The sequence below is a fragment of the Tinamus guttatus genome, unplaced genomic scaffold (genome assembly GCF_059628265.1).
Source record: "Tinamus guttatus ecotype Peru unplaced genomic scaffold, ASM5962826v1 Tinamus_guttatus_pri_ptg000314l, whole genome shotgun sequence".
Taxonomy (NCBI): Eukaryota; Metazoa; Chordata; class Aves; order Tinamiformes; family Tinamidae; genus Tinamus; species Tinamus guttatus.
This window is the reverse complement of record NW_028288848.1, coordinates 10,616,052-10,688,140: the sequence shown is the minus strand read 5'-3', so window position 1 is coordinate 10,688,140 and position 72,089 is coordinate 10,616,052. Positions and strand designations below refer to the sequence as shown.

At 38.8% G+C, this 72,089-nt stretch overlaps 2 protein-coding genes across 2 annotated transcripts; both read right to left on the bottom strand.

Moving 5' to 3' along the window:
- Positions 1-8,285: 8,285 nt before the first annotated feature.
- On the bottom strand, positions 8,286-13,405 carry LOC104571579 (bone morphogenetic protein 7). Its single transcript, XM_088528837.1, has 5 exons — positions 13,084-13,405; positions 12,724-12,863; positions 11,218-11,334; positions 9,863-10,064; positions 8,286-8,805 (listed from the first exon to the last, which is right to left on the bottom strand). The coding sequence occupies exons 1-5, from the start codon at positions 13,403-13,405 to the stop codon at positions 8,360-8,362; spliced, it is 1,227 nt and encodes a 408-aa protein (XP_088384963.1). The 3' UTR covers positions 8,286-8,359.
- A 7,451-nt stretch (positions 13,406-20,856) lies between these two features.
- ERCC6 (ERCC excision repair 6, chromatin remodeling factor) lies at positions 20,857-60,598 on the bottom strand. The gene is made up of 20 exons (XM_088528740.1): positions 60,031-60,598; positions 58,062-58,182; positions 56,580-56,688; positions 53,926-54,682; positions 46,411-46,536; positions 41,974-42,132; positions 39,378-39,513; positions 33,476-33,646; positions 32,940-33,116; positions 31,408-31,524; positions 29,865-29,960; positions 28,901-29,119; positions 28,195-28,305; positions 27,575-27,694; positions 26,452-26,546; positions 24,452-24,597; positions 23,635-24,357; positions 22,846-23,047; positions 22,418-22,496; positions 20,857-21,986 (listed from the first exon to the last, which is right to left on the bottom strand). The coding sequence occupies exons 1-20, from the start codon at positions 60,459-60,461 to the stop codon at positions 21,552-21,554; spliced, it is 4,530 nt and encodes a 1,509-aa protein (XP_088384866.1). The 5' UTR covers positions 60,462-60,598; the 3' UTR covers positions 20,857-21,551.
- Positions 60,599-72,089: the final 11,491 nt, after the last annotated feature.

Genomic DNA, 72,089 nt, shown 5'->3' with positions numbered 1-72,089 from the left:
GAAGCTGCATTCAAACTTGTACATGTATACACATATATGTATTCATATAAACACTTTAGGAAAAGCACCCTTTAGCAAGAGATATTGACTTACCACCCAGGCAAGTCTCTGTACAGAAAAGTGAAATATGAATCGAGGTGGCATTTACAGCATCATTTAAACCCATGTCTTGAATCCAGTTATACTCCTTAAAATAGCAGCACAAGCTCTAGGTCAATCTACTTTAAAAAGAAGAAAATATTGGGGTGCTATCTGTGTCGTCCCCTATCAGCCTCTGCTTCCAGACCTTTAAAATCTATGCAGGACCAGCTCTGCAGGATCTCTTTGCACAGAGGCAGATGAGCCTTTCCCTTTCTCTCTGACGTCGGGTGGAGAGAGGGGGAGAGAGAGACTGAGAGTGTTTTATCATAAAACCCCCTAATAAAATAATAATAACTTCATTATGGCGCTCTCAGGCCTTGCTCTAGTCAGGGGGCTGCATTGCACTTTTGGCTCTGAGACTCACTTTCCCCAGCAGTTTGAAGCCTGCAAGTTCAGCGTATTCCGGGAGGCAAAGAGGGTGAAATGGAGTGCGGGGAAGTGCTCCAAGTCGCTGCTTTTTAAATAGAAGCACAAGGACCCTGAGCCGGGCAAGGCTCAACTTTTCCAGGGAGCAGCAGCTGCAAAGCAAGGAGAGAGCTAAGTAATATATCCCCCCTACTCCTCGCCATTTCAGCGCCTGTTTAATTTAATGCACGAAGCGCGCAGTTGACATAATTAAAAGTTAGCTCGGCGGGGCCCGGCCGCGGCTGCCGCCGCCCGGGGCGGCGCGTTCAGCACCGCGGAGAGCGACCGCGGAGCCGCCTCCGCGCCCGGCCCGGCCCGGGTCTAACGTCCCTGCCCGCGGGGGCAGCTGTGCCGCATCTCCGTAGTAGCCCCTCTCGTCCAGTTACCGAAGGGCCTCTTAAAAGACAACGGTGAAGCATTAAATAACATGCAGAGGTGAGCGACATCTCGTTAAAAATAAATAAATAAATAAAAATCAAAGTGCTTAAAGTCTCCCTCTCACATCCACTCACACATACTGATGTTAGTCATCGCTACTAGGTCTGCAAAGGAGAGTCTAAGTAAAATACAATCCTGGGTAGACTTTCGCCTGCTTGCCATGTATCTGAAAGCAAAATTGTTTCTTTGCTGCACACACAAATGCATCTCATTTTTTTCTCCTATAACAGTAAAATTTTAGGATCCAGCAGATGAGCAAAATCACCGAATGGGCATTTCCCTTTCAGGGCTTCAGCTCTGAGGGTTTGTCTGCAAACCACAAGAGACTCTGAATGGCTCAAGTTTGAATAAAAGGCTTATGTAGCTTTTCTTGTCTAAACACTCCCTTTCCTGTGATTCCCGGTATCTGACACCCCCTCACATACAAACACATGCAAAAGACTAACAGCTAAAAGGTTATTTTACCTTAATTCATGTGCAGTAAAATGTATTTTCCAATTAACCAAATTTGCCGATTTGTCCCGCTTGGACACTCTTATAATTTATAATGTAAAAGTGTTCTTTCTTTATCTAAAGACCAAGGTGACTGCTTTTAATTTTCTGTAACCTCTTTACACTTGATGTTCACCAGACTCATAATGTTAATTGGCTTCATATACGGATCATCAGTTTAATGAAGGAATAAATCCTATGTTGCTTTATGTCCCTCTGTTTTAACAATGATTGCTTTAATGAAGAATGTGACGCGTTTGAAATCAAACTGCAGCAGACATTAGAGGATTTTTTTTAAAAAAGATTGAAATGCTTATTTAAGGCTAAAGCCATGAGGTTTCTGTATTTCAAAAGCTCATACTTAAATCATTTCCAATGGAAAATATCACCACATTCTGCAGCAGAGGAATTTTGATTTCTAACTGTGACCAGAGACTAAGTAACACAGTTTTGTAATATAAACATCCCAATTAGGTTATTAAAATATTTCTGAGCTGAATGCATACCACTGCAATTTTCATTCACAGTTTAAGTAAAATTCCTACTGAGTTCGAAGGTAGTCACACCTGCCTACATAAAGATTCTTTGTGGCTAGCAATACATTTCTTTGTTTTCCTACTATATTTTCACTATTCACATATAGATGAAGAAAAGTATGGGGGTGAGAAAGAATCATCGGTTCACATACAAAAGCTCTGGATTGCTGTAATCTATTTCTCCCCATGGGGATTTTAGAATTTCGGGAGCAAGGGTAAAATGTAATGAAACATGGGCTCCTGGAGATAGGTAACTGCAAATCAGAGCATCAATTAGGCCAGGCTGGAAAGCCATAATTAGACCAAATAGCACGTGCCAACTACACTAGCAGGTTTAAAGTGTACAAAGCAAGTGCTTTCTGATGATTGAACTTTTATGTCTCTGGTCCCCTATGCAATGAAAGTAAGTCATCTTTCTTTTCTCTAATAAGGCCTGGATATAGCAGGTATATATATATATGTGTATATATATATATATATATATATCTCATTTAAAAACTGTTTTCTGAACTGAAATTACATGATTCTTCGACATGATTAAAATTACATGATTCTTAATAGGCAACACTGAAGAAGAAATTTCTAACCAAAGCCTGTGCCTGAGCTGAGCAACCAACACACTTGGCCAGAAGTTTCAAGATATGGCAAGGGGAAGGCAGGGGAGGGGAGGACGGATACAAGCTTAAACTACGCACCACTGAAAAGTCTTTCAGTGTGTTAGGCCTGACCCAATGACAGCTTAGGTCTGTGTCCCCTTTTGTACTTGCTCAACCCAGGCCACATGAAGTTTAAACCACACACCCGAAAGTAAAATTTGCTCAGCAGTCACACGTAGTTATTTTGTTTGTGCACTCTGTGTTTCCTTTTAGAGCCAGTCGAGACTATTCTCCTATGGTCAGAATTGCATGAATGTGTAGAAGACAGTCCATAAATAATACTTTACCTCCTTCTCTTGGAGAACAAGAAGATACTCTGTGGCATCTTTAGAGGCCTGAATGTGAGTGGCCTGGTTTGCTGAAACTATCAGGAAATTTTATGCAACAGTTACCTACCTGGAACTATGCCTTTGCCAAGTACACACGTTGTCCCTTCTCTGCTTACCCAGTGATTCAGAGTACAGACTGGAAGTATCTCCACACTTTTAGATATATTGAAAGAAATTTTCACAGTGGGTGCGGGTGAGCGCTGAAACAGTGGCCCACAGTGGTCTTTTATTCTCCACCTTTAGAATTTTAATTCAGCTGCTCAAGCGCCTGAGCATGAACTCGAATTCAACCCTTATTTGAGCAGAAGGTTGGACTAGGTCTTCTTCAGAGGTCCTTTCCAGCCTATTTTTTTTTAATGTGAATACATTCTTGAGTAGTTTTTGATAAATCAAAATTATTTTTAAAATGTCAAACTAAATCAATTCTTCCATTTCCCAGACCTGCTGCATAACTCTTTTCATTTTGTCGTATGTTAAGCAAAACTTCCAATAAAGAATTGGAAACAATTTCCAGAGATATATTGACTTATCTTGTTAATTTAGATATAAAAAATTGGATATCTAATACACTTAAGGCATTATGCTTAACACACTGCTTTAGAAAATGTCTGTCCTCTTCTGTCAAGGGACCAGGTTTTACTGCCTATCCTTCCATTCTTTTTCTCACATCATCATCAGTTCTAACACTGATTTCATCCTGCTGAACTCTTGACACCTTTCACTGATAGCTTGGGACCAGTAGTGACTATCAACACTGACTTAGTAGATTCAATAGCAAATTTGATGTGGACTAGGTACAGGCAAAGAATTATGCTTCTTTCAAGCTAGCTAGATCACACAGTAGAGTTTATATCAACTTTCAAGTTATATGATGGTTTTACACTGCCTGACAATTCTGTCTAACCAATAGTTCGGATATTTATATATATATATTTTTTGAGCAGTTCTGAACCAGTATTTGGGATTTATGCCATAATGACATTTTATGCTATGAAGCCATCACACTTTTGAATCCTAAAATTTGGATTTCCAATGTCACCAAATCATGATTTCAGTTAAATATCAAACACATTTTGGTAACAGGTAATTTTCTTACTTGCAGGCAGAACTTAAAGCTCTTTTTTTTTTTTTTTTCTCCAAACAAGAAAACACAGGCTGAGATCTAGCTCTGAATTAGGGCCGTTACTATCTGCGCGAATCTATATGGTCACGTATCCCTGCGTCAACAGAAATTTAGCAGACTTTCTTATTTTGTGAACGACTTCTAGCAATACACCCAGGAGGAAGAAAGGAAACGTTTAATAACCTGCTTTAAGGCACAATTGTCCTATTCACCAAAGGTCAGTTCACACCTGCTAACTGCTCTCCCTGGAGGTGAGCTACACACACCAGCAGGGGACAAATGGCCTAGGCGTGACATTTTTTTTTTTTTTTTTTTTTGCACAAAGCCATTGAAATGCATCCTAGGGATGTGGCAATGTTCTCCAATTAGCCCCGAGTGCTCCACCTCGGTTACGGGTAAGGCAGATCAGCCTTTGGGAAGCAGTTTAGGATGAACCAGAAGGGAGGGTGCCTATATGAACAAGAACAACGTGCAAAACATTCACGTGTACATATTTGCTAGTGGGTGCATGTGTGACCTTAAAGCAGCTCAGCTGGGCGCCAGCTGGAGAGTTCAGTGTCTGTGACCAAAACTCAGCTTCTCTCCTCCTTTCAGGTGACAAAGCCCCAGGGCTGTGACCAAAATCCTGCTCTCCGCAGATCTTGCAAGTAAAGCACTTAACACGTTTCTTGCAAAGAGCACAAGGCCGTTACCATAATAACTACCCAGTTACTTTGGAAACAGCTCTGAATCTTCCCGATAGATGCCCCATGCTGAATATAATTTTCAAGGCCCTTAGAGTAGAGGGAGCAGAGCACAGACCCGTCAGTTACAGCACCGCACGTGCTCCAGACTCCTCAAGCAGGACGTTTAAGATGGCCGCCTCATCACAGAGAAAGCCACCAGGCTGCGCAGCCAATTCCTTCCACCTTAGCAGCCACCATGCCCTTACTTGGTGTGATTACTCCCACCCCACATACCTGGCCTCTTCGCTGCCAAACCTGGGCCAATATCTGAGCTATGGGAAGGGCATAGCCCCGCAGCTCTTCCACCTGGATGGATTCTCCTGAGCCTTTCTGCCTCTGAAGGGCCTGTGGGAGTAAAGAGCAAGTTGTGTGATTTACCAGAGGAAAACAACAGGCCTCACACTGACCCCACACAGTGGGGTGAGGCAGAGACTCGTGGTGTGGGAGAGACCCAGCCTGAGCGCACAGCTGGACGGGCGCAGATCCACCCGTGTGAGGACACCAGGACGCGGGGCCCTCAGCCACAGCCTTCACACAGGATCTCCTGTGTTTACCTCTGATTTCCTGGGCATAGATTGCTCCCGGTGGCTCCCTGCAGGAGACATCTGCAGTCTCTCCCTTTTGCTTCTGCTGTTTGCAGGGCGAGCTCCTCAGGGCTAGCTGGGGCCCTAATTGGCATCTGCACAGCATCTGTCCTGATGGGAGCTTGCTGCCGCTCTCACTTTCGCTTGCTGCTGTTGTGATATAAAAACAAATAAAAACGGGTAACCTGGGTAACTGCGTCACTGGTCCTTCTCCACACTGTCCATTCCGAATATTAACGCTATTCCCTCAAAAACTCTTAACTGCTGTTTCTTGTATGCCATCATAACACAAAGTGCTGTGATTAAAGCAAGGCTCAAAAGTGCAGCATTTCTTATTTGGGTGTTCTTATTTGTTCCAGTCATCCAGTCAAATAATAGCAAGAAAATGTACTTTTATCACACACACAGAAAAAAAGGACCTGACTTGTGCCTAATTGTTATTCTAATTAGAAATCCTGCTGTAGTGTAAATTTTTTCCCTTGGCATTATTATGAACCTCATTTCCTTGCAAAGTCCAGGATAAACAATTCCAATATATTTTGTTTTAATTATCAGAGTTTAATGGAGCATAATGAGACTATGTTGAGTGGTGCAGAAAAAAATAATAATTTAATGCGTCCAAAACTACTGAGTGCTTCTAGCTTGACTGTGCATATTTCACCTATTGTGGTGCAGCACTTTTTTAGCTGATATTCAATGTGCCCATCATTTATTTATTAATTATACCTGCTTTTCAATGGAAAAATCTGTCATTTTTCCTGGTATCTGAAACACGAGGAAATCCATTAAGATAGCCTGGAAAAAAACGGTAAGTTTCTGAGTTGAGCAGTGAAGGATGCTGCAGATAGACTGCGGATGGTGCTTGAAGAAATGTTTGTCATGTTACAGATATAAGACTGGGGTGTGTTGGATGCAGAAGCTGTTCCAAATGCAGCCCCTCTCCCAGCATTACTTCACAGAGCAAACTTCAGGCTTCAGTCCATAAGATCCCTGCTAAAACAAGCATCAATAATACCAGCTGAAGTCACCAACCCAAAGTGACCTTGCCTGGAGTCTCACTCTGGACACCTTTTCCCAGTCACAAGCTATGGTTCCTGCAGATTTAAAATCCCACAGCCACTTTTGCAGTAAAAAGGCAATACAGCAAAACAACATTCAGAAAATAACCTAAGTAAAGTAAGATTATGATTCTTTACTCTTTCCAAGTCTCTTTGAACGAGTCCAACAGATAGGAGAGGCTAATGGCCCCATTACATTAGCAGTTAGCACCACCCAACTACTAAGCTTGTATTTCACCTTACTAAGCTAACCATGTACTAAGATTTGTTTTTCCCCTTCTTCTTCTTCTACACATAAATTTTATTTAGATCAAGAAAGATTTTACCCATTTGACTGGGAACCCATGACGTTCACCCATGCACTTTTGCACAGCATCTGTCCAATTCCGGTGGGTGGCTCCTCCACCCCACACTGCTCCAGGCTGCATGTCCAAGTACATCCATTGAAGCCCCTGGGAATGACCTTTCTTCCAGAAAGAATTTGATCACAGCTTTAGGAAGAAGGCTCAAAGACAGCGTGATAAAACAGACCAATATTACATTGTACATTTTTATTTGAAATTAATATTTTATAGTACAGATTAAGTTAATATACTCAAAATATTTGTTTTTTAAATAAAATTATATAAATCAGTATTTACAGAAAAACATTTACATGAATATTTTTCTGGTCCTTTTTTTTTTTTAAATCTCATTGGAGTAAAAAATTCTCCATAAACTTTCTGTCCATGGGAAGTGTCATGTAGTCAGGTGTCAGCCTCCTTCAGTGAGCAATGAACGCAAGAAACCTAACTGGGCTTAAAGCACAGTTCAGTGAGCTGACTGAGGAACCGCTGTGGTCTAATTGTCTGCATTAAAAAGTAACAAGACATCAAGGTGTCAGGGGTCCTCTTCTATGCCTGTGTCCTACGTGTCAAGGAAGAATGAAAGGGAAGTGAGCATCTCCCATCAAACTTTCCTTAGACACAGGAGCAGGGCACCATCCAGCATGTTCTCACAGACCTCCGAAGTTGGCTCTCTTCCTTCCTTCCTCCTATGCGATATAGGTTCCTAGCCAAGCTGAGGATACCACTGTACAAACACACACTGAAACATAGACTCTGCTGCCCCATAGACAGCTGAAGAGCCGCAGAAGAGCATGGTGGAAGAAAATACGAAGAGGGTACTTGCTGGTCCTTCACCATGCAGAAGAGCAACCCCCAATCAGAAGTCACATTTCCTAATTCCCACACAGCTACTAGTTCTCTATTCCCTTGGATTTCTTAGTGGGCAGCAAGCCCCAGAGAGATTTCATGTCCCTCTGCATTTGGCAGATATAAAAGTGGTGTGAAGTGTGTTTCTGGCAAATGCATAACCTGCAGGTGGAGGAAGCCTCTGGTGAGAGCTCTGAACAAACCCACATCCCCAAAGCTCTGGCTAAGAGTGAACAAGGCTTTTGGGTCACACGGCCAAAGCTGAGTACGGTTCTGTTCCCGAGAGAGCTGCACCCGTCTGGGCTTGAGGCAGGAGGAGATGCCTGTCAAGCTGCCTCAATATACTAACCACCTTTGTTTGAATGTTCACTTCTTGTATTTGGATTCATTTACCCAATAGTTCCAGTTTTTCATGTTTTCCCCTGGATCTTAGTCAGTCAAACTGGTTTCCATGCATATCAGCAAACCCACAGGAAGCCCACAGCTCTCTGAAAGCTGGCCTTACACTTCTTTCCACATGGCCACGGTGTGGGTTGGTGAATTGGAAACACAGCTGAGCTTCTGGCTCACCCGCCCCATAACCTGAAATGCCATTTCTCTTGATATCTTCAGCAGCAAATGGGGTACGGAGTCCAGGTACATGTCAAATGCAGAAAAAAAAAGTGTGGGGGAGGTCCTGTTAATGACATCCACACCTTGTTGCCACCATGTCTTTATAATTTTTAAGGACCACATTCTCTTTGTCATCAAAGTAGAGAAGATTGAGGGACTTCAATTCATCTGGCACACAGCACGGTGTGCTGACATCTTGAGACAACTTGAGTGTATGGACTATGGACTGGACAGTGGCGTGGTTGGTTGCATTTTGGTTTTCCCCTAAGGGAAAGAGACAGGTTCCTCTGCAATAAAATGCATTGTACCCACTTGGGTAAATAATCCACCCTGACCAGCCAATAGCGCGGAAGTCGACGTAGAGCTCCCTCCGGTGACATGCTGCTACGTGGCTTTTGGTGGAAGGCACTTCAGCAGCCCGAGGTCTCCTGCTTGAGTGGCTGCGGTCACTGATGTGAGCTTGGCGAGGCACACGGACCAAAGAGTTGGTTCTGGCAGGGTTCAGCTCCGGTTCTGAAAGGGAATTGTTTGTTAAACTTTCTCAACAAACAAACAAACAAACAAAAAACCCAAACCAAACAAACAAAAAAACTGCTTATTTTCTAAGCACAGTGAGGCAACTGTTCTGTTCAAGAAGGTCTATCTCATGAAATTTCATCAAATCCTTTGGAATGGATTCCATGGATTCCAAAACGACAAACTACAGAACTGCTGAAAGGCGTGCATATTCCATTTCAACTGTATTCCACAAACTGTCCAACTTTCCCAAAGAGGATTTTCCTCTTTGTGGTCTGAAAAGCCACAGCTCAGCAGAAACATAAAGCAAAAATCACAGCATCCTACCCCACGCAAAGCTTGCTACTGACTAAACCAGGATCTAGGATTTCCTTGTAATAATTTTTATTTGAAAACAAAATTTAACAGGTCACCCTCATTTTTAATCAGTTGCCAAAAGTCTCCAGACATGAAAGAGAATCATTTTTGCCCCTCCTCCCAGTTCTACTTCTCTGCATGTATTAGGCTGTAAAATCCAGCCTTACTTGGTTTTATTGGAAGACCAGTGGGAGCGGTAAGAGACTGTTTTGTAATTTAAGGGATGAGGGCGTTGTCTGATGAAAACAGCCTTTAGTCACAATGCTAATTAGTCACTGAAGTTAAATAGGTGCTTAAACACCAAGCCAAGGACAGAGAGGCTTAAATTGCTTATCTAACAACCCCTTCTACTCTTGAAAATTGCACGTAATGACGCTAACTTTAGTTGCATTACCAGCATTTTCAAAAACTTTTCCAGGTCACCAAGGAATGAAGCCTAAACTGAATCGTATATTTTTTGATAAAATTATATGTATAGAAATTCCTATCATTTTAAAAGCAAAATAAATCAAGCTTTTGAAGGTAGAGATGACCCTGACAGCAATTTTATCAAAGCAAACTGGTCAGTGATAAACCTGGACAGGGATTCAAGGCTGCAAGTAAATACTGAGGTGAGGTATATTATCAGGCAGCAGAAGGTGACAGAAGATGAATAAGAATTTCATATTTTAAGAGAGCTGTTGTTCTATGAACCTACTTGTGGAAGAGGGCACAAAGCTGGAAGATCTCCGTTTGTGACTGTTTGTGAAGAGGACAAGGAGGGCGTTTCTACTCTCCTGCAGAGTTCCCTGGCTCTTAGCAAACTTCACCAGGTTGTGCTCAATTCTATTATTGAAAGCATGTGTTGTAGTTATCAAAAAACCATGGTTGAAGCTGCTGTTTCCAACCCATTTGGAAACCTGGTAATGAAAGAGAGATGAGAAAATATTATTTCAATAACCCCATCACAGCATTAAGGAATTTCCATATTCAGAAAAGGAAACAGACTATGAGAGTCTAAGAACATACTTATATTATCACAGATGTAAGGTCATAATATAGTTAAGACTGAATTGAGTTTATACATAAGCCAATAATTCAACATGTAAAAATACAAAAGACAGTATATACTCCTCCAAATTATATTTACAGGAAAATATTTTTATGATAATTTCTAGTGAATAGATTAAACTATGAGTTAAAATTAACGTTAGAATTTAGTATTTCCCAGCTCTAGCCAGAACTTTATTTTTCTTAGTAAACAAAGTTTCTTTATTTTCTCCAGATTTTTCATAGTATTATAAACTCATTTAAATGTCTCTCATATACATGGGACTTGAAGAAATTAACTTGCTATCAAGCAAATTTACTTTATCTAGTAGTTGTAATTATAAGCTAATAGATAAGGCCAAGCCATTCTCAAGCAAGGCTCACTGTGACCTAAGATATAACTCTGCCAAACAACCAAGCACTATGCTGATTCTCATTTTAAAGCTTAAACAATTAAAAACATTATCAAGGATTATATATTTAATATATTTAAAGCTGAGATCCCTTTTTTCCCCTAAAATCCTGTGTGCTATTAAAAGTAATTCAGACACTGATAGTTTAAGGATATCTACTAAAAAATCCTTTAAGCTAACATTAGGAATTTTATAGCTTAAATTAAAATTAAAAATAATTCAAACATGATAAATTCCAGAAACACAATGCTAAAGCACCAAAACAACCACACTTTTGCTATGCAGTAAAGCTGTGAGGATATGAAAAACTAGAACGTATTGTTGCCCCACAGGCAACATCGTGATCTAATGTGTTTAATCACAGTGACATTTTGGCCTCATGTCCCTTTCCCTTTGGGTCTTCCTGTCTGTGTTGCCAACAACAAGTAAACATTTCTCCTTTAATTTATGCAGCTCCACATGTACTTCTGAGTGTAGAGGGAAAATTTATCTGTTTGCTGTCACCCTAGAGCTTGGCTTGACCCAGCATAAAGGCAGCGCTGGAGCTGCCACCCAGCAATTATCATAAAGGAATCTGAACTAGAAATTAAAGTGAAATTTCTCTGCTTACTGTCTGTGTGACATTGAACACTTCCCAGCCCTCTGTGTACAATGACAATAATCTTGATGCAATGAGGTGCTTTTTCTGTGGCTTACTTCCACTTTCCAAGAGTTCAAATACTTCCACCTGGAAAAGAGCAATACAGCAAAACTCGAGATGAAAATAATTGCTTTCTTTTCAAAACAAACAAACAAACACCCCAAGATTATAGTAACTTCTACAACATCACAGGTGGAAAGCTATGCTGGAGGCCCAAACTAAGCAAAAAGTTGCTTGTAGCCTGCTTAACAGAAAAGTAAGTACAGGCACATGCACATCCTTCAGAGGAAGGATACTGAACCATACGGATTGTCTTGTTCACACCAGTAATTGTTTCCTACGATGTTACATGTATTTACCTTTAATGAGCAACCAATTTTATTATCAAGTAAAAGCTAAGCAAGCACCACAAGCACAATGAAAAGTACCCCCCTCTGCCCACCCCAGGGGATGACATAAGCATTAGGGTCACAGAGTGATGAACTGCACCAGGAAACAGATCCAAGGAGAAACCTTTTCCTTTCTTGCAAGTTAGTTTTCGTGTGGATTAGAGAACTTGGGTGGCTATTCAAATGCTTGTGCAACAAGGAATGGACACTGCAGGGCGGGAACAAGACACTGAGGGGCGGGGAAGGAAGAAGCATTGGCTTAATTGATGGCTTTTATTGTTAGTGGAATTACAGCCTAACAAATAAGAGTGTATTTATTTTCAGATCATAATGAAAACATTAAATATGCAGCAGAGCATTTATAGTTGCACATAGCCCCTAAATATTAAGAACGATCAAAAAGAAGTATATGCACATAGAAAAGTATCTTGATCATCCTTTTCTCTTTTGCACATATGGCACGATCTAAATCTCCTGCTACTCTGTGCCTCTGTCCTCAAGTTTGCAAAAAAGACTGATCCCAGCTTGTGGCACTGGAACAGGTGAACTAAACTTTAGAGTCCAGGCTAATTCCTGTTATTACAATTGTGATTATAAACACACACATACACAGATAATATAAATATACGCACACGATTCTTTGATTTTTTTTTTATAAATGCACAACACATACATATATATATACACACATACACACTTTTTTGAGTAGTGCAAGCAGAAAACTTTGAATCTGGGTTTCAAAATATCGCAGTAGTCAGAAAAGTATAGATATACTTTCTAAAGCAAAAACACTCTGACAGTTACGCCAAGATAAAACCGTAGACTGTGAAATGACTTAGGTATCTGCAGGGAGAGCTCAGCACCAGATAGCGAGAAGGAGAGCCCATTGCCTAACCCCAAACCTGCATGCACTCCTTTGCAGGCTGGAGACAGAGAAAGGAACCGCCTTCTGCTTTGGGGACCATAAACAAGCACACAAAAGTAAAGTAAGTGTATCCAGTAAGTGTTTATACTCACCCCTTCTCTCCTTCTCACTTTCTTTCAGTATTATTATCAATAAAAGTTTACTGATTATTTCCCCCCTTACCTTGCAGAAGTGTGGCGAATCCGACCTCCTAGCCAGGGCTTTTTTCTTGAGCTTGAAGACTCTAAACTCGGCTTTCAGCATCTGCTCGCCCTTCTCCATCGCGCTGATGTCGAAGTAGAAGTGATGCTGGTCTACGCGGACTGCGGAGGGAAGACGCGTTAGGCACTGGGTAAAACACCATCACGCTTTCCGCAGTAGCGGTCAGATCTGTTCGAAAGTGGGTTACAGCTGGTAACCGCAGGCACGAGGTGGAAAATAAGCCCGGCTCCCCCAGCAGACCCCTCAGAGCACGGAGGCTCTTCCCGAGCGGGAAGCGCGAAGAGGCTCCCGCGGGGCTGCCCGTCCCTGTCCCCGTCCCACCTCGGTCCTCGAAGCTGCGCACCACGTTGCCCTCGAGCAGCCCGGGCGCGCGCGTGATGCCGTTGGCGTCGGCCACCTTGTTGAAGAGGTCCACCATGAACTGCGGCGGCTTCTTGCGCGGCAGCACGTCGGGCGGCAGCTCCTCGATGTCGAAGACCTCCCGCAGCCGCTGCAGGGCGGCCGCCAGCACCTCCTGCCGCGGGCCGGGCGCGAGCGGCAGCGCGGCCGCCGCCGGGGGCCGGCTCGGCAGCCGGGGCAGCGCCAGGGCCAGGGCCAGCGCCAGGGCCAGCCCCAGCCGCGCTGGCGGCCGGCGGGGCGCCATGGGCCCGGCGGGCGCGCGGAGGCTGCGGGCGCCGCGCGGGGGCTGCCCCCGGCCCCGGGCGCTGCCCCCCGCCCCGCCCGCGCCCTGAGGGGCCGCCGAGGGCCGCGGGGCCGCGCGGGGGCTGCGCGCGGTGCTGGCGGCCGGAGGAGGCTCCGTCCCCCCCGCTTGAGGGGAATTCCTGCAGGATGAGGCGCTCTTATAGCCCCCGTCCCGAGGCGGACCCGGCTCCCGCGTCCTGGGGAAGGCTCTAAGCGAGGCCCGACGGCTGGCCCGGACGTAGGAAGCAGCTGGTCTTTAGTACAATGGGGCAAGAGTAGCCACGTTTCAGAGTAATTAGAGATGGGGGAGAGCGGAGAGGGAGGGAGGAGAGATAATGCGTAAACATACGCATTTTGAAAGTCTTTTCTAAAGCTTTAATTATTCTCACACCGAAAAAAAGCCTTCCAGCAGCATATTTTTTCCCTTGGTTGATGAGAACTGCATCAAGCAGACTCAACCATTTTAAGACTGCCTCAAGAAAGAACAATTTCAAATACCTGATTATACCACGTGACCCAGAATTCCTGGGATTTCCAAAGAAAGAAAAAGGAAAGTAAATTATGTGTCGTGTAGAAATATCTCCTGGCTCCTTTCCTTAGGCATGCTACACCACACTAGGAAGCACTTGCACCAAGGAAAAAGTATGTGGGGAGGGAGCAAGACGGAGAGGAAGTGGCTACATCTGTGCTAATTAAGGCTATCAAAAAAAACCCATCTAGTTCATTCCAACAGTTCTGATGTAGGGAAAGTTGCCTCACCTTTTGCTGCTTTAAGGCTGAAGTTCCTGGGGCCCTTACTTAGCCCATGGGGTTTTCAGCTCCAGCCACCTTCCTATTTCTGCTCCTTCAAGCCTCCAGCTGTTGCTGTAGCCACGTGAAATAATTTTGAAATAGTTATTATTGCAATTTTTCCCCAGCAGGCCAGTTAGCCATGTGAGGTGCAGTGCAAGGGCAGATGGAGAAAAACAAGAAGCACCTTTGGGTTAATGAAATCATTTTGAAGAGCACCACTGCAGCACAGGAATCTAATGCTGATCCTCAAAACTCAGTTGCCTTGTAAGGGCTGTAAGGGATCTCATCTTAACAGCAGTGCTCATTTAAGTAAAACCATTGCTACTACCTGCACCAGGGCAGCATTGAAGGAGACTGTCAATACATGAGAAACCATCACCAGATTGTTTTTCAGATATCCTAAAAGCTTAGTTCCACCCAACTGTTTCTTCACATGCTTATCCTCACAAACGCCACCCTGCTCTTGGGCTTCTGCCATTTACAAGTAGTATCTTTCCTACATGTATACTTCCATTCCTTCCTCCCATGGTGCTGCTTCCAGACATTAATGTCTGGAAATGCGCAGCTAGGGTTCCCAAACAACCTTAAGTCTGCCCTAGAGGGAAGGATTTATGAAAATGTCCTCTTCGTTTAATATAAGCTGGGACCACAAACAATGAAATGCCTCAATCATGGTAGTACGACTGCAGAATTTCCAGCCTACTGTTAGCCAAACATAACCCACTGAGTGCTGTGTTCTTTTATTCTCATATTTCTGATTAGGCACACAACATAATGAAAGCCTCGCTCCCTATTCTTTCGTAAGACTGCATGACTCACCACTTATGTAAGCCTTGCACGGGAGCTTACGGATGATACTGCCTCCTGATTGCAATAAGTGTAAGCCTTCAACCGCCTCGTTCTGCACAAGCAAAACAGAAGACTAGCTCACCTTACATGTTAGGAGCACAGTAGCTCCAGGAACCCAAGAAAAGTATGGATTTTGTAGGGAACTATGATAATACTTAGTTAACAACATAACATTCTAGATGAACTGTCTAAAATATTCAGTATGTCGTCCTTTTCCTTCTCCCTTTCAAATGAGTGTATAAACAGGTTGGCCTATAGAATTCAAAATCAAGCATAGCTTATAGTTGAGAACAATACAATTCTTGTATGGTCTCCCTCTTCATCTTTGATGCCATTGTAATTAATACAGGACACCAGTACTGAAATATCACGGCTATTATCAGCCACATGCTAATATCAGCAGATAGAGAAAGCTCATTTGGGAACCACCATCAAGCATTTCACAGCCTTAACAAATCTGGATTTAAATGAAAGATACAGAGATGAAGAATATACTTTTTCTTCCCCTTAATTTACCAATATTTGTTTCATTTTAGCACTGGCAATAAAGAAACCAGTGGACAGAGGAGGCGGGCAGTTGCATCTTTCTCCCCACAGCTGCCCTGACACTTCTCAAATACTCTTTGCATCCAAGTTCTGTTATTCTTAGTTCAGTTACTCACTACAGATGTCTTATTTTTTTCTGGAAAAGAAAAAGAAATGAAAACTTTTCTGCTTCCTCAATACAGCTTAACACACTGCCGTCCTCACTGTGGCTTTTGCAGGCAGGGGCCTGCACACTAGAACACACAGTTGTGCAGGCAGGGGAACACACTAGAAGCACAGCAGCTGTCTCATCCCCATTTGAAAATGAAGAGAGGAACGACTCTTGTCGGACATGACCTTGCTTGTAACTATAGTAGAGGCAGCAAAAACAGTATCGCCAACAAGAATTAGGAATCATCTTCTAAGGCTCAGGTGAAGGAACACAACTGTACCACATCAGCAATACCACGAGAAGGAGGAGTGTTGACCTCACCCCAGAGCTTAGAATAGCAGTCCCTTGAGGGGCAGGTAGATTGAGAGCTACTGAGTTTGTAAGAGTATATTCAGCATTTAGCTTGAACATTGGAACAGGAAAATTATAAATGGCCTTAAGTAGCAAAGAGTGTTTTTACCACGTACCTAATATATAAATACCTTTCCCTGAGGAGATAAACTCCCAAGCGCAGACTTGCCAGCACATCCTGACTCTAAGGCAGGTGCCCTACTCAAGCCCTTCAAAGTGGACTGTCAGCATTTTGTATGATAGTTTTGTGCAAAGTACAGTTGCTAAAATCATGATCCAGAAAATAAGATGCTGTATTATCTCTGCTTTTCCAGCCAGATCATCTGTGCACTCTGCCATCACTTGGGAGCACCTCCCAAGGCTTGAAAGATTTCCTGCCTTCCCTAAGGACTATGCCTATAAGGAAGACAAGTGGGAAGGTAGTAAAGTACCTCATCCAAGGTCACACAGCAGTTCAGAGCAGTGACATTTGGATCTACTTTCTCATAGAAGATCAAAATAGGTAGACTGCTCCACATTTTAAACCATCTCAGTGACTATGCATGATGATATACTTCTCTCCCTCCAAGCCTGGCTTCTCTGTAAACAACACCAAAGTAGAGGTTAACTTTAGACATAAACCTCTGACTAGGATTGGATCCAGCTGCACCCAGATTCCTCTCTGGAGAAGTTTTGAAAGCAAGGATGTGCCTCCCAAATCTTGTAACTCAACAGGAGGGTTTCCCCAACACTTTCAGCTGACCCTGTCCTCCACACAGTAAATAATTAGGTGAACATTGCCACTAAACCTTGTTAAATCATTGTCTCATGATGATGGAACTTTGTTGAATCACTTTGTGACCTCAGTAAAACATACTGTTTCACTCTCCTACAAGTGAAGGACATCATTCCTCACTCATCCACAGCACTATGCTACCTAACAAAAGGAAAGAATTAAGTAATTTATTGGCTGATATACCAGAGCTTTTTTTTTTTTTTTTTTTTAAGATTAGCTGCTACAGGCACTATCACCATCATCTGATTTTTTGAAAACTATATAGAGTCATAGAGTCATTAAGGTTAGAGGGGACCTCTAGAGATATCTAGTTCAACCCCTCTGCACATGCAGAGCACGTGGCACAGGGTGGCATCCAAGCGGGTTTTGAAGATCTCCAGAGAAGGAGACTCTAAAACCTCTCTAGGCATCTCAAAAAACTGTCTGGAATCCAGCCAGCAGTGGGCTCCAGAAGGTCGTTCTTTGGGGGGGACGGGGGGGGAGGACGACTCCCTATGCAACAGACTCTTTCTATTCAATAACATAATTCACAGGTAACTGTCCTTTGCATTCAGCAATGTCAATAAACATACAGAGATTGAAGAAAAGTCAGCATTTAGTGATTGTTCCAATCGTGCACATGTAACACTCTTCTTTCCATGTTCCAGAGACACCTTTTTTTTGGTTCTGATGAAAGCTTCTATCAGAAAGCTAGTCTTCAAGAAATGATGTCATAGGTCTACCATTGGTGCTGCATTTACAGCAGCTGAGGATCTGGAAAATCCTCTGTTGTTCTCTGAACAACAACAAACCCATCATGCCCTTCTAAAAAAAATCACCCCTTCTGCTGCAGCTCCTTGTAAAGAGAATAATTACCCTACTAACATGACAGTCAAAATTAGCTAAGTTCTATCAATTTTGGAATTCAAAGAGTCAAATAAAGATGATATTCAGAGTGCAAGTGTCTACAGGTGACTTTCAACTGAACCCCAAACTTACAAATATGAACGCTCCATTCTTCACAAGTTTAGTAGGGAGGGTCACATTTCTTAGCTGTAGTAGACTCATTTCTCCACATGGTGTAGCCCTTTGAGAGATGCTGAGCCAAGTATTAGGTTGTGGATTTAGAAATACTCCATTCCATTTTTATCACAATTTACCTCCATCTATCCAGCCAGCATCTTGCCAATACTTCTTGTTTACAAGAGACAGACACACACATCCAACCTTCAGGACAACCTTCACTTTTCCCCAGGTTAGAGTTTGCACTATGTTTTCTAGGTTAGTTATGACATTAGGAATTAATTTTACGCAGCCAACTCATGCAAGTGTTCAGCAAATGGACAAACAAAGGAGGACAAAACAAACCAACGCACACCTGAAAGAACATGTAAGAAGGAAGGGACAGAGGTGGGGAAAAGAGAAGCAGTTACTAAACTTATTAAAAAAAAACCTTCGCTCTCCCCATCCCCCCCTTTTAATAAACATTTATGGTTTGAAACTAGAGCAAGCATTCTGACAATTTCTGACTTCACCTGTTGACATGTGTCACGTGTTTAATCCAGCAAATAGTGCTTCCAGCTGACACTCCCCACAACCATCTAAAATCCACGTTTTTGTTCTTTTGGCTTTCTAGATTTGGGTTCAACTGTACTCATCTACAGAGCTGCATGGATATAGGGCATACCCTATATATCTGGGTGTGAGATTTCTGAAGCACCACGGGGTACAGTAGCTTTTAGTGTCTCCACCAAAAAAAAAAAAAAAAAAACCAACTTTCAGTAGTTCCTTGTCATATACGTTTTCTGTTTGAAAGATAATACTCCATTTCATGCTGAGATGTCCTTCTCTAACAAGATTTTATGTATTTCTTCAACTGGATTCCTAAGTTAACAACTTTGTTTTGAACAGTCCTTATCCCCTTCTTGCCAAGAAAATAAAAATGCAAAATATGCACATTCCATGCGGAATGAATTTTGGAATCACACACAATTTAAGTCTCAACTACTGACTATAACACTGAATACCTGGAGACTGAGAAGGCTAAAAAGCAAGCTTTTGAAAGTGCTATGCGTCTATAAAATACCTGATGGTGAGTATGTTTGTCTGTGCAACATTAACTGGGAACTGTTATCAGATCTACTTTAAAGACATCGATAGAAATTAACTTTACACACAGGTAAAGCTAAACAAGCACAAATCAGATGAAGAGTGGGAGTATTCTGACGAAGAGTAGGAGTAGTCTGAAACAACTTTCCTACTTGAAGTACTCCAGCTGTATTCCAGAGTCACAGACCTTTACCAATCTCTTACCAATCTACAGAGCTTTAATCACACACATACAAACACTTGAAATGCTTAAATGTATTTCCTGAATATTAGACTAATTTAGCTGTTTAGTCTTTTAAATCTCCACCAATAATAGAAATACCTAGTTGCTAAAATTCATAATTTGAAGTTTCATGGAATAAAATGTTCTTAAATACAATAACTTTGTCATGGAGCCACACAACGCAGGAAATGACTGTTTCCCCAAACCATTCTATCTGTCCCAGTAAGACTTCTAGAACAGATTTTTTTTTTTTTTTGTTATTTTAATAACTCCATAAAAGCCAAGGATTTATAAAAGCACATGCAAGTCCATTTACATCAAGAAAGCATCAGTGAGAAGTGACAAACTTTCTGTAGGACAGAAACTATGTCTTTAAGACTGAATGCAATAAATAAAAGAGGACACACAAACTGACAGCTAAGGCAACACAAGCATCTTTGCTGACAGCTGAATTCCTGGATTGTTTCAGGGGAAAAAGCTCAAAACCAATTAGAATTCCCTACAGCTCTAGAGAAGAGCAAAATGGCTTTGTTTATACTCTTTTTGCTAATCCATTATAAGTCATATCAACAGACTTACCATTTTCTGAGCATTTTTGTAATTTAAAGCTAGATTTTTCATTTAATCTCTCCCCTGAAAGCTCTTATGAACATAAACTGGATCAGAAAAAGAGATGCCAGAAAAAGGTGCCATAATCCTGACATCCAAACTCCTGGATTTCCTGGGCTGTCTGCTCTCTCCAATTCCAGTATGAAAAGCCAACTACTGTGAGGAGTTATTGAGAGCGATGCAGCACCTTCTGCAATCTCGCTACTGATTCTTTAGCACAGAGCAAAAACAACAGGAAACGCTCCTAGAAGTATCTGAAATACCACCTTTCTTTAGCATAGCAAAGTAACACAGTTTATCCGCTTGCTTCACCACTTACCTTTCAAATTTTGTTTGTATTTTCACTTGAAATAAAACAGAATGCATAACTTGAAGAAAAAAAAAAAAAAAAGACACAGCAGCTCATTTTTTTTTTCCCCATAGCTTAGGGAGGAGGAGACCATTAACTACATTTAGCTGTTACTAGTTTAATCTATACCGTAATTCAATATTGCTGCAAAAATCTGCAAGGATGTCAGTGTGTTCTCATAACGTATTCAGTATTTTTTTTTTTTTCCCCCTTCTCCAAAGAAGATTTCTTTACCTGGCACATCAACACCTTGAAAACAGGCCCAAAACAGGAGTCCGGCTTGCTAAGTTAAGCTGATTCTTTCATCCTTGGAAAGAAATAGGTATTAATTTAGAGCCTGTCTGACTGATAGAGAGGCTGAGATTTTATCTATTTACAGAATATACGTGACTTGTAACTTTGGAATGTGCTCCCATTATGCCTCTGGTTGACCAAAAGTGATTATGTTTAGTGACATGGAACTCATTCTCCTTCTGAGGAACTAACATCTCAATTTCTGTCAAGGTGCTAATAGGGAATTGTTCCAGCCAATTACAATGAGATCCACAAATAAATTTCACAGAATCCCACTACCAGTCCACAGTGTGCAAATGTCATGTTTACCATTACCCAATAACACAAAGGTACTGTACATTGCCAGTGGCATATGGGACTGTGACCAAATCAATCATTATGGGGTAAAATGGGTTTTCCATAAACCTGTCCATTTTTCATAATTAACAAACTTCAGAGTCATCTCAATACTCTGCCAAGCTCTCAACTTCTGTGATTAAACTTCCATGTCAGTAAAATTATTTCCAAGAAAATTAGTCATGTAAGCTATACTTCATATGCTAGCTTCTGGCAACAGTGAAAGCAGGAACATCAAAACACATCCCCACCATTGATGCCATCTTTTTACAGTGATTTTGTAATGTCAATACAAGTGAATTACACTGACCACCTCAATCTTCTTACTCATATTTCTTTTGGTGGTACATTGTGTGTCCCATGAACACTGAAGTATCATACAGCAAATGGAGAAGTTGTTACTGGAATTTCACAGAAATCAAAAAAAAAAAAGTCTCACAACCCATGGTAACATCCATGGCTCTTATTGCAAGGAAAAGTCAGTATATGTGTTCATCATCCATTTATATTTTCTTTTAAAGAAAAACTGTGTATTGTTTTCATCTGTGAGGTAGATTGCACTTTCATATAAATAGTGTAAATTAAAGTGAAGTTAGCCCTGAGCCTGCAAGGAGTGTCACACAACTGACTGCTCAAGTCAATTATTAAATCAGGACCACAAAAGAGCTCCTCATTTTGAAAAATAAATATTACATCTTTGAAAGCGGAGTTGAAAACACACCTAGGTGCCTTCCCTTAGCAAAGGTCAGCGGAATTCCGGCTTCAGTCTCCAGACACCTTCACCACTTGAGCTCCTATGGAAAGTACAGAGATTGCGGAGAAGCTCTCGGAAGACGCAAGCCTGCGCTGCCGGCAGTTTGGACTCGAATTCCTGCAGTATTTCCTGAGTACTGGCCTCGCCGTCCACACGAGCCTGGAATGCTATGAAGTTCCGCACATCCACCAGCAATTCATCATACTCTGTTGAACCTGGGACTGGAGCTGAGGCTTGCTGAAGGTTCTCATCTGCCTCATTCCCTGTCCTTTGTGGTAAAATAAGATGGTTTCTTGCCCTCATCTTCGCTAATAAAGATGAAGAATCTAGTGCACCAGATGATGACTCGCCGGTCACTGATTTCCCATCAAAGTGCCCATTGGAATTATTCCTCTTGTCATCTTCTTTCCTTATTGTACCTGGATCCTGCAAATAAATGTATAGATTATGAAAAAAGATGGATGTTGAGACCTGCAACAACTGTTTAGTGGAATCTATCTACCATTAAAAACATACTGGAGCTACCCATCTAAAATATGTAATAAGTAGGCAATATGCTCTAGTCACAACTTAACTATGTACTTTATCCTGGAGGAAGCCAAAAAGAAAAGCAGCATTGGTCTTGAAACAGGATAAGCAGGGAATGTTTTAATTTGCGACTGCTGTATCTGTTTAAATCAAGATGCCCTATCAAAAGAAGAAAAATCATGCAGTGATTAAAATTCTGCACTTCTAGGTAATTGTAGGGCAAGTAGGTGTGGGACACATGCACTCATTGCTTAGATTGGATTTCCCAGGTAAATAAAAACATTTAATTCATCATCTAACAGAAAAGAAATCTAGCTCCTTTTTCTTACTTTGCTCTTGCTTCCAGGCGATGCACAAGCAGAATGTGGAGAAAGCAGCATAGGATTTCTTTTCTGACCAAACCGACTCCTAAAAACATGCAAACGTAGAAACTCATCAAAACAATCCCCTCAGAAAGGTCTGGATATGTTTAACAGACTCCAATTGGGTTCTGGTTTGAAAGCTCTCAAGTACTCTCTGCCAACCTCTCTGTCCTCTACTGTGCAGCAGTAAAGCCCTCCTCGTATGTCAGGATGGACTAGCTGCTGGGCTTGTGATATGTCTTTGCATGCTTATTAAATGCAAAGCTCAAATCTTTCATATATGGTACATAATCTTTGATATATGATACTGCAAATACCAGTTGCAAAAGCCAACAAATCCATAGCAACATAAGGAAGTCTTCTCTTTGGAAAAACAGTGCAAAAACTGAACTTACTTTATTCCTGATGGGGCACCTGAAAGACCACTCGTGCCTGTCCAGGTAGGCACACCAGAGGCAGCTCCTAAACATCGCTGTCGAGAGACTTTTAAGGCCCTTAAGGCATCTTGGGCCACTCGGTTTGCTTCTGCTTCCACCAGCACATAATCTGCAGTGGAGGCTTCCATAATGGCATCATGCTTCATAACACTGTGTACCCCTAATGGAACACACAAGGGAAAGATTAGGGAAGAAATCTGCTAATTTACACATTAATCTGTAAAAATGTGTATTCAGTAAGTGAATGCCACAACCACTCCTCCCTCTCTTCCCTCTTTTTCTGATTGTTCATATTCTACCCTTCAGTACAGTCATTTCCAGTAAGAGATACCTCTTGCATCAAGTAAGCAACCAACTGACTGCAAACCACTTCAGGTGTGCTGATGAGCTCATTACTCACAATAGACTTAACAATTACATGTGTAAACTGATCATTTCTCTTGTCACGGACAAGACAAAAAAAAGTGAAGTCCTGGTATGAATATAGGTTGATTACATCCTGATTTCCAGCAGAAACAACATAGTAGTTCTATATCCAAAAGCGTTCCTGGAATGCTGTACATATTCTGACACTTTATCAATGAACATTTTAACTTCTCATTAATAACTAAATGGGTAGAATCCATCTTTTGTACTTTAGGTTTAACCACCAGAATAAGGGAACTGCTCATTCCCTCACTTGCTAAGTTTTATACACATCCAGTTAAATAGCGTGTCACTGTTGAATAACTGAACAACAAAGGGTACCTGATTTTTTGAAAAGTTTCTCCAAGACATAATCATCATTTTTCTTTGGCTCTTCCTCCTTTTCTTCACTGGTCTCCTTTCTATATTGCTTTTGCTTTACCAGATGAGGAATACGCTCTCCTTCAAATTTGGCATCTTTGTGATGTTTCTTCCTCTTAGACTTATCTTTGGGGCTCTCATGTGGCAGCATATCCACCCTGTGTTTTGTTTTTGAGGTGCATTTATAATGATTATTATTTAAGTGGCAATCTTCAGTTTTAGCATCCTGCTCTTCCCAAGAGCCAGTCGCACCAGATGCAAGACTAAAACCTCCCTCTGCATTTACATTACCGCATACTTCCTCAGGTACCACGGTGCCAACACATTCTGCATTCTCTGAAGACCCTGCATTACTTGGCAATGACTGGGACACAGATGCCCCATCTCTTTCCAAGCCCTTCTCCTCATTTGTATTCCATGAATTTATATTAGTAGTAGTTTGTGCATTATCTTTTGCAGAGGTATTTTGGTCAAAGTTTCCCAAATCTCCTTTCATTTCTTCACTTGACTTTATTGCTTTAGAAGAACAACTTGGCATGGGGCTGGCTGAATTGGATGGCTTGCTGTACTTTCGTGAGCTGCTTTCTGTAAGATGGAGACCACCTTTGGAAGTGTTATTATCAGGTAACTTTTCAAGTTTCCTTTTCAACTGGTGTTTTGGGACTTGAACATCTGAACCAGTACCTAAGAGATGAATGAAATTAACATCAGTCACTCTAACATTTCAAACATTTCTGCTTTTACATATTGGAGGAAAAATAAAAAATTAAAAAAGTACCTGCAAAGATTGCACTAGTTTCTGTTCCCTGAGACACATCCGGGCTGCTCAGAGTAAAAAGCTCATAAAGGTCATTGGATTTGAAAAAGCGCCTTTGCTTAGGGTCTTTCAGCACTCTGTTCGTTAAAAACTGTTTGAAGATTTGTCTAAAAATGAAAAAAGTACTCTGCATATAAAACAATGTCTAGATATGTTTAAGTATTGAATAGATTACTTAAAGAGAAAACTGTATCAGCACAAATTTTACCCTGCAGAACAATTAAGCAGTAGGAAGATGATGATAGTTTTCAGAAGACAATCTTGAGTTAGTAACTTTCACACAACCCACTAAATTGTTAAACACAGGGATTTATTGCATAGCAACGATCCCTTAACACAACAGGTAACCACCATTCTAAAATGTCCTATGAGGCATCCCTTATCTAAGTAATAAATAATTTCACAGCTAGCAATTTTTGGCCATTAAAATTGAAAAGCCTACATATATTACAATAAAACCATCAAAAAATCTTTCAAAGACAGACAAGACCTTGTTAAAATGCCAACATTTAAATAATTCAGTTGGCTGGAGGAACCAAAAACTGCAAAGGAGCTCAGTGGGATGGTGAGGAACGTATGACAAACATTGAAAAGAGAAATGAGACATAGGATGTGAGAAAGAGGAAAGAAAATTACATCTATAGAGGACAGAAGGGAACAAATTTGTTAGAGAAAAAAAAAAAAGCTGTCAAGTCTGTTGGTATAAGTAAATCTATTCCTATGCTATGCTTACACTAGATAGCTTTTGACTGGAAGTTATAAGCACCATTTTTCTGTTGAAAATATAACCTCAAATTAAAGATGGATCTCCATGGTTTTGTTCTGCTGGAACCAAATAGGAAAAGTTCATCCAAATCTACCTGGCAAAAAGAAATCTATGTTCAAAAATTGTTTTCAGCTACCATAATGCATCTATTACAAGACTTTTATAATCTGTAAGAATTAACTGAGATCCACAGCTTCCTGCAAGGCTGATCTCATACTTGCAGGGAGGAAAAACAGAGGCAAAAAGAGAAGAAAACTTGCTTGAAGTTTGAAGTTCACTGCACTGTTCTGATAGTAAAATTAATTTCCTATGGCTGTCCTAACCCTTTGAGCTCACTTCCTAAATGTGGTCAGTGTTTTTCAAACCAACATACGCCAGAGGAAATAAAGCCAAGTAACAGTGGATACTTTGTGTCCACGTGGAAAAGCAGATTAAAAAAAAAATGCACTGAATAAGTGGGGGTATTTCATTATTTAGAGCTTTTCATTCTTCTACATTTTCAAAGAGGCTATTCCAGTTCTATAGAGTAATGCCTAGTCAGAGGATTCCCAAGTATATTCTGTGGAATTCATGTGTATGAAGCCGACTACTTGAACAGTTGGACGGGAAAACAAACAAAAAGATTTAATTGATTTAGAAATGTAAACACTTCAAGGCTTTAGCTACATTCTGGAGTAAATAACCTGACTGTGAACAGGCTGCTCTTAAGGGCTTAATTCTTGCATTTCGAAACAATCTTGAAATAGCATCAAACTATGTTTGCAGTGTAGGAAATGCACACGTGCCACATGCATCTTCACATATTCTAAGGAGAGCAAAAAGAACTTGTTGATTTCAAATTGCATCTCATCATCAAGTCAAAAATTCTGAGAGAGTCATTTTTCTGATCTCAGCCTCATGTCCATGCCATTTGCAGTGAATTCTGCATGTGCTGCACACAGCTGCAGTTGCTGGACAGATCGATGTTGGGCATGTGGGGTCTCACAGCTACACATGCAGCAGCACTCATGGAGAGTGCAACACTCGAGGGCCACATTTGCAACAGAAGTTGTGTAAGCTTTCCCTGTCACACACGCCGTCATGACACACGTTAGGGGTTACACCTCATGGGAGCACATCGCAGCTGCTCCACTCAGACTCACTGCAAATATCTTCTTGATCATAGAGCTGTACGCAGAGAGTCAGCCCAACTGACCTGTGGTAGATCTTCTCTTCGATGGTACCTGCGGTGAGAAGCCTGTACACAGTCACCTGTTTCTTTTGGCCTATTCTCCAAGCACGCTCCCGAGCCTAGAACAAAAAAGGTTTGTTCACTAGACATTAACCTTCCAGACACACATTTGACAGGGAGATAGATTTTAGATTTAGTTTGAGCATTTAGCAAATAGTTCGTGAAGTCAGGTCCATTTTATTTCTACAGCATTAGGAAAACAAAATTGGAAGCAGAGAAAAAATATTTAGAAAACACATGTAGAAAAATAAAACATGACTAGGAAAAATCTCAAAGAACAAACTGGTTTGTTAAAATTAGAACTCATATCTGGAATGTTGTACTTCAGAACTCACTGTTGTTTAATGTGCTCATTCCCTATATTTTTTCCCTTTTTTCTTAACTGAAAGCTTTCCTAGAAATATATTGAACCAAAAACTAAAATGGACCATCCCAAACCCCTGTAGCCTGTCTTGGAGAAACTCTTTTTTTCCCCCTCTCAAACACATAAGTCCCATGAACTCTTAAGTGACCTGATAACCCTGCATCCACCACAGATCATCATATACAGAACAATCTCTCCAGCACACGTGCAATGGCAGCCTATCTTGAGAGCAGAGTTACATAACATGATTTGGTAACAAAGATGTCTCTGCTGCCTCCCTCTTCTTGCTCCCAGTGGTTGCTCTGTTTTTCCTATGCTGCACAGACTACCACCCTCACAAGTCGCTTGTTCCACAGCTTCTACAGCTGTACACTGCCTTTAGAAACACATAGTTTATTCATAAAGAAAAAAACAACCAAACAAGCAAACCTAGATAATTTTGACTACTTATCTGTCTACACTCTAAACTGCATATATGAATTGACAATATTGAAGAGTGGTAAGGTAAGACAGCATAAAAAGGATGTGGTAAGAACCACTTAAACTTTCCCATGCAAGCAATTATAATGTGGAACTGCCCCCTAAACGAACATTTCTAGCAACAACAACTTAGGGAAGAGCAACATATTGCTTTAACACATAATTTATGGAGAAAAATGTCATTCCATCTTCAATTTTATTTTCAACTTAGCTAGTAAAGAGAATGTAATGAACCACACACACCTGTGTGTCTGTACTGGGATTCCAGTCAGGATCATAAATAATAACCCGGTCAGCACCTGTCAAGTTAACTCCAATGCCACCAACACGAGTTGTCAGAAGAAAAATAAATATGGATTTGTCCTATAACAAAAGAGAAAATTATTAAAATAGGAATTACCAAAGCACAAGATTATTCTTGTTATTTCCTCGTTTTTAATATTAAAATAATGATATCAAATTTAATAAAAAATGGGAAAAAATCTGCATTTACCAGTATATTTTTCAAATATGCAAAGTGAGTCAAAAGGAGAATTAAGTCTGAAAAATAAAAGTAGTTTGGTATAAAGTTTATTCAATTTATTTATTTACTGTTTTTCAGTTAAAGCTTCTTTTCCTCCCCTTTAATTGCATTTTTTTTTTTTCTTAGCACAAAGTCTAACTTAAGTGTAAGGAAAATATGATGACTCCTTTTCCTCTCACAAGGCAAGTGGTTTCACTTGATTGAACTTCCCAGATTCATCTGTCAGAACTGAAGTAATGTATTTAAAAAGAGACCATGCTATCTAATATAAGCATAAGAGACCATGCTACCATGCTATCTAATATAAGCATAGGTATTTGCGTGGGATACAACATCTCACCTCATTATATCTTGTTATAAGGGGCTGTCTGGAAGCTATTGTTGTGGTGCCATCCATCCTCAGGTAGGAATAGTTTCTGTCTCTCACAAAGACTTCGAGGATCTGCAGCATCTGTTATGAGAGAAAGGAAAAAAAAGTCAAAAACACTCTAGGAAAGAAAAAAGAAACAACAACTTGTGAAACCTAACAAGCAGAAAATTCATTATCTTGTGTAATTCAGAGGAATAAGAAAAAAGAGTAGTTATTTTGCTGCTGGAGTGCAGGGCCGGAATGCTTTTTGGGGAACATGCAATTGTTGGCGATGTTTGGTGTGGGAGTTTGGGGGCTATGGTGTCAGGACAGTTTAACCAGGCAAGGGGTGGAGCTGTCCACAGAACTCCCACAAACAAGGCAAAGTCACCAACATTTAGGAGGACGAAGAAGGTCAGTGGTACTCGCTGGGAGTACCTAATTCTGAAGCCTGGCTGTGCATATGCACTAAGCAGAGTGAGCAAAACGACCAGCAGTTCTATCCTGAAGCTACAGAGTAGGGATAATAAATATATCACTGCTGCTTCAGCCTGGCATTGTATGGGTGTAACTGATCCAAACTTGGATTCAGTATATTAAATTGGGGAAATTTTTCTAATTTTTAATTAGAAATCTTTTGGGATACAAACAGGTTTTACTTTTAGTGACAACTAAAACTAAAAACAGTTCATCTTACCTGTCTAGACTGAGTAAAAAATAGCACTCTATGCCCTTGTTTATGCCATATTTTCAGCAAGGACTCGACCACTATCATTTTTCCAGAACGTTTCCAGTACCCAAACTGATCTGTTTCCTCCACTTCAGTATCTGGCAAACCCTTCAAAGTCCTCGGACCACCAGAGAAGAGATCAGGGTGGTTACAAATTTTTCTCAGTGCTACCAGCCCCGAGAAAATCTAAAAAATACAGGAAAAAAAGGAAATACTTTTAGGGGACAATTCTTTTTTTATCTATACGGGTTGTGATTAAGGAAAAGAAACCTCAATGGGTTAATCTAATTATCATCAAGAAGAGCAGTTATAGTGTCTGGCTCTTCTAAACAGCAGCCCAACATTAACACTAATTTCTCTGAATATTTCAGGAAAAATCAGTATAAGACAGAATCAATGAAATTCTACATTATTTGGGAGCTTATTACTACAATAAAATTAAGAGAATTCTGCAAAAAAATGCACACATGCACGCAGATACAATCTGGGAGAAGAAATAGAAGCAAGGAAGCCTATTTGCATTGCTGTATCATGTGAATCTGTGAAATCATCAGCTGTCAAAGTAGTAGTCAAATCAACTCAACCATCTCAACTGCAGTCCTGTCAGACAAGTTCCTCTTTTTCTTGCATTTGTATTTGCAGTTTGTTAAGAGCACACATACAGTAAACTACAGCAAGTCACCTAACAAGTTCCATTTTGTTCCAAAGACCACAGACATTTCAAATCCCTTTCCACTTCTACTTTTGTCCTGTCACCTCCACTACATAGGGAACAGTAGAGATGAAAAAGAACAGACATTCACAAGAGCAGATTTGAGATTAATGTGTTTGGTTCCCTTTCTGTCAGAAACCAGCTAGAAGCAGGCAAAGGTCAATCTATGACTTCATGCATCTAACTCCACTTGTCATCACTGGCTGTAATAATGCCAACCTGCATGTCCCCATTGAGAATCTGGTAAACTTCTTTAGAGTCGATGAAATTTTGATAGACTTGACGTTGTTCATCTGTCAAACGACAAAACAGGACCTACAAAAAGCAAAAACACCCCAAGTCCAAGCTGTAAACTCCAGATATAATATGTTACAGATACAATCAGCTACAAGGAAACTTCACAGACAGGTCTAGACATGCTGAAATACTAAGTTAAAATATACTACACAGAGATCACAGATTGGGAAAAAAAAAAAGGTCTTTTAGATTTTTTAGAGAATGAACGCAATCATTAAGATTGTTTCAGCATCTTTCATATACCCTTTTCTGTTTATTAACCTTCCCAAATTCCTTTAATTTTGGAAGTGCTGCCATTTTCCAGTTTCAGTTAAGTAACTGTGCCGTGTTAGCTTTCTCTCAACGCTGTGTTCATAGAACATGTTTTCCTCTGTGTCTGCTCTGTCCCTTACAACTTGCAAATTCTCTCAGTACCTCATGGGAAAACAGTAGGTTAAAATACATAATCTGTCCTGTCATTAGCCTTCGAGCATGAGCAAATAATGATTTTTCAAACAGTCCAAAAGCTAAAATGGAACAAAACGACTTCCTTGCATCCTGCAAGACACACATCATCATGTTATAAGTCAAACTTATAGACAGCCCTGTAACTGATAAGAAGCAAAATCAAATTCTTTTAGTCTGCTTATGATTGTATTCTTAGAGTAAAAAGCTCAGATTCCTTAAAGTATATTGAAAAGAGAATTTGAGATTGCAGAGTAGGAATGGAGAACCTATCCTATTTATTGTACTGTCTGCCTTTCAGCACTTAAAAAGAATCACTGAAACGTTTGCTTCTCTTTTTCAGGAAGGGAGAGGGAAAGACAGAAAAGGAGTCAGGACAGGACAAAGAGCCTGAAGCACCCAAGAAACAAAAATTTAACCCTTATTACAAGTATTTGTAGAAATTTCAGTTATTCCAACTATCCTCTTAAACTCTGAGTCAAAATATTTTCTAAAAACATCTAAGGTCTTTGCAGACAAAATACTAAATTTCAGATCAAAAGACTAAGATTTGGGTAACTTATCAGGATATGTGGCCTCAGCTAGCTTGCATTATGAACTACTGCCATTGAGTATTTTGCTATTATTTGCTAAGTTAACCTTTTAATAGTAAACAACTTTGAAGTGTTCAACAAGAGAAGCACTACAGGAAACATCTCACAGACAGCTCACTTCTATGCCTTTATGGCCTGTGAGGGCTGCACTAATGAGTACACTCCAAAGCATAAAATAGCCTCAACTGCACTTTATTATACTCTTTGTTTTTAGATGGAAGCACAGTTGTATAGGTCCTGCAGGACTAAAGACATCGCACATTCAGAGAACAGGTGAAAAGAGTAAGCAACTTTTAAGTTGCTTTTAAGTTCTCCATCTTATCTTATGTTAAAGAGTATTCGATCTGCTAATAGCCTGCTAAAGTCTGTGAAAGTTGAAGATTTGAGGAGAAAAAAGGGCTCAAATCTAATAGTAAAGATAAGCAAACCTGTTCATTTTTATCTGGAAGGGAAAGACTCATTTTTACATCAGCCTTCATTCTTCGCAGCAAGTAGGGGTTTATGGTGTCTCGTAACACGCACGCACACTTGTACGCAGTTTTTACCTAAGAATGAAGAAATGGTGCAAAATTGTTTTTCGATTCCTGATGCTAGTTTTAGCAACAGGCAAAATCCACTAATTACTAATAAGAAAATCTTCATAACATGAGATAGTATAAACACTTATGATTTGTGCTGATACACACTTAATAGTTGCTAACACGAGATTTATTGCAATTTATGTTGTACTGAACAATATTATTGAATAGCCTCAGACATTACTAATTTATCTCTCCTAATTTATCAGAATTTATTAAGAGAGAAGAGATTGCTCTTCTCTCTGATGATACGCCCTTTTAGAAATCAAGCTATGAGTACAAACCAAGATTCACATGGAAAGAATACTAACACATAAACTGAGGATCAAAAGGAAGCCGAGAGCAAAGGTGGTTACTAGACAATAAGTGAAGATTAGTGCCCACTTGAGACTATTATTGGGGTGGGAGGCAGGGAGGGGGAAATCGGTACAAGAAAATCCCCATGATCCCAGAAACAAAAGGTCACTCTGGTCTTAAATGGAGCATATGGCTCCATAATGGGTAATGGATGTGTGAGATGGGTATTAACTGTACATAATGGCTAAAAATACCTTCATTTCTCTTAACGCAAAACAAAGAATACAATAAATTATTGATACATAAAACCCAAATTGGCTATACAATTAAGTAAATTACTAACCCTTTGATGATGGCATAAGCACTTAAAGAGAAAATAAAACTTTAGAAATTTAAGTGCATAAAAGATTAAAAAGAATGTTAAAATGCAATAACTTTATTAGCATATGTACAAAACTTTTAATCTATACAGACTAGCGCTACACACACAATTTCTCTATAAGCTAACATCAGAGATTTTTAATGAGTCATAAATATTGCCAACAAATATTATAAACACTTATACTTATTAAAAAGAATATTCTAAAAAAATCATCTTTTGCAATTAAATAGTTTAAATACTCTTAGGCTTCTGGTAGCTATTTTAGTCTTTTTAATGGAAACAGTTTTCAGTTTGGATTTCAGCATTGTTCGGTAGTATTTAATACAAATTCCTAAAGCTCAAAATTAAAAAGAAAAACTCTAATTACTTGCATCAAAATATAAGATTAATCAAATTCCCCTACACATGCTTATTTTAACTTAAATTCAATTTTCTTGAGAGGCAACACTTACATATGCTTATCTATGTATATGCTAAGCCTGCACAGAAGAAATGGTCTAATTTATTTGAACATTCTTTTTAGCATATGTAGAAGTATGCTAAAAAGAAGTATTTCTCGGACCAGTATCTAGAACATACAGTATGTTTATACATTCTTTTATATACATTCTAATATAAAAAATTCAATTTTGAAGCAACACAGCAAACAGTTTCCTTCTATTAAAGTATTATCAAGTACTTAAGATATTTTGATTGCATTTACCTGTACAGGAGAGGCATTGGAATATCCTCCCATGGTTATTGGAACAGAAAACTGTTCCATGAACACGGGCAGTGTTCCCAGTTTCCCTGGGAACACAAAGTCAAAGAGGGACCAGAGCTCCTTTAGATTATTTTGCATTGGGGATCCAGACAAGATGATTCGATGGGGTGTGCGGAACTATTAATAAATAAATATAATAAATAAGATATTCAAATTCACCACAAATTATCATTTTTTTAAAACATATATCCTAATATATCTGAAATAAACAAGTGCTTTTGGAAAGATATTGTCCACAAGCTATCAGCAGAAACTGTTTTGCAGAACATGAACACTAAAAAGCAATTTCACATTTGTCCCTAATGCCAAATTATCACACAATACAGCATCTCTGAGTTTTTTTCTAGGCTTTTGTTCTTTAGCAGGATTCAAACTGGCATTTTTATGATAAAACAATACAAAGCTATTAGGGTCTTGAACTCCACCCCAATCCTCCAAGCGCTGAAAACTTTCCACTTGGCTTTATGATAAAGTACCTGCTTGCACGCAAGGGTGACTGCAGCATTTGGATTTCTGATTTTGTGACCTTCATCCAAAATCACATAATGCCAGTCATAGCTGTGGATGTTATCCTGCATCAGTCGAATGTATGAATAGGATGTAATTAAAATTCCATGGCATGAAGCAATTTCACGAATCAGTTTAACCTAAAACCAAAAGGTGCATATGTCAGTAACAGAGAAAAAAAAAAACTGTCCTAATGAACTATAGATTTGCAGTTGAAAATATGTGCCAAAATTTTTCAAAAAATAGCTAATTTACTTTGCCAAGAATAAGTCTTGTCTAGACTTAAGAGTATCTGATTCTTAAATCACCTGTAGAAAAATGAAGCACTGTATGTTGAGGTATAACAGATCAGAATTTGAACTAAAGACTGGGGAGAAAGGAAAGTATTTTTTTTCCAAAAGGCCATATCTGGAGCAAACAAACATGAAACCTGACTGAGGTAACTGATTACTCTAAACTCTCCCTACACTTCTCTCAAACTCAGATTTGCAGACTGCAAAGACAATGCAATGGAAGAAGAAAATAAACAAACTGTAAAAAAAGAAAAACCACAAAAATCTCTAGTTAATCCTAAATTCTATCCTACCCTCCTTAATAATAGGGTTAATATATTTGTTATTAATAACCAAATGGTTTGCTTCTCTTGTAAGGATTACTTTTTCCCTCATTTTCCATAGTTTTTAGGTTGTAAATGATGCAGGGCAAGGACAGTCTGTCCTTAAGTACTTTCCTTAGGTACTTCCACACTATTCCAGGATCTCACCTTTCCTACGTTTATCCTCCCCATAGAATTGAAGAAATGACTTTACGGAAATCAAATCAAATATCTTTGTTCATCAGGGGAAAAAAAAAACGATTTGGCAGAAGCTCACAAAGGAGAGGGAAAACGAACCCAAATTCCTTCCCCTCCCCACAAAACAGCAGCCTAATATACCACCTTTCCTCTGTTACCTTATGTTTGCAGAGGAACTAGCATAACAGGACTGTTTTCAGCTACTGCTGTTAAATAATCCCCCATCATTCTACTCACTGCATGTGGAAAAAGATACACTAATAACTACCTACTCCGACATTTTTCTTACTTTAAATTACTCTCAAAACTGTCAATCTACAGACAGAGGTATTCCCTCCCTACAGGGAGGGGATAACTGTGCTATCTTAAAATCTCTGCGATTTTGAGAGACCATCTTACATATTCAGGGTTTCATAAACTTTGTGCCTGCTTATGTATGAATTCACCCCTGGAATACATTAGCAGTTATTCAGTAATTTTCTAAGAGCTGCTTGTATTATTTCCTCATATAGTACCTACTCCTGTAGTGGCAAAATGAATGGCAGTTTTACAATTGCCTTAGTGAATGCCCTATTAACATGCAGGGGCAAAAACAGAAATAGAGAAGATAATCGGCTGCAAGGCAGCTTTGAATTATGCAAGCTTATATATATATTACACACACACACACATATATATACACAACAATCAGATTTTAAAAAAGATTTGCACAGCCTACAACAAGAACACTTATTACAAGTGTGCTAAAAAAGAAGAGGGGTGAAATCATATTAATTTCCTTTTTGTCATATTTCTTGCTATGACCCTCTGATAAGGACATTGAATATTCTTTTGCACTTAACTGCTCTAGAATTTCTACTTATCATTTCCTGTTAAAACCACAGAATATAATTTAAAGTTGGCATCATCTTTATTTTCTCAAAAGGATACACAATTTTTAGAATCATCTGTATTATGGAGACAGTGGGATTTCTAGATAGGTACCAACCTCCAAAGCTTAATTTTACCTGGTGTAATCTGCTCAGTCTGCCACTGTGTCCTCAAGTCTCAGCAATGGCCTATCATAGAATATTGTAGACATGCCCACCCAAACACTTAAGACAAATCATCTCGGGCGATTTCAAATTAAAAGCTTGTGAAATATGTAACCTCTCCTACTTTTTGCAATTAATAGGGTATGTCTGCAATTAGACTGACTTACAGAAAGCTACACTGTTGTCATTAAAAGATGTTTTGTGAAAGTGCTGCTGTTATTACAGAGACTCAAGAGACCAATCCCTCCTAGAGGGCAAACAGTGGACTAGCAGAAAACAACAGTCATAAATCACATTGTCAGGTAGCAGAGAGAACAGGAGTGAAACACAGGCACATGAAGGCCATTCGCTGTAAACAGACCACAGAAGAATCTCAGTCAGGATTTACCGAACCTGTAATTAATTAAAACTTCCTTCAAGCTAAATCTTTAATAAACAAGGATTTGTGCTGACGATGAAAAAATAGAGCACAATTTAAAAAACTCACTCTGCAACATTTATTAACTATCATTTTACTGTTATGGGTTACTTAGCTTTAGTTGCAGTCATTGGAATACTTTAAATCTTTTAAAATATGGTAATAAATATAGAACTACTCTCTTCTTTCACATTTATTTTCTGAGCAAGAGGCTGTGTCACTAACCAAAATGAAACATAAGGCTTTGCCAGGATTAATTTATGAGAAAACAATTAGCTCGGAAGAGATATTTTTCCTACTCTTCTCTATGAAGAAATAAATTTATGGACAAGTCGAAAGAACTGAGAGGTAGGATTAATCATGTCAGTTTAATCACTGACACTTGGGCACCTTAGAAGGTACAATTTCTAAAACAGAAAATACCTGCCCATAAAGAATAAAAATTTGCCACTGTGCCGATATTGAAACATTTAGTATTTGCAAATATTTCAGGATTCCTGACAATGAAGTAGTAATAAGTACTTAGAAACATCGCATGTAAGAGAGAAACCCAATCTTTATCAATGGGAACTCCACTGCTGCCTCTTTCTGCTGTGGAATAATGTCTACCCAGTAGGACATATCATTCCTCTTCCCCCCCCCCCCCCCCAAATCTTTCATTAGTTTTAAGATTAACTTTTCTTTGTTTCTTAGAAAACACTTGTCTTTCTCATTCATAAGTCTCCATAGATCAAGTTGCCCTGCTGGATTTTAACCATGAATGTCTGCTGTCCAGCAAGAACAAGATAAAACTTTCCAAAAATTGATTAAGATCTTCACCCTCCAACACCTATTTAAGTGACAATTACATTTCTCCACTGCTCCAGACCAGTAGTATTTCTGCTACAGACTGACAGAATCTTTCTGACTCCAAATCAGAGGACATTAAGTTTCCAGATCCTATCCGTTTTCAAGTTAGCTGTCAAGCACAAAACTCTTCTCAATTACTTGTTAACAAACCACAGTGCACTAGCAGAATAACAGGCCAAACACTAACAGAATAAAAGGCCAATATTGAAATTATCAGTTTAATTCCAAATAAGTCTGTGCAATATTGAGACAACAGGTGCAGAGTGACTTGGCTACTGCCTAGGTAAAATTAATCTCTACTTTGAAGAACAAATATATGTTCTTATGCAATCTAATAACCATTTCCCTATTTATTTCTTAAATTTATCATTAGCTAGAATATAAAGCCAGTGTGGTCTCTGGATGAATGTTATTCGATCTAGACAGATGCAAAGCAAAATCCTCTAATGCCTTTGGTAATGAGAAGATGGAACCATCATTAACAAGATTAGATCAGTACTAGCATATTCACAAAAGCAAGGGATGCTGAAAAGTAATTCTAGGTGAGAATAAAATTTCATCTGATAATTTCTGTGTTCAAGTGGTATTTATACTAGTAAATTAGTAGCAATTTCCCTTTTTCCAAGTATAAGGACATTCAGAATGAGAAAGTATTTTAAAATTTACTTTTGTCAAAAGCTTATTCTTTTTTGATTAGGAAGTAACTTGGGAAAAGAATATATGAGTCAAAGACCAAATCAACACTTTTGTTTAAAGCATCCTCTTTCAGCTATCAAAAGATGAAGGATAAGCACAAAACGGGAGAACTGAACCTATTTAAAGTCACTAGCTGGTATTCAAATTCTTTAGACTGTTGAAAATGGGGTTCAGGGATGACAACAGCCAGATGAAAACCTGAAAACTTGACTATTGCTCTATTCCTGCAGATGGAAAGATTTGAACCCATCTGATATTAATTAACAAATATCCCAAAATACGCATACGTGATTTAGTTTAGGAAGACACGCAAGTACGTTATTGTGGTCAACAGACTATTAGGAATTGAAGACATACCAAGTTAATTGAACAACAGGAAACTATTAGCACATTAGAGTTTTTATTCTTTTTTTTTGCCAAGTACTATAACTGTATTGATTATTTCTCAATATGTTTAATCTAGTGCAATTAGGCATACAATCAAGTACAATTTTAACATTATTACAAGAAACTCAATAAATATTTAAAGAGAAATTTTAAAAATGGTTAGCTGAATCCTGCAAATCCATTTAAGTATCTGAAATACCAGGCCAAGATGGGGGGGAAGACAAAAACAAACAAACAAACAAAAAAACAAAAAAACCCCACAACTATGATTTCCTCGCTACTCTCCTTCAAGCTACTAAGGATTGAAGCTTCACAGAAGTTAGGCTCCTCAGTTTAAAGAAATAAAGGAATATTAAGGAATTACGGAATAAAGTTTAAGGAATTAAAACACACACACGGTAAGACACAGGTTAAACAGATAAAAAGGCAGCAAATACACATCTTGAAGAAAAAAAGGAAAAAGAAAAAAAGCAAACACCCTAAACACAAAACAGACAAAAGCAGAAATAAAGTAACACAGTCTTTACAGAAAATGAGACTAGGTGATAGCAACCAACAGACTGACCAATTGATAAGAACTTAGCATGCCTGTGCATATTAAATAAATTAATTTGTAAATCAATGATATTCTGATGCATAAAAATGCAAGGAAAAAAATCACCAAGTAAGTATGGCCATAAGTTCTTAGTTTGATCAGAAGCAGCAAAACCTGCTGATAATAATGCAGACTGTTTCATAATTGTAAAGTAGGCAGTGGAAAGAGATGGATCATGCACTTGAATGACAGCAAGGCACTTACTGAAGAAATTCTTTATGGAAAATTACAGAGAAGCTCTGCAAATTATCAAAAATATAGAAGATTTTCCATATTGAATCCAGAGAAGTGAAGATACTTTCAGCACCTTTCTTTCTTTTATAAATATCTTAACTACAAACTGCAAACATTTTCTTTTTGCATAGGATGCATGTATGCGTGCTTAAGTTTCACTGTACTGTAAAAGTGACTAGAAGAAAATACACGCTACATACAAGGGTGGCCGTGTGGAAAATGAGACAGAGAAAAAAAAAAGATCACATAAAATTCCAAATCAGAACTTTTTTCAAAAATTTTTCTCTGAGAAACTCCCAGAGAGTGATCAAACTTAAGACATGCCTACCTTCAGTACAAATAATTTCACTGAAAACATTCAGGAAAGCTAGCTACCAAAATAAAAATACATTATGTATCATATTATGTTGGTTACTGGACACTAATACATAAAACTTTTCAAGGAAAATAATGTGTTAACATTAAAATCATTTAAAATCATTGTACATTTTGTATTTCCATGATAAATTAAGGTGGATTTAATACCACAGAGGCACCATATGACTTACATGCACTAGATCGGTTCACAAGTAGTCTAGTCATGACAGCTCTCTGAATGATAAATCTACTAATATGTCTGATTTGTTCAGGTAATTCTACTTTACACCACAATGGATGTGCAATCCCTTTGCAGCTTCAAAACCAAACCAAAACACACACACACACATATATGCAATGAATGTTTCATCCTTTTTTTTTTTTTTAAAAAAAAAAAAAAAAAACCAGAGAAAGAGCACAAATCTGCACAGAAATCGCCAGGAACCAGGAATACTTTTCTTTTAGCTAACACACAAAAGAGAAAAGCTTTTGGAATGTCAGTCATTACCTTTTTGTTGGTGTAAGAACCAGTTTCATGGAGAACGGCAACTCTAAATGGAGGCCACCAAGTATGAAATTCTTTTACCCACTGATGCATCACAGTAGCTGGACAAACAATCACTGTTGGACCCAACCCCTGGTATCTAAAATAAAATATTCAAGAAGAGAACTTCAATGTCAAATAAATATTCTGTATTAAGTGGCCTATTAAAATAACCTGACACAATAGTTCCAAGTTGAATATGAGAGCTATGGAAATCGATTGGCATTTTCTTCTTCTAGAAGTCTATGTTTTCAAAGCATGATGAAAGGAGGGAAGCTCTAAGAGCCTACTCATTGAAGAATTAATGCATGCATCTGTCAATATAAGCACATAAATAGTAAAATTTCAGGCTATATAGCAAAAGGGAACTTCCTTCTGTGGTAATACTAATACAAATCAGATTTGGATGACTGCTATTTCTTTAAGAGAAACAAAATCATTAACAAAAATTTTATTACTTCTATTCATAGAAAATATATGGATATAGTATGGCAAGTGGACTTATTAAACATCTGAAGAATGACAACCCAGATGTTGCTTATCTCTTTCATCAACAAAAAAAAGTATTATATATAAAATGTACATTGTCTAATTAAAGCTAATGACAGATCTGCTATTTTGTCTTTCCTGATGAAATGACCATTGATCTGAAATCTCATTTGCTTCTTCCAACTACCTCAACTTGTCAGCTATAGACCTTTCTACCCTCCAGCTATCTCAACTTTCCTAACAAATGACCTTTCCTTTCCCTGTAAGTCTGGTTTCTCTTATCTCCTGAGAGTACCACATGTGCAAAATTTTGACTGATACCTCATATGATATCTGGCTTTGCCCACCTGTGTGGGTATTATTTTAAAGAAGCATATTAGTATGCTGAGCGACAAAATTGTGCCATACTTCAAATAGTCTTCAAGGCTTTGAAATCTTGAAAGAGATTTCAAGTTTTCAGGAAGAATTTGAAATACTTATTTCAGGTATTGAAGCATACTTCAAGATGTTTCAAAAACTGAAAGATTCTGGAATCGAAAGTAGTTCACATATAAGAGTTTTCACTTTTCTTACTTTGAAGTAAAGAATATTTTGCAGAGACTGTCACTGATAAAATTGCATTTTTTGAATGTTTACAAAAATTTACAGACTTTACTGCATTAATACCTGAGAGACTCCAAAAATATGGTAACATTAATAATCCTGCAGAATAATCAAAATAGTATATCTCCATCCTACAGACGGAGAACTGAAGCTGCAAGAGACAGTGGGAAAGACTGCAGCATCAGGTTCACGCAGCAATACACCAGCTGCACTGCAAACCAAGGTGACAAGGTGAGAGCTGAGCTGGAAGCATTTAGGCATTTTGACCACACAACTCTGTCCACTCAACAATTCCTACCTCCCACCAAACTGACCAGAGTCGCTCTTCTGCTTATAAGATTACCGGGCCTTCGGGCAGAAGTCAGCGAGTACCAACACCTTCCTATTTCAGACTGCAGATGCAGAAAAACCATGCAAGGAGCAAGTAACTTAGGCCTTCTGCCTTATGAAACAAAAGCAAAACAAGAATTTTCATGCACAGAAAACCTTCTGCTTCTTCTCGGAAGTTACTATCACAGCAGAGCTACTAGCTAACTGTATGTATCAAAAAATGAAAAGTAGCTGGAGAATAAAATGATTCTGAAAGACACCAATATTTTCTATTTAAAACATTATTTGGCATTTCATGTTCCTGAAAAGCATGATTTAAATATACTTCTAGATAAAGCAAGATAAAATTTATTTCCAATATACTACTACTGTATATCCTAAATTGTATGTAGTAAATTAAATCAAGGAATCAAGCCAACTAGCACGCATGCATCTGTAAATCCAACAAGTATCTTTTCCTATAATTTCATCTGTGAAGAAGGAATTCTTATATATTGTTCAATAACATAACATGGAAGATCTTTGGAAGAAAGGCGAGTCAGTCAAATACAGTTTTCAAAAGCAGGAAAAAAAAAGAATGCTATCGGAATTCCCCTGTACGAGTTACACTTGTTCCTATTATTACTATTTTTTTTTGGCATAGACAATTCCCCACTGATCAGAAACTCTAACTTTCATAGTAAATCAGCTTGTTACTTCCTGTAAAGCTTTCATCTGGTGTCTTGCCAGAACAAATATTTTAATATAAAATTTAATAAATGGAACAAACGTATTATATCTAATTTAAAATTCCATATTGTGTAAACTATTGATATTAATGTAATTGAGTTTGTAAACAATCCATTTGTGGAAGCTAACCTTAGACACTGTATTGACCCAAAATATCTAGTGTGGCTCATCTGCAAAATGAAGCATCAATGCCTGGAATTCATTAAAAGTGTTACATGTTTAATTTTTCCTGCCCTACAGCTCCATTGTCTCGTAAAATTTTTCCTTTGATGTCCCCCACTAAAAGAATTAAAGGAATATTGTAATTGAAATGTCATTAATAATTCACAGGGCCCTCCTCCACCAGCAATACATCTGATGAAATATTAATTGAGCTCCACAGACTGACAGTCTGCAGAAAAGCACTTGCCTGTAATTTGAACCGCGAGTCCTGATCTTGCTGTAGCTCAGACCTGCCAAGAAGGCAATTATCTGGATGGTCTTGCCCAATCCCATCTCATCTCCCAGAATTCCTCCTGCCTGCTGGCAGTGCAATTCCCAGAGCCACCTAACACCTGTCTGCTGGTACCTAAAACGAGGAGAAAGAAGATGGCAAATGTTTGATAATACAGATCATAACAGAAAGTACTCATGAATTAATCATTTGGTAAGGTTCTTATACTAGTTACAGTAACATGCTGGATGTGTGTTTTACATGAGTGCTGTATTTACTAGGTCATACATTTTTGATGCGTGTAGACATTGCATGTGACAGTCATTCTTTATGCCATGCTAAAACATTTCTAATTAAACTGATAGTCACAGTAATTAGAGACTATTTTATTTCATGTACATTTGAAGTGCTAGAAGTAGCTCAAGAAGCTACTCTAACAAAGCATTATGGTTTCAGAAAAGAAGTCGTGTAAGAGTCTAACAAATGGTTTTACTTGGAATGCAAAAAGTCAAATGAAAAGTTAAGACCTCCATGAGGTAGGGATTTCACATTCCACTGCGAAACAGACCGCATCTGTGAAAGCACATTTCTGGTTTTACACAAATTAACAACATTAATCTCCTTCAATAAAGGAAAAAAAGCCAACAAGACAAAGCATTCTGAAAGGCCAAACAATAAAGCCTACTCTAGTGAATGGGCTGTGACAAAACATTGCTGTGTGAAAATATCAGGGTGGTTACAATTTCCAGTGAAAGACTGGGAATAGAACAAGCAATGATGCAAAATTAATTCCAGTTAGAAGTTCTAGTTTTCAAACAATCAAAACAATCATTTATGATGACAAGCCAGAAAGGAGCTGTCAGGATCCTGGACTGGAGAAATAGAGTTGTGAAACAGAGACTGTTCATTTTAGGGCTTTCCCTTGCACCCACTTTAAAATTGTGATTCATTCTTTGAATAAAATATATCTAGGAAGACTGATAGCTAATGACACGAGTATCTATAAAGTAGTATTAAAATCAATTTATGATGTGAGCTGTCTGCATTTAGATGAATTTTGACATGGAAGAAAAAGGATTGAGTAGTTAGAAAAAAAATGATCAAAACACATCTAATGGTTCAGATATTATCACACAATATGATGGTACCTCAAATGTACTACACCAGGAAGTCCTTAAAACAAAACAAACAAAAAATCCTCACCCTTTTATTAGGGTGGAATTCATCTTGAAAATGAAAGAATCCAAGAACTACAAAATATTTTGTAGGAACAGCCATGATTGCGATAAGATGCTCCTGTCATTATATTTTTTTTTTATGAAGGCTATATTTTCCAATGTAAATATTAAAGAATCGGAGAAAATCTTAATTCCAATCTCCTCCCCCCAGACTAACACCTAGCACAAATCTAAAAAAAACGAAAAAAAACAAAAACTAAAAAACAAAAACCACCCTCAAAATTCCACGATATTATTTCATGTCTTTTCTTATAATTACACACAGTGTTTGATAGCTAATTGCAACTATATCATCTCTCTCCACGCCCCATCTCTCTCTCCCCACAGGAATTCGCACAATAGAAGAAAAAATCTGTGAAAAAATCTGCTCCAAGGATATGCCAAAAAAAAAAAAAGTGGGTACTTTCATCAAATGCATTTAGATAAACAAAATAAGAGTTTATTAGTAACTACTACTAACCATAATAGGTCTAAATAAGCACATCAGCAGAGGATAATTTACCAGGAAAAGTTTTGAAACCTGTAACTAAAAAAATTCAGAATTAATTTTTAAGACGGAAGGAGAACAGCAAGTCATGTTACTTTATATAAAATCATTTAAAAAATATTTTTTTAAAGAAAGTTCTGAATGTTACTCGTCATTAAGGAAATAAAGCAGCCATCTGCAGCATTTCTCCATTCCCTATGCAGGAAATACACTCTACACAAGATTTCAAGACTATTTAAATATAGGACTTCAATTAACTACATAGATTTTTATTGCTCCTTTTCTAGATGCAATACTAAATCACATTCATGAAGATAAATAGATGATTCCAACTTTCAAATCCCCCTAATACAGGAATACTATATGTCAGTCCAAAGGTGAGCATCCTAGACCATACCAAACAAAACCAGAAACATGGTTTTAGAGAATGTCTTGCAAATACAGTTCCAAACTCTGGGCAGACAGGGCTCATCTTATGGCTCTAGATAATTTCTGATGCTGTCAGGCTTCACTTTTTCTCAAGGCTGATAACATACACACCCATTGCAGAGTACTTCTTACACAAACTTCCGTCCCAAAATAATTTTACTAAAGCCCACTTCCTAACTAAAAGTTGTCTTCCTGGTTGTATAGCCTTTTTTCTTTTCTTCCTTTATTTATTTATTTATTTTTCTTCTTTTAATATATATTTGCTATTAAGCACAGGAAGGATGGAAAAGTTTCCACACACAGTATATTCCCCCCCCCGCCCTTTTTTTTTTTTTAGTTATAAGCGCATCCCAAAATGAAAGTAGAGTTATGTTTCGATGGCATTTTACAGGAGTAACTATGCTAGATTCATATCCTAAAATTCACTGCTGTAGCTAGCAGAGTTTAGTGACATTGTCACTACGATGACACTGTATTTCAGTTGTACCAGGGAAATCATATACTGAGAGCAAGGAATGAAGAAAGCTGATTTCTTGTTTATGCACAACTTTTCTTAGGCTAGGTGCAGATAGTGTAAGGCGAAGCTAGCAAGTTAGCCTTGCTCACTTAGTTCTGCTCCACAGCAGCACCAGCATCAGTTGAGTAAAATACCCAGCCGAGTATTTTTTTGAGCAGGCAAACATACAAGGAAGAAACAGATCATCCACTTTAACAGGTTTACCAGAAAGAATAATAAAAAAAAACCCTCAAGAATCTACTGTTTGTAGAAGTGTAAGGTAACTTTTTTGGAATTCAATTCAACAGTACAGAAAAATCACTTAAAGTATAGTGATGCACACCTCCTTGGGTCAATATACTTCCATCTTCTGTACTGAACTTGGTCAAAACTCCACGTTTAATGTCTATTGACTGTGAATCTTCCTACACTGGAAGATTTCAGCATTTAACTTACAAGTCAGACAAATCATTCAACTCCATTGATCTTTCTAACCACTTAGTAAGTTTTGCCAACTGACTCTTGTTTGCAGGGATACCCTTCATTAGTGAGGCTGATATCTCTGATTAATTTTTAGTTGTCTGCCTCATTTCAATTCCCTTCAGATTGCTCAGACCATGCATCCGTTCTCAGGATGATTGCTTCTGCAGGACCTTTGCATAAACAACTGCAGACCGCACATTGGCTGTGTAGGGTCCTGGCATCGCAGTCATTAACTCAATTCCATTTCAGAGCCAGTGCTTTACTTCTTAAGAATTACAGGACAACAGTAATAATTTCTTTGAGGTTAAGACTAAGGGGCCCCGTTGAAAGGGATACCACCATGCATGCCTGTTAGAAACCATGGCTGCCTACAACACTAATTGTAAGGATTTAGTGTTAGCTTTTTGAAAGATGGTTGTATGAAAGGTTGCCAACAAAAATGAATTCAAGCAAATGAAGCATCCAAGTTAGAGATTATGGAGTAAGCTAACTTGTCAGGTGCTAACTTGTTTGAAGTCTTTTGTAAATCGCCTACTAAGATAAAGCTGATATGCTTGAAAGCATCCCTGCACACAACTGTATCAAAAAACAAAAAACCAAACTCAAGAAACAGATATCAGTCCTGTTCAAATCAAATAACCAAAAAATTGCATAGATGTTGTTGTTCCAGTACAGGAAAAAAGAATGTACTCTCTTTTTGAAATTTTTGCCCACTGTGATTTTAAAGAAAGACTATTTTACCATTTGACTTATAAAGCGACTTTTCAGAAAAATGCCCCTTTTTTTTTCTGGTAGAAAATTTCACTCATTCTATTGCATGATAAAAACACCTATCTTACTTATTTTATCACAACTTGTCAGGTTATCGTCAATTTAAAGTTCTTCTCTTTCCTCTTCATACCTAAATTAAAAGAAAATTTACCAACAAAAGAAAGCATGTACAGAATCAGACAAAAACAGCTTCTCAACTCTTAGTTTACCAACATGTATTCCACAATATTTTCAGAAGTTGGTTCTTAGCTGTATTTTCATATAACTGCATTTAACTTTTAATTTCGTTAAGTTCTTTCTGTGCTTGCAATAAATTAGTTTTAGAGGTTTATTTCTGTAAAAAAAAGCTGTAGGAGCAAACCTACTTAAATCTAAAGGATTGTTCTCTGAATTAAAGTTGCTGTAAAGTGCCTCAGAAAATCTTCACTACTGTTACCGTATTGTTACTCTAATATTAATAGCACATAGCAGTCTTCGCATAGCATTAAAATAAGGTATAAAATACGTACTTAAAAAGCTTTCTGAAGAGAAATCCTGGTACTTTGAAACCCTCTTCAAATTCAGTATCACTTTCATCGGAAAGTTCCTCAGCCATATGATGTTCCTTGTCCTTCAGATGTTCTTTTTGCCACCTCCTAGAGTGACACAGGAAGCCAATGTTTAGTTATTACAAATAAAAGATACTACATGAGAACTATGCTCAATCTCATACTGAACAGAAAACAACAAATAAATGTATTCTGGTAAGATTACTGTTTAACTTAAAGAGCAACTATCTAAATAGTAAATAGTAGAATTTTGAATAATTAAATAGTAGCATGCTGAGGAGAATTGTAATTATGCAATTACATGCTCAAAAGATTGACACGCTAAAAAGAGCATGCACTCTTGACTACCAGGTTATAAGCCTCAAGTTTTGTAGCTAGTTACAATTTTCTACAGACATAAAGAGTGATACAATAGAATCAAAGGTTAACATCATTAAAAAAAAAAAGGACTTCTTATATATCTGAGCTTCTTGATAGCCTTGAGAGGAGACCTGGTAGTACAAAGGCATCCAAAATACAAGACACGAAAAGTGTTTTTTTTTGTGTGGAAAAGCCATAAATAGTAGTGATGGTATGAAAAGAAACAAGTGCAACAAGTTACAGAAACCAACCAAACAAAACCTTCCAGGTGAGATACTGGAAAACTTGGTTGTTTAATCATTCGACTCCGCATTGAGGAAACAGATGGAGAATACACTTCAGAGCAACTGCGCAGTGGCTGGATGGAGGAGGACTTAGTGCGAGACACTGCTCACCTACTCTTCAGTTATTCAAAGCCACCTCTCTCAAGGATCTTAAGACTTTCAATACAACTTAGGCTAAAGCTGTGTTTTCCCCAATAGGAAAACTCTTCCTTTCCTGACCATTTTGGCAAACTTGCAGGAACTTCATTTAAAGGTTTCTGTGTCTCTGATTTTCTCTCTCTCTCTCTTTTTTTTTTCTTTAAATACTTGGGTTACGAATAAGAGGAAAGGAAATAACACAACATAGGATACACAAACAGCTGTACATTCTATTTTCTTAAAGTTAATTATTGCAGTTTTCTAGATTAGTCTCTTATTTATCTTTAGAGAAAACACTTGCAAGTCTGCTTTAACAAACCCAGACACAAATGAAGTATTTTGGTCCTGGTTTATTTAATGAAAATAAGCACTACTGTCTCCAAATATGCACAACCTGCAATAACTGTCAACCTTGCTTGCATTGAAAAATTAACCAGGAACACACAATAGGGGAGAGGTTTAGAGAGCCTGTGTCACTTGAAAAACATTTGGACTCTGTCACTTAAATCACTCTGCCTTCAGAAGCAAAAATCCAAATGAAGAGAAATGAGTGCGTATTCAGAAACAAACAAACAAAAAAACAAAAAATAGGCGAGACAAAGACAGCTTGCATTTTTCTGATTAAAGTTTATGGGTTGCTAGTGTTTATACGTGAACATTCAGACTGTTGTAATTTCATTAAGCAAAGTCAATTTTCTAGATAAAAACTAAAAGAGCTTACTATACATATTTGCTTCATGTTTATATGTAAGTCATAAAATGTCACATTTATATATTAAAAATATATAAAAAGTCAAAAATATATAAAATGTCTCTCCATAGACACTTTTACTTCACTATATTAACACAGGAATGGAAACATCAACCTTCGACCAGCAATCTGCCGTTAAGTGTTTGATTTAGAAAAATAACTTTTGTGTTCTAGAGGCTAAAACATCCAAAAAAGCAGGTGCAATACAGGAATAACGTGAAAATACATTTGTTTTTGTTCTATACCACAGTGCTGCGATACCAGGCGCAGGTAGTCAGTTATTCTGAATTCCAGAAAAAGATCAATGACTCAAAGTGACAAATGCTGATAGTGATTGCTTCAGACTTTATCATTACTGGAAAGGAGAAATGACTGAATTAGTCAATTATTTTATCTGACTGGGTTAAAGACTGAAAACAAGAAAGCAAATACCTGGTTATCACACTACAGTCAAACAATTGCAAATTACAAAGCTTCTGAAGTGACAGCTAGGTAAAGAATCCATACTAAAACTAAATTAAATAAATACAAGTGACAAGGTGGGCGGTAATTTGTGCAAGAGTCAGCCTCTAATTCTATATTCCAGTGCAAATCATCACTAGTCAACACAAACTTCAGTCTCCCCTGGGAAGAAACAGATTGCCCTCTAGTGTACACTAGAAAAAGTGATTCTGGAACAAGGAAGAAGAAACTTTCCTTAGCATGATTAACAAAAGCTGATAGCTCTCCTGGGTTTGGCTGTCAATTATCATTGGCAAGAATTTAGTTCCTTCACTTTAATCTAACTGATACATCTCTTACATTATTAGATGCCTAGAAAAATCAGTACATTCAGAATCTGAGTTACACTCCTAACTCTCCTAAAGAAGTGTTTCCTTGATACACGCTATACTGAAGTGTGTAACTACAAGAACTACAGAATTGAAGGTTCTGGTGCTGAATGTCTATCAAAGGGAAAAAAACAGCTCAAAGGAAGTGGAAGCAATTTTTTGTCAATGTCACAATAAAACAGTTGCAAAAATGGGAAGAAGTTACTCAGTTTTTGATAAACTGTGAACTTAATGTAAATCACTCTATTCTGGTATACTCTACAGCAAAACTTAATGATCTCCTTTTTAAAGTGTAAATATTCCTAATGGTTGAGGCAACGGGAAGACAAAACACCATTTCCTAGAGCAGACCAGAAAGTTGGCCAGGCCGGTCCTCCACATTTCCACAGATGTTGTATTTTGGAGAGAGGAATACCGGCCGCACATATTGTACTTGATTACAGAGTAATATACAGACCTAATAAGAAGATTCCTTACTAATCTCAGTTAAACCTTATTAGCATGCCAAACCAAACAAGAAATACAGGTTTTTCTGTATTAAAGTTTCTTGAAAATACAAGTATGGTCTTTGCGAAATACACTTTTATATTGCCGTTGGTCTCTAACATGGGTATGATTTTATCCTGCAAGAACAGTATGAAAGCCATATATCACACAATTAAATCTTTCTTAATGTAGGATTGTGTTCATATACTAATCTCATTTCCCACTTATTGCAATACCCAAGAAAGAAATTCTACATCTAAAACACAGTAATGAGCACAATCTGATTTTTTTTTTAAATAGTCAGGAATCAAGCTGAGCGTTTAATATAGTTTGCGTTTTTGAAGCACAATATGTTTTCTATTTTAGACAGCTAAGAATCCCTTGCAGATTATTTTAATTTGCTAAATTAAGGCATTCAGCATTACTTTTCTGATCTCACTTTTTATGGACTATATGGGTGAATTTAATTGGTACATCCTAACAGATGAAATACATGCAGTTAGTAGCACAAGTATCTGCAAGTAAATTGAGACTGATGTAGACAATTACACACTTGAGCTTAGAATGAAAGGTGTACTCAGTAAGTGAGCCAAAATATATCTTCATTTGAGTCTTGGCTTTGTCATTTTAAAGAGCAGTTAGATGCGCTAAGAAATTGTCTTCCAGGAAAGGTAATATTTGATCTTTAATTTATAACTCTGAAACATGGAAAGATTCAGTGACTCAGATATTTCAGAGACAGCTAGCACATAAAAAAATGAGCCAATCAAAGGAAAATAAAACCAATTTTTGGCCAATATTAGTTTTTGGTTTGATTCTTTGTACCAACTGCTCTATATACTGTAGTCACAGCATAGCCACAATTTCCAGCAATTCAGACCCTTGGATGTCACTTGAAAGGCCTGGAAAGAAGTAGCTTTTTGAGCCTTGTGTGCAAGTATTTGACAGCAACTGAATGAAGAGCTATCCAAATAACTGCAGTATGTGCATGTATTAGTGATGCTTAAAATATAACGCTTTAACTATGTTTATTATGAGCAGCAAAAACTTATTCAATTATATTTTTATTAAATGCAAATTTTTGCTATGTATCTTGCTAAGTATTTTGTTAAGAGGAGGGAAAAAAAAAATCGACAGCCTGCAGCATCCTCATCTGCAAAATCTTCAAAAACAGTAACCTCAGAACACCATGCCGTTGTCTTGTTGCAAATTTGGCAAAGGTTTATTTCCTGTGCATTTAACCTGCATAAATTACTCGTATCTTTTCATTCTACGTAGAAGCTTTCAAAAAGTAAAAACAGACCAACAAAAACAGAAGCAGTTCCCCTCATTTAACCATCTTCAAATAAATGGTTGTCTGGCCCGCCAACCCCACCAGACATGCTCGCGAGATGCTCACGTTCCATCATCCCCAACTCTGAGCCCTTCTAAACCGAAACAGTCACCTGCATGCTACGCACAACCGACATCTGCCTGCTGATGGAGTTCAGATCTCTAAGACCTTAGGCTCCAACCTAGGGACCACTTACCCAGGCCTCTGGATTCTCCTGGTAACAGCCAATATCAAGGAAAGTTGGGAATGATGATCTACCACCTTTGTCTTAATCCTAAATTTAAATGTTTGAGCGTCTGCTATGTATTTACTTTACCTCTTGAGAAAAAAATTAAAATTTACAAGTTTACTTAAGAGTATGAGCTGAATTCTGTACAGCTAACTTTCTTTTTACTGCCTCTTAATCACATCTTGCTTTGAGTGGGCTTACTGCCACAGAGTAACCTTTGGAATGAAAGAACTTAGTGCTCCCACTTGCCTGCCCTGTTTACTGCAGAAACACCAGCTCCCATTCCAAAAACAGTCGCTTGTTCTAGAGATTCTTAGCAGTCCCACAGCGAGCTAAATATCATGCTCTAACAACATCACAGTATTTTCCCCTTGACACAGACCAATCTCTTCAAGTCCCATTCCTGAAAAGTTTTAATGTTAAGAAAACTCATTTCCAGTCTTTAAAAGTGTAGGACTTTATTCAGCGCCCAGCACAAGACTAAATGTTCAGAAGACTAAAGTAATCCTAGCGGATTTTCTCCTGCTCTCTCTCGGGTAAAATATACTATAATCTCACCCATTCATTTGCATTCAAAAGCAAAACTGACATGAAATAAGACATAAATGTAAGCAAATGACAGCATTTCTATAGCATTCTTAATATGTTTCTTAATTCACTACATTTTATTTTCTCATGGCATTTCCATAATGAAGATTACCTGGGGGTGTCAGCATAAAACCATCAATGTGGACAGCTGCAGCATAACAGCTACAATAACTGCAGCTATGAAATTTTTAAGAGATGTAGTGTTTTGTTGGCAATTACAGTTATTGATATTTCTAAAATTCATTTAGGCTTTTATTGTAACTTTAGTAACCAAAAGAAATGTAGTCTATGATATGACTTTGCTAAGGATAAATTGTCACAATCTTAACGTTATTAAAAAACGCATTTGAATGAATTTAAACTGTGAGCCATATTAAAACTTTCAATCAAAATAAATTACTCCTGATGAAAACATGGAATTAAAAATGATTTAATATTGGTCTAACTTAAATGTGAGAACAGTTTTATCCAATAAAATAGTAAATATTTTACCAATTAATATATTTTTTGTCAATGAATCGAATTAAAAAAAAATTAAACCTATGGACCTCATTCAGATTAACCTCTTGCCCAAACTTCCCTGTTCTCAAGAGTAGTAAACTATGCTTTAACTTTGAAAAAGTATCCTCAAATTGAAAGCCTATTGCCTCAATCAGCTCCAGACCTGCCTTGGTAATCCAAACTCTGAAAGCAGAACTAGCTCTTCCTACCAGAGGTTCCCCTACCAACAATAACAAACCTACACTTGGAATGTGAGTAGCTTTGCTTTCAGCAGAAACCTCCTCTTCCACAGCAAATCAGGTTCTCTCCATGGGAAAAGATGAGTATTAGCACGTTTTCCTCTTGACTTCTCTTATACCACTTCATTTAAATTCACAAGCTTTTATTTTTGTGGAAACCTAATTTGATTCTGCCAACCATTAACTGGGTTACTCTGCTATGGCTTTATCATTTCATCCAATCAGCCCTTCCCCAAAAACCATAATGTCTATAGTTTCTTCTGCTCTAGAGCAGTGCTTTTCAAGTTTGAACCTGTGAATTTCTGGAGGACTGTAAACTAGCTGAAACACAGCCAACAAATAATTAATAGTAAGCAAGATAAAGGGTTCTATACGAGGTTCAGCACTTACACTAGAAAACAGACAAGATGCCACTGGTTACAGAACCAAACAAAAGAAAAATTTAGTTAACTTTGTTCCCACTGTGGCCAGAAATATCTTTCAACTTTACTGACATCTAATTAGCAATTTAACAAATTAGATATCACTTCCTACTTCCACTTCCACGTTTTCTAGACAGTTGTGAAAATTGAAACATTGTACAGTCTTCTTGTTAGGAGCTCAATAGCTACAAAAAGATCTCAACAGTATGCTGTAGCTAGAGAGATACCATTAATTTCCATGTCAACTTTCACAAATCATCAGATTATCAAGAAGTCTTTCAGCTGCCATTTTTAAAAGTAACTTGCATTCCTGACATCTTAGTAATATTTTCCTACTTAACTATTTATTTATTTATTTAATAAAAGCTGCTGTCTCTTCTTAGAAATCTTACTAGAGTTTATAACTGCAGGTCATTATGGCAGCAAAACACACTACTACTACCATCATAACTGCCTCTTTAAATAAGGGCATATTTAGCATCACACTCATCAAAAGCAACAAAACAAAAATAACTGTGAAACAGGACAGCTCTTTTTAAGTTTGAACAGCAGCAGCATAAATGTCCAGTCCTATTTACATCATCCACCACAATTTATGCGATAGATATTAGGTACTAATAAAAATAATATAGGCTTTAAGTCTTTCCAGTACATTTTTAAAAAATATTTAAATCTGAGAACCATTTTATATTGAGTATTAACATATTGGTCTGCCTGAAGAGAAAGCTGTAAATTTTGTTGGAGGATATACAATCCTTACAAAACAAAGAGGTTGAAAGTCTGCTCTGATAACTTCATCTACAGAAGTGCAGACAGCTCTGTACATGATCCCTGTAGCTTTCACCTACACCAAAAAGTAAAAAACAGTTCTACCCAATACTGAGTATATTGTGATGAGCATAGGTACAGAAACAAAGAATATTTGATTAAAGAGTATACTTATTTGAACTAAGTTCCTCTCTCTGTACTTACAAAAAAGTAAAGTTTATTTCATTGCAATTTCCAAGACAAGTTCTGCAACAGACAGGAACTTCCCGTGACCTCCAATTTCAATTAACTAACATATTGTACAAAAATAGTATGCGACTAACATTTATTTCTTCTCAATTAGCACAGTTAACTATGAGAGCAGTAAAATAAGAATTCCACCTTAATCTAAACCAGATTTCTCTCACAATGTGTGAAACCCTACTTAAGTAAACAGTAATTCAGTCAATATATTGTTTTATATACTCTCCTTTGCCTCATTCACAATTTTACAAACAACAAACAACAGTACTTCTAGGACTAGGACACGAAAAATTCTAGGACTAACCTTAGTCTCTGTTTATAATAGTCTTCGTCTCCATCATCTCTCCATCTCTTTATTTTGCGCTTTCCTACTGCATGCTCTTCTTCCTCCTCAGAGCTTGGAAAGAAGTCAGGATCATCATCATCTTTAAAATCTTTCTTAATCAAATACTTTTCTTTCCTTGATAAAGGCTTAAGTTCATAATCAGAATCATTTTCAGCATGAGAAGATACCTGCTGTTCCTCCTCTTCTGCAGCTTCTGGATCAAAGAGCTCCTCATCAGGTACATACTCAGACTCTCCACTATCATCACTCTGCTCTTGTCTTAGCTTCTCCTTGGCCTCAAGGTATTTTTTTTCTTTTGGAATCCCTGCTTTTGACTGAATCTGAAGGGCACGTTTCTGAAGCTTGCTCATGTGTTTTTTTAAGCGCTTATCCGTTTTTGATAGAGTTCTGGCTTTACTCCTTTTCTCCTTTGTGGGAGATTGGATGGATGTGGAAGCTGCGTGTTGAACAGTTTTGGCTTGTGCTTTCTTCTTTGCTCCTTTCAGGAGTGATAATTTCTTCCTTTCGGATGACAGCTTAGCTTGATCTGCTAAATACTTCTCAAAGTCAGATGTTTCATTTAGCATTAGCTGCCGTGGCTTCCTTTGTGGCTTCTGAGGTATTTTAGTTCCAAAAGGAGTCATCTGGCCCGTACGAATAAGCTCCTCCCACTCTGTCTCCTGAGCTGGCATAAGCATGCTGCCAAGATGCAGTGGCCCTGATGATGGCCCAGGTTCTGTAACAAAATTGGAACATCCAACATCCATTAACACCTTCTGAATAACTCAAATACAGCAACAAATTTGTTTTCAAGCTTCAAACACAAGCATTGCTTTTATATACAATATAAATCTCAAAATTAACATCATACAGAATACAAGGAAAGAAATTCACAAAAGGGGAAAAGCAAACCAGAAGGCTGAAATAGACTGCAACTTCTTAAACTTCAAACTATTTCTCAAACTTAACATAGGAAACATTACACTTGTATCACAATGCAACTGCTTCTGAAAAAATACATACCAGAAAGAATCACCATGAACTAATAGCCCTCATTATCACATGTACAGAAAAACCAAAAACCCTGAGCAACGCTATTCATTTTTATTCCTGATTTTTCAGTCTTATTGGCTTGAAATTTGGCATTCCCGTTTACCCTAGGATACAGACATAAATCTTAATAAGCCCATAAAAGACTGTCTTCCCAGATACTTAAGAATAAAATAATCGCCAAAAGCAAAAAAGGAAAAAAATTGCCCTCAAAAAGCAAATAATCAAAACCACCTTCCTACTCTACAACGTTAATATCTATATTATGATTTTGAAAGGCAGGTTGGCTGCACAGTAGATTGCTATACAACAGCATTTCAGTCAATAGCATAAGGTCATTAAATGTATAAATACATACTTATTGCAAAATAGTTAGCGAAGTTAGTGAAATCAAAGAGAGGAAAAAGTTCTGGAATGCAGGGAGTTGGGGAGGAGCTCCAGCTTGAAATCTAGTATTAGATTTCAAAATAGCTATACCATAATCACCAGCATGGCATACTACCGTATATGGTCCAATTTCATGCGCTGTATTTATTAGTAAGTTTAATGAGAAATGATGCTGAATTAGGCATGAAACAGCACTCTGCTTACACCTCTTTCCCTGCCCTCTTCCGACTCCCCCCAAATTCTCAAACCACTGGAATTACTGAACTCTTCTTTCTTGTCTGGGACTCCCTTCACACCCTATCAACATTTCATCACCTTATCACATGTTGGAGTTTTACGGTATGAAACTGTGCAAAAACACAGATGCTTTTCTACCAAGAAAAAGTCAGAGGAGTTTCGACTCTCATAAATTTTGCTGATCTAGGAGAAAACAAGAGCTCTATGAGATCAGGAACCCACTGCAGCCATATGTTTGGAACTACTGGCAGAATACTGAGGTTACCTCTCTGCAAAAAATAGGCGCGGATGTTATGGACCTAACAGCTCCTAACGGGGAGGCACAGATGTCAACAGGGTTCAAACTTGTCCCTTAGAATACTGCAGATCAGTGATGATGGGCAGATATGTTCAAGCTGGAGTGACATAATCCAAGCTGAATTTACAGATGGCAGCAAGAAAGAACACAGGCTGAAGTACATTTGAGCAGGAAACACTGAGACTCTCTGCTCATAAAAATCCTTTCCTTAAGAGTGCAGCCTGACAAAGGGAAGCACTTCCCTCCCTCCATTTGCAGTGATATTTCCCAACAATAAGAAAAAAAAACAATTTCGTTAATGCTGATTGATAGCATTCAGGGTATAAAAAGTAATTCAATCATGATGTTAGTCATCTTTATCAAATTAGCCGTGAAAATTGTTAAGATTTCCAATTTATTAAGCCCGATACTCAAATGTGCATCAGCCATCCCTACTGAGCTGAACATGGATTAACTTCCATTTTTAAAAACTTCCCATGTGAATATCACAAGATCTGCAATTCTGCAGGTGCAGAGAATTAAGCGGTTTTAAATCTCTCTTTGTAAAGAAACCACTGAAATTTGTTTCCTTTTTGGCAAAGATCTTGCCAATTAGTGTCTAACTTCAAAAGGTATAACATCAGAGTATACAGAATACATGGTTTTCAGCTTTCCCCCATACCTTCATGATCCTCGATTTCACGATCATTAATTTCATCAAGAATCCCTGTTCCTCCAAGAATTGCTTGGAGTCGCTTTTGCTTTGCTTTGATCTTCTTTAACTGTTGCTCCTTGAACAACAAAGTGGTACATCATTTAATTTTTAATCTAACTTATAAATTTGCGAACTTTTCAAACAATTCTTATGTTATTATGTTTGCAGTATTTTCCATCAGAAAAGTAAATTCAAATATCAACAATATCCCTTTTGAAAAAGAAAAGATGTATGCTACACCATTTGTCCAATTCCAATACCCTCAACTGGCTATTTACCAGCAATGTTGTGATCCTTTGACGGTGTCCCAAACACATACAGGTTAAAGATTCACTAGCCTGCCCATGCCTCCATGTAGCACTTTTTTAACTACAAAGACTAAGCGAACTTGTGTACGGTACAATATACACCTCCACTCTTGTAACTTACAGATCCTATACAGAGATAATTTTTTTACACTTAAAGACTGTTAGAGACAGCTAACAACGGACTCCCAATCAGGTTTGAGTTTCACATGCAATTAAAACATGAGTAAGATACTTTAGATAAAATGAACACAAAATATAGAAGGTCCAACTACATGATCACTCTTCAGTGTAAGTCTGGTTTAGTGTGTCTTTACTCTGACTCCCCACCACTCTTTTATTTGGACAAATAGGAAACACAAAGAGATGCTGAAATGATCAAAATTAAAAACTCACTGGCAATGGCCTAAGACTGGAAAGAAGTATCTGGAGGCAAAGGACATGAACTTTTCAATCAGGTTGATCAATATTAAAAATATTAGGGTTCATTTGCCTGAAACAATGACCTGTTCTAAGAGCTCAAATCCTGACAAGGAGAAGTTTCTCTTTCTTCAAATCTCCATTTTCCCATTCACAGCTGGATATGTCCTTTGCTTAGCTTTTATTAACACCTAGATCCCACTTTAATTAAAAAATTAAAATAGAAAAAAAAAAAGATTTCTGCTAAATCAGCAAGCTAAAATGTCTCACAGAAAGGAATGATGAACACATATACAAAAAGAATACAGCAACGACAGAGGATTAGGTAAAGGAAGGTGGGATTGAAGACCGTGAGAGCGGAGATGCAGATCAACTATTAAATCATGCCCTAACAGTGCTATGCTAATGCTCCAAATACTACCGGAAGAGATTAAATTAATGCAAAGCAGTTTTACAAGCAGCTCCTGGAACTTCAGTTGCAGAGCATGTACAGAAACTCAGAGTAAAAATGAACAAACATAGCTGGCCCTCCCCCAACTTCACATCTTTAAATTAGGTAAGGTTTTTGTATTTTTTTTTTTTGAGAATTAACCTATTAAAAAGTGAAGAAACAGCACATTTGGACTGACTAGATTATTAAGCATGAATTAGGTCACATAATCCACATCTTAAACCAGTGTACAAGTTAAGCAAACTCAGCAGGAAAATAATGCAGACTAATCACCTTGTTATATTTTTGCCGTTTTACAGAATCTAGTTTTCGGTTTACATCTTTGCTCGTGGCAGCTTGAGGTGAAAGTTGCTCAATAATTTTATTTATTTGTTTCAGAGATATTGTACATGATCTGAAAAACAAAGGATCGCAACATACTGTTCATCTCTAGTAAAGAAAGCGTTTGAAATTACTTATGCAAAAAGAGTTAATTATTTACACCACCTGCAAAACAGCCATTATCCCCCTACACAAAAAACACCACTACACATTCTCTTCAGCTGTTATAGGGAAGTTCATTTGACCACATCTGTGTCTACCTCAGCTTTGCTCTCTGCAAACTTACTTATAATTTTCTGAATTCTACCTCTCTGCAGTTGAGATGCATTCTAACCAGCTCCCCAGGTGTCATTTGCTGCTTCTTGATTTCATTTTCTTTCAGTGCTTTTGAACCATCTCATGCCCCTTTTCAGGCTTTTTTTTTTTTTTTTCTCTCTTTAAATACATCATTCTCTTGAAAATCTCTTAGCTTTTTGATTGTTGCCTCCTTGACCCTACAGTCCCTTATCATATATTGCTACAGTCCTCTTTTACAATGCTTCAATCATTTATACTTCTCTTCAACTTCAATTTGTGTGGATGTCATCTTATCATGTACCTTTTACTACAAACTCCATGTCAGTCACTCAGAAAAAACAAAACCAAAAACAAACATCAACCAAACAAAAACACACTTCTCACTTGGCTTTATCTCCCATCATTCATTCACATTTAGACTCTGATCAAGTTCATCCGACACTCTACTCTACTCTGACATCTTTAGCTTCATTTCCTTTGCTCAACAAATCCCTGCCCCTTTTCTCCAAAAATCACCATTTCAGACCTGCACATGGTATTCCAGAAAGAATAGACTCAGCAAGTCTGCTTGAACCATTTGCATATCCACATGCAAATGCTTTAAGACTGTGGATGGTGAAAAATAGAGAGTTAAGGAAAAGATCACAGGATGTTTTTAAAATAGAAACAGGAAAAAAACCAATTCACAATGCTGTGTGCACTTCTATGAATAACTACACAGTCTAATTAAAATGGTTACACTGCTCCATTTTTCCTCTCAGGAATCTCTGTGCAGGTACAGAGTGTCTGAAATTAGGCTGCAGTTTTGCAAACTTACTTAATCTCCCTTCTCCTCATGTAAACTGGAAAATTAATCAAGTGCATAAAATTAAGCATATCAATAAGAAGAGAGCTATGCAGGAGTTGACATATGTACTTGAGATGTGTGATATTCTTGAGCACTAAAAAGCAACATCACTGCAGTACAGTGAAGAAAAGAAGTACAAGTAGAATTATTCATCAGTTCACACAGTAATTCTAGAATAAAATTAGAGACAGAAAGGAGGACTTAAGACTTGGATTCAAAGACCTGTGACTACTATCCCTTGAAGTCTTCTATTGACAACATACCCAGTCAAACATTTGATTATTCAAAGTATTTTGTACAAGAACCAGTGTTAGATTGTTCTGGTTGTAGTACACTGTGGATATGGAGTCATCCAAGTCACATAAGCACATAACTGGAAGCAGATTAACCACATGAGGCCTACAGAACCACAAAAATGACACTTTTCTGAACGCAACTTTGAATGATGGAATACAAAGCAAGTTCTTAACTGCCCAGAAAATGGACATGAATGTTAGTCAGCTGGCAGACAAAGTTAAAAAAGACAACCTGCTCTATATCTTATGTCTCTATTGCCTTATTGTAAGCCTGAGTCAAAGAATCAAATAATAGCAATGCTTCACTGACTTTTTTTTTTTTTTTTTTTTTTTTTTTTTAAGGTGTGTGACTCAGTACAGGAAACATGATCTAGTGGTTGCAAAACGTCTTTTCCTCTCTTAGCTTTTCAAGTCATGAGGCACTAAATACCATCAGATATCAGTAACAGTAGATACTAGTAACAAAACACACAAAACTTACCTTACATCGTCCAGCACCGACTGATATTCTTTCTCTGCATCAGCTATTTTTGTTGCTTTGTTGGCTTCATTAATTGCATGATCTACTTGCTGAAGGACTCCTTGCTCCAATACATCCTGATCATAGACATCAACTCCTAAACCTTTGAGCTCTGCAGCCTGAGCACTGTCTGAAACAGACTGAATCTGCTGCCTGTTGATATGTAAGAGGGGTTGTCCTCTTCTGGAGGCCTCCAAAGGAGCAGCCATGGAAGCTGATGGCTGATCAGCAGAGTTGGGAACACCAAGACTATTACCCTGGTCATTGCTACAAAAGCCATTTTCTTGTTCGACTCCCACATCTTCTGTATTATTCAAGCAATTATTGCTTGCAGTGGTAACAAGGTCTTGTTCTCGGATATCGCTTGACAGGTGGCTGTTATCTCTTGGCATCCTCTGCTCAAACACAGAAAGAATGATAAAAATCAAGTCATCATGAGAATGCTCAGGTACAAAAAATTCCTTGGGGAGGCTGTGCCCACATAAAAGCAAACAAAGCAAAGAACATATTGCTTTATAAGCAAATTCTGACTTCTAAATAACTAGTAGTCTGTTCCTCCATAATATTCTCTCTTGCTTAAAGCTTCTCCAAACTGAAATCAACAATTGAAAGAAAAAAAAAGTAGCAAAATACCTTGATAATACCTATACAGAGTAATTCCTGTATCAACATATATAAAAAACGGCAGTAACATTTATTCTCCTTGCCAGCAGCTGACCTGGATGGATCATATACATATATACAGTGGAACTCCAATACTGCTAGATGGAGCACAGTACAATTGAAAACTGCAAATACAAGCTCTAGATACAGGATAAGCCTCTGGCTCAGGAAACACCAGTATTTACTGCTTACTGTAAACAGCTTAACGCAAGTTTGCAGAGCACTGCTGGGGTATGGCAAAATCATCGAGCTAACTCTGAGATGCAGTAAAATGGATAACCCAGGCCTAACCAGGAAAGTGTTTTTGCATCTGAATGCAGTACTCTTGAGAGTAGAGATAGAAAACCAACTCAGATATTCACCCACTTCCCTTTTCATAAAAAAGGCAAACATGTTGCAGATATAAGACAGAGCTACTAGGGAAATCCAGAGTTCTCTGGTGCTGCAGTGCAAAGGTTACAGAACTCGGGAGGCTGAAAGGCATCCTGCCCAGTCAACAGAAAACAGGTAAGATGTTTGAAAACGCAACCATTGAACCTGCCAGCAGAAGCAGTGCCAAGACCCACTGTCTGTAGGCTGAAGTTTCAGAAATTCTACCTTGAAGGAGCATAAAATTTCCTAACAAAGATGCCTGAACACAGAAGTGACTTACCAGGACACACACGGAGCTGGTTCTGCTTGGAGCATTTAAGATGAGACAGTTTTCAAAAATGATGCGTTTTTGATCCGTTTTAGGAAGACACTAGTTTTATTAATTTGCAGGAAAACTTTAGGCAGGGGGACTGCAACAACCTCGCCTAGCATGGCAGCTAGCTGAACGAGTGCCAGGTCCTCTCTTCCATCAGCTCCGCGCACACGTAGCAGGTCCGGCCCTGCGCTCACACAACATGAACCGTTAGCTCCTCGTGCACCGGCCGGGCTCCCACTATAGCCCCGGCCCACATCCCCCTCCCCGCGACCAAAGCCATTTCCAAGGTAATGTATCTCATGGCCCGCCGGGGCTGGCCGGGGCAGCCGGGCGCGGCTGAAGGCCCGCCTTCCCCATCACCCCCGACGAGGCCCGCTCGTCAGGGAAACGCGAGTGGCTCCCGGAGCGCCCGGAGGGGGACTGCCCGGACGCCCAGCCTCTGCCCGAGCCAGGCTGGCCGCCGCTCGCGGCTGCGGTAACCGGCAGGAACGCCCGTTGCGGGAACAAGCACCGAGCCCCTTAGGGCAGCCGTTGAAGAGCTCCACGCGCGGGGGGACTCACCTCGCCCCGCCACAGCCGCGAGGCCACGGCGCATGCGCAACACCCGCCCACGTCTCGCGCCTCGCCGTTTGCTCAGCGCGCTTGCGTCACTTCCTCCGCGCGCCGCACACGTCTGTGGCGGCGCTGGCAGTGGCTCATGCGCATGCGTCACCCATCGCGCGGGCTGCCATGTTGTGGCATGAGGTAACGGCCGCCGCTGCAGGGCTCTGGTTGGCGCTGGTGGGAGCGGTGGAGCCTCTCCAGCCCTTCCCTGTGCCTGGGCCATTGTTCAGCGTAGTCGCCCTGCTGTGTGTTTTGCAGGTCCCTGCGTGCTGGTGCTTTGTGTTTCCGAGAGCAACACTGAGAGAGTATTTTTGGGGAGCAGCATTGCTGTGTGCTCCCTAGAGACAGCTGGCAGATGCTGGCCTTGCTCACACACCTGCTTACTGTGGTTTCACCAAGTGGAGCATAGACCCTGCTGAGGGCTGCTTGCTTTGGCGTCCGTGCTAGCACATCGCTTTAGCAGGTCAGCCCAGGGGTGTCACTTGTTGCAGAGGTGCCAGCAAGGCTGGAGCCCTTGGGGAATTGCTTGGGGCCTTATTTGAATAGTTCTGTTTTTCCCCATCACATGCTTTGAAACCAGGTTACTTGGCTTTGACAAAGGGATAACTCGGGAGAAAAAACATGGTACAGTGTTTACAAAATTACCCCAGGACTCAAAAAATTCGTGATACTGAGCTAATCACAGGACTTCATTGCACCAAGACACTTTCTGGTAAGATGGGAGTAAAGGGTGCTGCACTGGTTCATGAGAGTCAGCAGCAGGATTGGTTATAGGCAAAGTACAGAGTTGCCTAGAGAAGTTTGACTTCTTTGGGACAAGAAAAGGGTAATGGCTCTGCTGTCTGCTGGCTTGTGCTGCAGCCATAGATGCTGTGTCTTCCTTGGTCCTTTCTGTGATTTTTTTTTTCCCAGGCCCTCACTTGCTTTCACATAATGACAGAAAGGTTGAGGCTGGAAGGGACCTCTAGAGATCATTTAGTACAAGCTATGTTGTCTAAGCAGAGACACTTAGAGTATGTGGCACGGGGTCACATCCAGGTCAGTTTTGAAGATCTCCACAACCTCTCTGGGCATCCCTTTCCAGGGCTCTGTCACCCTAATAGCAAAGAAATTCTTCCTCCTATGGAGATGGAACTTCCTGTGTTTCAGTTTCTACCCATTACCCCTTGTTCTGTCCTTCCTTCCCCTTTCTGCCTCTCCATTCTAATGACAGAGAGTCTTGGGCACACTAGTGTCTCCCTTGCATAGCAGGACGGAATTTTATTTGCAGAGAACTTTGGGCCAACTCTGTGAGAATAAATGCGTGTTAGATTTGAAAGTATTTTGCTAATGCAATGCTGAGGCAGCTAGATTTGAACTCTTGTCTCCAAGGGAGAATTTGTATGATTCAGTTTGACCACAGAGTTGCTGTATTTTATAGCTCCCTTTTAGTTACTTTTTTTTCCAGTGTGTGTGTAGTCTTATTGTTATCGCTTTGCCGTGTCTTGAAACAAAACGCAGAATTAAAAAATGCACTACTGTTCTGTAAATTGCGCCTTTGTTTGAAAGAAATTCCAGATCTAACTGATTGGTCAGCTTGCATATAGAAGATGTGATCACAACTATGCAGAAACACCACAGCTGCTTAACAGAGAAATAGCAGATTTCAGATATAATGTCATTTCCAGATATAATGACATTTTAGTCATGCAAGTTTAAGGTTGGGATGTATAGGGAGAGAAGATTTCCATATTCATTTGGTAGTAGAGATGGAAAAAATGCTCTTCAGCAGCAAGTTTCAGACAAGTATGTGATTTGTGATTTTTTATATCTTGCTGCTTATGCTCAGCAAAAGCTATGTTTGGTAACCACCAAACTGCTTTGCATTCTGTGCTTACAACCCTAGCAGGACAAACTTGCTAACACACCTTGTAGAGTTTGGTAGCATTTTATAGTTTGATAGTACTTTATCTCTTTGCGACTTCTGCTTTTTCCTGCTCTTCCAGTCTTAGTGCAGTAATGAGGTGTGACTTGCTTAATTCACTCAGTTTTCTAGTACAGCATCCACCTACCTGAATCTGGTTTATTGGCACTGTGATATATCATTTCCTGAGCTACATTTAGGTAGGAGTAGCTTGGGAGCAGGTGTGGTCTCAGAAACCGCTCTGCTGGAGATTCTGAGGCAGGAATCAGCAAGGGTTTTTCTAGGAGCCAAAACAAATATGGTGTAGACAACTCTAAACTGAACGTGAAAATCCTGTCTTAATCTCTGTGACTTCTATGAGGAATCTTTTGAGCATTTCACAACTTCACTTCCCAGTACTTCTGTTATATTTTATTTAGAATTTTGTTTGTTTGTTTCTTTTTATATTGTCTCGCTCATCCTTTGTTATAATGTCTCATAAATCACCAACATAAATAGTTGCATAAAATTTTATATTTTACTGACTTCTCTGTATTGCCAGTTGAGAAATTGTGAGAAATTATACCATTTCCTTTCATACCCACTGGTTTTAATATCCACAGCTTGAACAAATAACTCTCAAACACATTGGTGGCCTGACTGTTCTAAGCTACAATCAAAAGTCCTTGGCTAAATATGCCCCTTTCCCTTCCTTCCATTCCTTTTCTCCCTCCCATCCCCAAGCCCTCTAAGTCTTGAGGGATCCCAGCACTGGTCCTCTAAAGTTCATAAGGCCAAGGCCTTAAAGGTCAGCAGACAGATAGGACACTACTCAAAGATATATTCTTTCTTTGTCTTGCTTTGAAGTAGGCTGTTACTGCAAATTTGCTTTATTTACTATTTAATGACTAGAATGAAGGGGCTTATTTTTAACCTTTGTTGCCATCTTCTAAGTACAAGGAATGATGCTTTGTAATTGCTGAAACAATTGCAAATGTGGAGCACATCAGAGTGAGAAAGGTGGCAACCGGGGAGCATTTAAGGACAGAGCAACATCAAGCTACTGTCACAACTAATCTGCTGTGTGAAGGGGTAGGCTCAGTTTTCCAGAAGCTGATTAATGAGGAGGAAAAGATAACTTGTCTTGGAAGAAGTAAAAAAATGAGCTTTGTATCATTTGCCCGGTGAGGAGTTTTCAGATGAAAAGCTGTTTCTTTCCTAATCTTGAATGGAAAATGAGTGAAGGTTTTCCTATATTTTAACAGATTTCTCATGTGGGAGGTGGTTGGTAATAAGTCCGGAAGTAAGAGACTATGCGCCAGCATTAAATACTATTGCTAAGGAGAAGGTGCTAGCAGAACAAAGAACTGCAATTCTGACAGTGACTCAAGACTTTGCTGGTATAGTTTATGTGTAAAGGTTCCTATGTGCTCTCTGTGCAAAAGGGCTACTAAAATATTTGTGACCGAAGATGATCTCCGTGAGAGTGTCCTGAAACATGTCAGGACTTCCAGGCAGAGACTGATCAATGTCATCTGTCTCTGAAACACCATACACATAGGGAATGATGTATAAATAATAAGCATATTGTGCAATTAGTCTGTTGCAAACTGGGCCACACTCCCAGGTGGTGTGAATGAAGGCTGTCTGACTCAAGTCTGTTGAAGCCAGCACTCCCAGCATTTGAAAATCAATGTGGCTCAATTAAAATCTTAGCACAGATAGATACTATAGACCTTGAAAGCTCATCCTGTGATGGTCCATAAAAGATGTAATAGCCTCAACTTTTTTAGAGGGGTGCATTTACAACATCAGAAACTTCATTTACCTTAAACTCATAGTTGTGCCTAAACAGGTATGGTCTGTGGCTTAATACCCAGCCTCAGCTATCGCGTGGAACTATCCACTGCGAGGTTGTAAGAATAAAAGATCCATATTATAAAACAAAATGATTTTGAAGTTATATTTCCAGTAAAGTCATCTGCACAGAGAAGATTAACCTCTGATGAACTAGAGGTTCAATTCTGCTCTCAGCTACATTCATGTATGCCTGCTGATCCTTTCATGCAGTGATCAGCAGAGTTCCATGCATCCATGTCTCTCAGTATTTTACTGCAGTATTACATTCACCTTTGTTTTACTTTTTTCTTTTTTTTTTTTTTTCTCTTCTGTGTAGATGACTGTGAGATGTACCGCAGCATCTCTGCTAAGTCACTGGTGATGTGGTTTGCTGTGCAGGACTGGTTCTGCTTGTTTGGTTAATAAACAATTAGTTGGTTAGGGTTTTTCTCTTTTGTTTGTTTTTTTTTCCTAAATGTTGTCCATGGTACCACAGTTTACACCTCCTAGCATGCAAGCATTAATGGTGATGCTTAATCCTTGCTGGGGCTGGTTCAGTCGGCTTTTGACCTACAGTAGTTATGCTCTTTGAGTTGAACTAATGAGGCTGGGAAATGAAAGTGTGTGAACCTCTTCCATTAGCCTTACAGGATTACTGGAAAGGATCCTGGCAGAGTGCGTAAAGCAAGAGTTCAGAGCTCAATTCTGGAGGGTTGAGAGGAAATGCAAACAGGCTTCCAAGGAAGCTCAAGTAGGATAGCTGCTTGGAAATGAAGCAGATAGTTGCTGGGCTTCAGAAGTAGTTTATGAAAAAGCAGCTTCTGTAATTTATTTTCACAATGAGATGTAAATAAGCAATGTTTTCATTTTTATTCCATCATTTTTATTCAGTAAAATGTTATCCCCAGAGTCCTGGCCTCTGAATTCCATGATAAGCATGTCCAGCCTATGGCTCTATCCAGTAATAGCTTGCTTTATTTCCATATATAAGCCCCTGATTCATAGAAGGAAATTATTCTCGCTGGCCCCTTAGTAGCCTGGTTGTGCTGTTAATGATGTGCCATGCTGACAGTTGGTGAAATCTTCATTCTTGCTTTTTTAAAATAGGCCTTTCCTGCAGAGTTTTCAATATGTTATTTGGCCAACTAGAAGCTAAGAAAGGATTTCATGACATGATATGTATGGATTTCATTCTCAGGAAATCCTGTACATGAAGCATGAGTGATTGCAAAGGAGACACCATACAGGCTTGGGCAAACTGGCTAAGAAAAAGGTGATCTGAATCACTAAATTCTCATAAATGAATCACCCCAGGATTTGAACATCTTCCAGCTTTCTTCATGCAAATGTATACATTCATTAAGGCATTCTGAGATGGATGAGTCTCAGGCATGTGATTGTTACTCTTATTTATAGAGCAGTCCCTGTGGATGCAGTGCCTTGCTAAATATTTAAAGATGTTACTTGTCCGAAAGTGCTTAGGTCTAAGGTTTTCATTTATTCATAGATTCATAGAGCTTAGTGCCAGACAGGACCATTAGATTTTTTTTTTCTGACCTTCTGTATGACACACAGCAAAAAAATTCACTCAGTAGTTCCTACATCAAGCCTATGTCTTGGAAATGAGGTAGCACAGATGACTTAGTAAGATATCACATTTCGTTTGAAATGCATTGAGCAATAGAAAATTCACTGTGTGACTTGAGGCTAGCTCACCTCACTATAAGAACACATGGTTTAGTAGCCTGAAACATACTAACATTAGAGAAACACGTGTCTAAGCAAGGGATGCATCTTTAAAAACAGAAGAGGGAAGGACTCCGATGGAATTTTATAAGGGACATTGCATGCAACTTTGGTAAAATCTTGGCACCGAATTCTAGGAGAACAAACCTTCCCTCACCTGCTTAGAAGTCTGCAATGGCACAGACAACTAAGGGCTCGACTAAAACTTGCCTGAGCGGTTAGTTGTGCTAAGGCCATGCCTAGAAATACTGCTGTTGTGACTGAGCTGGTCGGCTCGGTACCCACGTCCTACCCAAGCCCTATTTAGAAGCTGAATATCCCAGTGCTATGCTAGAAGGGTCAGTTTTCTAGGCACGAATTATCTTGGTGCCCACAGACAGCTCTTGATTCTGTTAATAAAAACAGATGACAGTGGCAGCTTTTAATGTATGCCAGTTTAGCTTCTGTAGTTTTCAGACTTTTCCCAAGGAAGTATCAGTTGTGGGTCTGTGCTAACACTCTGGGATGTTTCTGTGCTAGTGGTAAAAATTCTGCCAACTGAGGCATGCTGACACTTTTAAAACGAACGCTAAAACTGTGGAGTTGAGATGAAAATAGATAATAAATGTTTTAGGGACTGCACTACTTCTCAGGAGGGTACAGAAATCCTGGCAGCATTGGCAGAAATGGGAATTATATCCACAGTAATAAAGCATCTGTATCTCTTTGTACCAGCAAGTTGAGTGGCAAATATCACTGAGAGCCATGCCAGTGTAATAAAGCTAATATATCAACTTAAGAGAGATGCTAAGCTCTTTGAAAATAATTGTGTAGTTGGCAAGCAACAATACTTTTTACTCTGTATATTACTGAGAAATATTTTTTTCTCCTGCTTTTTCCCTGCTGTGCTGCGTTTAAGAAATTAAATGCAGAAATCTAGTCCTGATGTAACATTAAGTTTGAAAAATCATGACTACAAAAGGGAACACATTCCACAAGTGAAAGTTTCTCCCACTTTACTGTGGTTAGATTGCTCACTCTTTACATTTCCTCCTGTGCACGTTAGCAGCAAACATTTGTGCATTAAGGTTGACAGAACCAGACTTCTTGAGAGTAGCTTTTTTGTTGTTGTTTGTTTGTTTTAAAGGAAAGTTCCATGTTTGTGCTTAGGTGGGCTATGTGTTTCTGCAAAGGAAAAAAAAATTGCTGCAGGTCATAGAGAAACGTTCCTGACCTTGCAGCCAGATCACCAGTTCAGGTTTTGTCTTTGCTATCTAACTTTTATAGCTTTGCATACACTGCATTTTTCAAGGCCCTATATAGAAAGCAGACGAGTTTATTTCAGTTTTAAGTACTGAGTAAGCATGCACCAGCTGTTGCCAGAGCAATTGTATCCAGCTGCTGGAGGCAGAGAGGGCAGTAGAACCTAGATCTTTGCAAATCAGCCGTCCATATTTTGGATATTGTACAGCTCTTTACCGAGCATCTTATCAGCGGGCTTTGGCCCTTGTTCCTTTGCCAGAGCCAGAATTTTCTGCTACTGCCTTACTCAGACAGTAGTAGGCTGCTACTTTATCACCTGGTGATGACCTGTTTTAAATCTCCTTGTAGTGACTAATCCTTACGATGATTCCAACAGTTCATTGGCAGACAGTCAGGGTAAGACCATATTTGAACTGTCAGATGGTGACAGGAAGAGAAGCATGTAAATATTTAAGCTTTTGAAAATCTTTCCACCTCCTCAAAAAATAATAGCTGTCATCGGCCTGCTTTAACACTAGAGGGAGTCATCATCCAAAAGAAAACGCAAAGGCTTCTGAAATAGCACAATTTAAAACGGTTGATGTGTCTTGGAAGGGAGCAAAACACTGATTTCTTTTTAAAGCTTTTGTTTTTATTGGGATACATTATGGGAGGCCTCACTTGTTGCCCAGAATGCTCTTGGCCAGAGTGAAATTCAACCTTCCTGATGAGGCAGGCAGATTCAGCTTGCTCCGTTCGGCTTTGTCTTGCTTGGGCTCTCCTGGGGAACCTTGTGCAGTGTCTGGAGGTGGTTCAGTCTCTATAAATAGGTTATTGCTGAATTCTTGTAAGCAGATTTTGAAGGCTGTGCCAAAGTGTAAAGAGTTGTGTTGTTCTAATTCACTTCATACTGATACCCTCAACAGATTCCCCTGTCTGGCCTCTGTACTCAAAGCAGAGGCCAAAGAGGTGACATCTCACTGCCTCATTCTCTCTTTATTTTTCCTGAATTTCAAGCCTGTAAGCAAAACAACAGGACTTGACTTAAAGAGGGGAGGTAGGGAGGCTTGTGCTCCCTAATGAGGCTGTTACTACCCCCTTGCCCTCCTCCGTTAGCTCTTCCTGTTGCAGCATGGATCCTGTGCCACATGAGAGGGAAATAGTGCACGGCTTCTTCTTTTGTAGTAGAGCTACTGCTGTTTTGCTTGGTTGCCCAAAAGGGCCATACAAAAATTTGAACAGCTATGTGAGGACTCAGCAGCAGGGGAAAGTAACCTGGAGTGGGATAAGGGATATATTTTGCTGAGTAGAGAGTGGGAAGTCATGTTTCTAAGGTAGGGACCAGGTAGCTGAAAGTTCTCCAAGTTAATTCTGCCAAAGAGAGAATCTAGTTGCTTTTATATATGTGTGTGTATATATATATGTATATATGTATTATTTTTCCCTTTCTTATTCTGAGGAGTAAAGGTTGTTTGTGGAGAAGGGGAATAGCCTAAATCCCAGAAATTCTCTCAGTGTTCTGCCCATATCTGTTAAATTCTTTCTTCTTCTCCCAGGCGTCTGTCCCACAGGCTTCAGGTACAGAGCGTACATACACCTAGGAGGGAAAGGGGAAGAAAATGCTGTGATGCAGTCCTCCCCAGTCAGGTAGATGAGGTGAAAAATAGAGTTGAGGTGGGGGAATTGGGACTGAACAGATGTGAGGGGGAAATGTTGTGGGGATATGAGAGGAAAAAACAGATGCAGAGCCTGGGGAAAGGACTCCTGTGGCATCTGGGGACCACAATTTATTACTGAACAGGGCAGCAGAGAGGTGTATGGGTGGCTATTTTGAGAGAACTTGAATCATTGAATTTAAGTGTGGTATAGCATGCGTAGTGAGGGACCCAAGTGATAAGACAACTGTGATAAAGGAGAAACAGAAGGTCAGTTATAAGAAGGTAGAAGTTACACATACTTCATACGGATGGCAGGAATTTAAAAGAAAAATAAAATGTGCGAGTTACAGCTATTAAGACCCTGTTTAAGGTCATATACAATGCTGTCTGAATATAGTCTTTAAGAAGTTACAGGCAGTGCCCTTTGTCCTTTTGGCAACATTTAAAATGTCCAGAGTCCCTGCTAAAGTGGGACTTCATCTGTGATACCTTGTGCACCGTACTGCTTCCACTCAGCCATGTATCACTTCTAACAATGGAATTTTCCCAGTATCTGTCTGCAGTTTCATTCTGTTGAATCCCTTGGACACCTCATCATTTGTTATTCTCACCTCAGGCCTCGAGATACATTTTGTTAAGCAACTAAATGAAAATTGTGTTGGGAAAGCTGCTGATGTGGTTCCTTTTGCTTTTCAAGCTGTAATCCTGCAGATCCATAGTTAATATAGAATATCTCTGTTTAGAGCAAGGAAGATTTCTCAAGGTGCTGATTAAGACTTCCTGGTTTGTGCTGCAAATTGTTAATCAGTCCATGACAGCATAAATAAAATTAAAGGGTTTAATTAAAACTAATGAATGAGTGATTGGAGAATACACTGTGTGTTCCTTTTGCAGACCCCTGGTGCTCTGAATAATTAAAATGTCACAGAATAGGAGATGTCTTAGTAGGAAGTGTTTGAGCTGCAAAAATAGAGGCCCTTGCACTTTGGTAGTTTTGGGGGGAGGCGGCTTTAAATTGGTTGAGATCAGTTTATGTAAGTTAGGGTAAAGATGCAAAAATATATAAAACTTTGATTTTCATTGGGAAGGAGTTGAAGTCATGCTTAGTGACAAACAAACCCTCCTTCATTTTGGATCAGTGTTTGGATGTCTCCAAAGATCCATTTCCATGCTGTTTAGTAGCCCATAATCACCAAGAAGGTTATTTTCTTGCTTTGACTCATCTGTGACTGTATTCTAGCAAAGCTCAGTTGTTATTACAAGCTATTACATTGTTGTTGTATGTCACTGATCTATCTAAATCAAAGACAAGCATTGTTTTGGACTTGAAAACAAACCTTAAAACCACTGCCTGAACTGAATCTGTCTTTGCCTCAGGTTTGGTGTATATGACACAACTGAGTAGCAGGTCAGGAAAATTACTTTGACTGGACTGTTTTATCCAGGAGGTGTGAAGTGGGAATTAGGAAGATGAAACCATAGGCTGAACAGATTATTGGAAAAGTCCAGATTACGTATTGGGCCTAGAATATTACTTGTAGGAATAATGGGAGAGCATCTTCCTTCTTGCTGCTTTAGAATGTCTTCCATTTTGTGCGATACAGCATATTTGATACCATCCCTCTGTGATCTGTTCTAAGTCTGACTTTCTCCTTTTCCTTAGCACTGGATTTTTCCCCGGATCTGCTGTTCCATTACATCTTCTGAGGCAAGGAGCCTG

Coding starts and splice junctions, on each gene's coding strand:
- LOC104571579 (XM_088528837.1), bottom strand. CDS start 13,405: ATGGCGCCCCGCCGGCCGCCAGCGCGGCTGGGGCTGGCCCTGGCGCTG. Junction 12,864..13,083: donor GCGCAGCTTCGAGGACCGAG/GTGGGACGGGGA, acceptor TTCCCTCCGCAG/TCCGCGTAGACCAGCATCAC. Junction 11,335..12,723: donor ATTCGCCACACTTCTGCAAG/GTAAGGGGGGAA, acceptor GCTCTTTTCCAG/GTGGAAGTATTTGAACTCTT.
- ERCC6 (XM_088528740.1), bottom strand. CDS start 60,461: ATGCCAAGAGATAACAGCCACCTGTCAAGCGATATCCGAGAACAAGAC. Junction 31,525..32,939: donor CCAATGCCTCTCCTGTACAG/GTAAATGCAATC, acceptor CTTCATTCTTAG/GTAAAAACTGCGTACAAGTG. Junction 22,497..22,845: donor GGTGCCCCATCAGGAATAAA/GTAAGTTCAGTT, acceptor GCATGTTTTTAG/GAGTCGGTTTGGTCAGAAAA.